A 72,089-nucleotide genomic window follows, 5' to 3' on the forward strand; every position below is an offset into this window, starting at 1 on the left:
CACGTGGAACGTTTGACTGGTCAATTGATTGTGTCATCAACAAAATACGGAGTTGTATGGGTGAGCCAATGACCGTATAATCATGACATCTATTTGTTTAATACAGTACAGACACAAGGGCTCATATATACACGCAAGCACTCACCGCTATAAGCGCACACACGTGCACCCTACCCCTATGAGCACCTTCGAGAGAGTCGGCCAGCATATGATCTTGAGATTTTGTGAAGTCACCATAGGTGCCTCGTAGTCGAGTGGAACGTCTCCTCCCACTGAACGCACATCGCCGGAAAATACTGAAATTAACACAAGATAAATGCGAGCACCGGGACTTTAACCTTGGTGGGCTCGGGAAACCACTGTCCTCCTAACCATACAACCACATGTTGGTTAGCACGACAAAATGTATGTGGTGACCGTGATGAGCTTATTCTGAAGTCCCGTGACCATATCGTGCTTTCGCTTCAAATACAATGACCATAAGTGTCGTCAACAAAATACGGAGCACGCATCAAATGCAAAGTCCGTCAGTGTCATGAACAAAATATGGAGACGTATCGTGAGCTAGATACCGTATGATCACCACGAGAATGTATACGGTGACTGTAATGAGCATATTCTGAAGTCCAGTGACCGTATAGTGCTTTAGCTTGAAATACATTGACCGTCACGCGTGAATGTGTTGTGGGCATGCATACTTTTAGAGGGCCGAGAGATAGTTGGTGTACCTACGTGAAAGTGGTGTAGAAAGAGGGGGTGTCCGGTGGAGACAAGGAGAGATATGCCCTTCGTTTCTCTTTCCCGTTACTAATATTTTAGGAGAATATATAAACATTCACAATGCAAAACAAATATTTTTGGATGCACCATGCAATTAACTTCCATGTATAACATTGTACTATTGTATATGCTTATTTTCTTACTGGCCGATTGCGTGCGTGGTGTGGTGGGCACATCATTTCTAGTTGTGGTGGGTCAACATGAAGACTCATGGGTCGGTTCCATCCTGCGCCACATATAGTTGGACCGAGACACTGTCATGCCCAATATGCGACCCTATCCTAAAGGAACTCGAAGGTCCCACTAAGGATAGAAGCGCATATTGGAGACGCTTTTGCAAGGTGGATATCATTACATCGTACCATTACATAATAGGTGGGGATACATACAAGAGGCATAGAATGCCACACAAATACAACATCATCATACTAAGAGCAACATCCGACTACGGATGAAACACAAACAGAAACTCAAACGACATCCACTCTGCTAGCCTAGGCTGCCGACCTGGAACCTATCCCTTGATCGAAGAAGAAGCAGAAGGAGAACTCCAAAACAAGCAAACATCGCTCTCGCGTCAAGATCATCACATAACCTGTACCTGCAACTGTTGTTGTAGTAATCTGTGAGCCACGAGGACTCATCAATCCCATTACCATGGGTATCAAGACTAGCAAAGCTTAATGGGTATGGAAATGATAAGTGGTGAGGTTGCAGCAGCGACTAAGCATGATAAGGTGGCTAACATACACAAATAAGAGCGAGAAGAGAAGCAACAGAACAGTCGTGAAGCTAGCAATGATCAAGAAGTGATCCTGAACTCCTACTCATGTCAAACATAACCAAAAACCGTCTTCACTTCCCGGACTCCGCCAAAAAGAGACCATCACGGCTACACACGCGCTTGATACGTTTTAATTAAGTCAAGTGTCAAGTTATCTACAACCGGATATTAACAAATTCCCATCTGCCACATAACCGTGGGCACGACTCTCGAAAGTTTATACCCTACAGGTGTGTCCCAACTTAGCCCTGCACAAGCTCTCACGGTCAACGAAGGATATTCCTTCTCCCAGGAAGACCCGATCAGTCTCAGAATCCCGGTTACAAGACATTTCGACAATGGTAAAACAAGACCAGCAAGACCGCCCGGATGTGCTGACAAATCCCGATAGGAGCTGCACATATCTCGTTCTCAGGGCACACCGGATAAGCTAAGCGTACAAGTACCAACATAACCCAAGTTGCCAAGGGACGGTCCCGCACGGTGCTCTAGTTTGGACCAACACTCAGAGGAGCGCTGGCCCGGGGGGAGGGGGGGGTAAATAAAGATGACCCTCGGGCTTTGGAAACCCAAGGGAAAAAGGCTTAGGTGGCAAATGTTAAAACCAAGGTTGGGCCTTGCTGGAAGAGTTTTATTCAAAGCGGACTGTCAAGGGGGTCCCATAAATCACCCAACCGCGTAAGGAACACAAAAGCAAGGAACATAACACCAGTATGACGAAACTAAGGCGGAAAGAGTGGAACAAAACACCAGGCATAAGGCGGAGCCTTCCACCCTTTACCAAGTATATAGGTGCATTAATTAAAATAAGATATATTGTGATATCCCAACATAATCCTGTCCACCCTGGAGCAATCTTCAACTTCACCTGCAACTAACAATGCTATAAGAGGGGCTGATAAAAAGCGGTAACATAGCCAAGCAACGGTTTGCTAGGAAGGGTGAAAAGGCTAGAGGCTGACATGGCAATTTGGGAGGCTTGATAAGCAAGTGATAGGTAGTGCAGCATAGCTATAGAATGAAGGAACTAGCATAGCAATGATAGTAGTGAGATCCAGGGTAGCGGTCATCTTGCCTGAAATCCCGCTATGAAGAAGAACGAGTCCATGAAGAAGATGAAGCCATGAAGACGAACCAAGCATAGACGAATGAATCCTCACGATCGCAACGAAACTGGGACTAGCGAGAAGGAGCACAACCAGAAAGAAGCAAACAACAAGGTAAACACACAACACATAGACATGGCATGATGCTCAACCAAGTATGATGCATGACAAAGGCTATATGATGCTACTCATGGCAAGAGATGACGCATACAAGAACAACACATCAAAGCAAGTTTAAATGAGGCCGGAGACAACATAGAACTAATCCGGTAAGTCCTCATATGCAAATTTTGAAATTGGTCCAGATCTGATTAAACCTTATGTTCAAGTTTTTAAACAGAAAGTTAAGATGCACCAAGATGATCTACACGAAATTCTAGTCAAGTTTCATATAAAGTTCATTTAGTTCGGACCTACGACCTAGAAGATATGAGCAAAACAAGTTAAACATGGCATTGATGCAAAATGCAGTCAAACATCAAGCAAACACTCTCAAAACATGGATGCAACATGATAATATAAAACTACATGCAAATCTAAGCAAGTTTCATATAGAGCACACTCAAAACGGAGCAACGGTTCAACACGTACACATGAAACAAGTTTAAAGGACAAGATGTCCAAAACAGCAACTAGGCATCTAGCTAGCATCAAAACAATATACTACAGAACCTCCACATGAAAACAAAAGACATGGACATGATGTACAGATGAAGCATGAAAACATGAACACTGAGCTCTCTCCATAAAAGAAGATAACATGCTCAAAAGGACATGACAAGATTGCAAATAATAACAGTTTCACAAACTTGGCAGAAATCACTGGACATGACAGAAATAACATCAGGTTGCAATGTTTAGAGCTATAAAACAACATGTTACACAAGCTATCATGGCAAACTTGAGCATGGCATGCTAGTACTAAAGACAACGAACAAAACTCCCTTACTGAACTTATACCAAAGATCAACAGAAAAGATGGTAGCATCTACGCAAACATGGCAAATGATACGATAGATTCAGAATAACAGTACATGGCAGGAATAATGATAAGTAGGCATGTTGGTGAGCTTGTACGACTCTCCACAAAGCATTACATGGCATAAAAAAGTGACCAATAGTAAGAAGACACATTTATTAAACTAAAAATGGCAATAGCATGGTCATAGGGTGCATGGATCACTAGCAAAGCTCATGGCAAAACTGAACTTAATGTTAATAGGCTGACAGCAACATTATTTAGCAATTTTGGAGCATGATTACAACAGGCTATAAATGCAACCAGGGGCATGGGCGGATAGCGCATGACATGTATAACAAAACATCCTTAATGAACATCTCCAGATTATGCATAGAATGACTTGTAGCAGAAGGTTTACATAGCATCATAATATAACAGATTCAGCCTAGCAAAACAGTAACAGCAAGTACCCTACTTCACGAGCTTGATGCACTCACTACATGACTCACAAAAATACATGTATTGTACCACTGTAAAGATGGCATGGCGTAGCTGATGTAAACATCAAGCTCATAGGATGCACACACAAAATGCAACGAAAATAACAAAACAGCAAGTTATAACAGTTTCAGCAGGTTAACATCATTTAGCACTCTTGCAACAATGATTAGGGCATCAAGATGGACTCAAACAAGCATGGCACAATGGAACAAAATTAAGAGCATCTCATGATGAACATTTTGATATATTACACGCACAAAATGGTGCATCACACATGAAGGTATGGCATGATGAACAGGATACCAGAATGCAAGAATTAAGGGACTAGGAGAAAATCTGGACCTCGACGAGGAAGATCCAGGTCGGGGGTTGAAGAAGAGGAATGTCAGCGGGCGGTGAGCAGGGACTCCGGTGGGGCTCGGGACGGCTGGGAATGGGTCCGCGGCGGCGCAGGCTTGCCGGATCCGGGCAAGGCGGGGTTGGAGGCGCTCCGGTGAGGCGGCGGCTGGACATGGAGCTCGCCTCCCATGGTGGCTCTCTGTAAGGACCAGAGAGACAAAGAGATTAGAGGGGAGAGAGAGCACATCGGGGGTAGGAGAGGAGCATGGGTGGCGGGTGGCCTTGGAGGTCGCCGCCGTGGCTCCTATACGCCGGAGTCAGGCAAAGTCGACGGGACAGCAGGGCTACGGGGAGCTCAGGATGGGGCTCCACCCGATCCAGATCGAGCGGAGCGCTCGGGTGCAGGGGCGAGCGCAGCTCGGGCCCGGTCGTGGGAGGGCTTGAACCGGGCCTCGGCGGGCTGCGGGGGGTGGGAGAGCTGCGGGGCAACGTGGCAGCGCCTGGGTGGCCAGGAGCGGTGGCGCAAGTGGCGGCGGACCCTGCTGGGCGGCGCCAAGTGGCTACGGGGGAGTGCGCCGGCGCTGAAGACGAGGATGGAGGCGGCGTATGACTATGGAAATTGAGGAGGGGGGTAGGTAGGAGGCCAAAAATGGCAGGGGAGGCGTCTATATATAGAAAGGGGGCTCGGGTTATGGGTTGTAGACCGTTTCGAAGCCGTTCGATCTCGATCGGACGGTCCGGAGCGGAGTGGGGGTTAGGTAGGTGGGCTAGTGGGCTGTGAAGAGAAGTTGGGCTGAGATGAGAGGGAAAGAGTGCAGCCCGACACGGGTTTTCAGAGACCGAAAACGTCCGACGATTGACCGGCAAGGGTGCCGCTATAAGTTTAACGGTTGGGCTATCAAACGGACTCTGAATGCGATGAAATTTGACAGGCGGTCTACCTACACTATAATAGGACCGCACACCAAGTTTCATCCCATTCCGAGAACATTTTTATGCCACTTATAAAATAATATTTTGGAGGTGCCACGGGAGCGTGCGAGTGTTTCCGTGCTCAGAACGGACAATGGAGAGAACCGGGGAAACCCGAACGGACGCAAGTTTTGAAAAACATGCAGATTAAATGCAGATGATGAAATGGCAAAATGCAACACAAAAGCAAATGACATGGCAACGACGAAGAATAGCTGGAAGACACCTGGTGCATTGGTTCCGGGGCGTTACAACTCTCCTCCACTAACAAGAGATCTCGTCCCAAGATCTTAGGAACGAGACGAAAGAGTAAGAGAAAGAGGTGAAATAAGACCAGAAGAAAGAAGAATAACAAAGTCGAGAGCACTCGGTTAGAAAAGATGAACGGTGAATATGACAAGAATCAAATGCTCATGGAATAAGATAGACTCTGAAACCACTCCGGTTAGAATAAGATAGAAAAGGAATAAGAATGTAAGAATTTAGGCAGCACTCTGACTGAAAAAGGAAGGAATATAACATCAACTTCACCCAATGAGGTGGCACTTGATGAGATGAACAAGGCAATGCCTCCGGAACAATTGAAAGAAATGAATGAAAAGAACTTAGAAGGAAGGGTTGAATGGAGTTGTTGAGAAAATCAACAACGAAAGAATAAGCTTGTTGTGGACTTATCAAAACAACTCAAAACTTGAGGTGAAATTATACCACAACCAAATGTCTGAATATATGAGAAGAATGAACAAATGCAAAACTCCTCTTCAAAAGAAAACGGAGAATTATTTGCACTTCGAGACGCAAGAAGAAAAGATACTTGAACTCCACCAACAAAATCTTGATGAACTCTTGAAGAATGAATTAAATCATGCAGAACCACCATGAAGAACTCTAGTGACAAAAGGATGACGAGATAAAATTGAAGGATGAAATGGATAAGATTAAAGCCTTGCGATGATTTAGATGGAGGTTCCGACGAAATGGCCAAGGAAATTTGAACTCCGGAAAAGAAAAGATGAAAACACTTGGAACTAGAATTTATTAATCAAGAACAAACTCCGAAGGAAGGGATTAATCACTTTGAGGAAATAAGAATAAGAATTATGTTATGTTTATCCTCATCCATTTTAATTGATCACAAGCGGATTTGGCATGCAACTTATTCTTGTTGGAAAGGACTAAGGGGAATATGGCACAAAACTTGAGAAAGTCTTCATGAACCACCGGTAGGATTTGGAAAGAACGAATGAATTAATATGATAATCAAAGAAAAAGAATCTTGAACAAATCACCGTAAGAATTCGAAAATGACTGATGAAAGAGAATGAATCACTGGGAAGAATTAAAAGAACAAATATGATTGAGGGGATTTAGATATAAGAGAACGGGAAGAAGTCGACCTGATTAAAGAGCACTTGAACGAAGCGCTGGTATAATTGGATAATGGTAGCTGAAATGTGAGGACGAAAAATTCTTCTAGAACGATGGCCTTCGGTGAAAAGAAATGGAAAAACAACTCCTGACATACTCCGGATGGTTAAGAAAACAAAATCTGACAAATGGAATAATTTGAGAGGGTAGCATGAAACTAGAACCGCGAATCTTCGAGAGAACGGACAAGATAGAGGAAAAACTCTTCTTCTATCTTGAAATGACGACGAGGAACGCCACCAAAATTAGTGAGATACTCTGGGAGAATGACAAGCGAAGAGGTTGAGCCAACAATTAAAAGAATTTGAAAGCGATCTTGGAGATGGCATCTGACTGATGAAATTCATTCTTACGTCAAACTCGAAAAGAATTAGGAATGGCTCCGGAATAATTAGAAGAGTCAGGTAAGATCCTGGGAAAAGACCTGTGGGTTAGGGCCCACTAAAAGAAAACAACATTGAAAAGGATTGTTGAAGAGATAGATGATCCACCCGAACACTTAAAATATTTGAACAAGGTGACAACCTCGAATTAAATCGAACACAGGTGAATCTCCTGAGATGTCTTGAGCACTCTGGAAGGATAAACTAGCGAGAGGCGAACGAGCAGGGAAAACACTTGATCTAAGGAAAAGAATACGATCAACACCGAAAAACTTGAATTGAATCCACCAGAAAGAAAAACAAGACGAATCACTAATGAACTTGACGAAAATTCACCGGTTGAAATGATTGAGGGAAGACTGAAGAGGCTCCGCACGAATGAAATTGATGGTCGAAAGAGACTCAGACTCCGTAAAGAAGAGGGTGGGAGGGAGGGAAAACAAAGGCAACTTGGAAGGGGGAATCGACGAATAACTTGAAGAGAAAACACCGGTTGAAATAATGCAAATGCTTCGCACGAGTAGGATGGATACTCGATTACGGACTCCGGCTCCGAGGAGAAAAAGGGGTGGGCGGGTGGGAAAAAGAAAACATCTGAGGATTGAACTTGGCAACGATGAAGAGGTGAGGGAGTTCCGGACTAGGGGGTGTCCGGATAGCCGAACTATCATCATCGGCCAGACTCCAAGACTATGAAGATACAAGATTGAAGACTTCGTCCTGTGTCCGGATGGGACTTTCCTTGGCGTGGAAGGCAAGCTTGGCGATACGGATATGTAAATTTCCTACCATTGTAACCGACTCTGTGTAACCCTAGCCCTCTCCGGTATCTATATAAACCGGATGGCTTTAGTCCATAGGACGAACAACAATCATACCATAGGCTAGCTTCTAGGGTTTAGCCTCCTTGATCTCGTGGTAGATCCACTCTTGTAACACACATCATCAATATTAATCTAGCAGGACGTAGGGTTTTACCTCCATCAAGAGGGCCCGAACCTGGGTAAAACATCGTGTCCCTTGTCTCCTGTTACCATCCGCCTAGACACATAGTTCGGGACCCCCTACCCGAGATCCGCCGGTTTTCACACCGACATTGGTGCTTTCATTGAGAGTTCCGCTGTGTCGTCACCGATAGGCTCGATGGCTTCTTCGACCATCATCAACGACGCAGTCCAGGGTGAGACCTTTCTCCTCGGACAGATCTTTGTATTCGGCGGCTTTGCACTACGGGCCAATTCGCTTGGCCATCTGGAGCAGATCGAAAGCTACGCCCCTGGCCGTCAGGTCAGATTTGGAAGTTTGAACTTCACGGCTGACATCCGTGGGGACTTGATCCTCGATGGATTCAAGCCACAGCCGAGCGTGCCGCACTGTCACGACGAGCATGATTTAGCTCTGCAGCTGGGCAGTACCCTGGAGGCCGCACCCGAACCCGCTCCGATCTTCAATTCGGAACCGGCTGCGCAGATCGAGGACAGATGGCTAGACACCGCCTCGGGAGCTGCAACCTCTACGGCGATAGACCCGAACAATGACCTTGTCCCTCATGAAGCTCGTGGCTCCGAGGTGCCGGACTCCTTGCTGGACTCCGAACCTCCCGCGCCCCCTCCGATCGAATCCGATTGGGCGCCGATCATGGAGTTCACCGCAGCGGACATCTTTCAACACTCACCTTTTGGCGACATCTTGAGTTTGCTAAAACATCTCTCGTTATCAGGAGAGCCCTGGCCGGACTGCGGTCAGGACGGTTGGGATGCGGACGACGAAGAAAGTCAAAGCCCACCCACCACCCACTTGGTAGCCACTGTCGATGATCTAACCGACATGCTAGACTACGACTCCGAAGACATCGACGGTACGGACGACGATGCCAGAGACAACCAAGAACCAGCGCCGACCGGGCACTGGAAAGCCACCTCATCATATGACATATACATGGTGGATATCCCAAAGGATGGGAATGGCGAAGGAACAGAGGAGGATGACCCCTCCAAGAAACAGCCCAAGCGCCGGCGTTAGCGGCGCCGCTCTAAATCCCGCCACAGCAAGAATGAAGATTCCGGCACCGGAGATAATAATACACCGGACAGCGCCGAAGATAACCCACTCCAGCAAGACCCAGCACAGGAGGATGGAGACGCCAGCCCTGATGAGAGAGCGGCAGAAGAAGAGGTAGAGGATTATATGCCTCCCTCTAGAGACGAAGCAAGCCTCGACGATGATGAATTCGTCGTGCCTGAGGATCCCGTCGAACAAGAGCATTTTAAACGCAGGCTTATGGCCACGGCAAACAGCCTCAAGAAAAAGCAGCAATAGCTTAGAGCTGATCAAGATCTGCTAGCCGACAAATGGACTGAAGTCCTCGCGGCTGAAGAACATGAGCTCGAACGCCCCTCCAAAAGCTACCCTAAACGCAAGCTGCTCCCCCGATTAGAGGAGGAAGCGTATGAGCCCGCGTCACCAGGAGACAATACGGCTGATCGACCACCCCATGGTCGCGACAGAGAAGCCTCTAGGCCCTTCACTAGACCCGTACCCTGGCATCGCTCGAAAAGCACAAGGCCATAGGGGAACGCTCCGGACTTGCAAGATATATTGGAGGATAAGGCAAGACAATCAAAGATCGATCTATGGATCGCGTGGGTGCCCCACGGCACGTGACGACAGCCGTCGCGCCGGACGCAGTAAGTCCGGCCGGGCCGAACAAAACAGACAAAGCTCTTTTGAGCTCCGTCGTGATATCGCCCAGTATAGTGGCGCCGCACACCCACTATGCTTCACAGATGAAGTAATGGATCAGCAAATCCCCGAAGGGTTTAAACCCGTGAATATCAAATCTTACGATGGCACAACAGACCCCGTGGTTTGGATCGAAGACTATCTTCTTCACATCCACATGGCCCGCGGTGACGATCTTCACGCCATCAAATATCTCCCCCTCAAGCTTAAAGGACCAGCCCGGCATTGGCTTAGCAGCTTGCCAGCAGAGTCAATTGGGAGTTGTGAAGACCTAGAAGCCGCATTCCTCGATAACTTCCAAGGCACGTATGTGCGTCCACCAGACGGTGATGACCTAAGCCACATAATTCAGCAGCCAGACGAATTGGCCAGACAATTCTGGACACGGTTCTTAACCAAGAAAAACCAAATCGTCGACTGTCCGGATGCGGAGGCCCTCGCAGCCTTCAAGCATAACATCCGCGACGAGTGGCTTGCCCGGCACCTGGGATAGGAAAAGCCGAAATCCATGGCAGCCCTCACATCACTCATGACCCGCTTTTGCGCGGGTGAGGATAGCTGGCTAGCACGCAGCAACAACCTCAGCAAACATTCTGGCAGTCCGGACTTCGAGGACCGAAATAGCAGGTCGCGTCATAACAAAAACAAGCGCTGCATCAACGGCGACAATAGTGAGGATACGGCAGTCAATGCCGGATTCAGAGGCTCTAAACCCGGTCAGCGGAAAAAGCCATTCAAAAGAACTGCTCCGGGTCCGTCCAATTTGGACCAAATACTCGACCACTTGTGCCAGATACACGGCACCCCAGAAAAGCCAGCTAACCACACCAATAGGGACTGTTGCGTATTCAAGCAGGCAAGCAAGTTAATTGCCGAAAACAATGACAAGAGGCTGCATAGAGATGACGAGGAAGAGACCTGACCGCCGAACAATAGAGGACAGAAGGGTTTCCCCCCACAGGTGCAGACGGTGAACATGATATATGCAACGCACATACCCAAAAAGGAGCGAAAGCGTGCACTCAGGGATGTATACGCGATGGAGCCAGTCGCCCCGAAGTTCAATCCATGGTCCTCTTGCCCGATCACTTTTGACCGAAGGGACCACCCCACCAGCATCCGCCATGGCGGATTCGCCACATTGGTATTAGACCCAATCGTCGATGGATTTCACCTCACCAGAGTCCTAATGGACGGCGGCAGCAGCCTGAACCTGCTATATCAGGATACAATGCGCAAAATGGGCATAGACCCCTCAAGGGTTAAACCTACCAAGACGACCTTTAAAGGCGTCATACCAGGTGTGGAAGCCAATTGTACAGGCTCAGTTACACTGGAAGTGGTCTTCGGATCCCCGGATAACTTCTGAAGCGAGGAGTTAATCTTCGACATAGTCCCGTTCCGCAGCGGCTATCATGCCTTGCTCGGACGTACCACGTTTGCAAAATTCAACGCGGTACCGCGCTACACATACCTCAAGCTCAAGATGCCAGGCCCTCGAGGAGTCATCACGGTCAACGGAAACACTGAACGTTCTCTCAACGGAGGAACATACAGCAGCTCTCGCGGCAGAAGTACAATGCAGCCTACTACGGCAATTCTCGAGTCCGGCCGTTAAGCGGCCGGACTCAGCTAAGCGCGCCCGGAGTAACCTACAACAAGACCACCTGACACGTTCCGAGCACGCGTAGCAGTGCGGCCCCAACCCCAGCCCTTGCAAAAATTCAAAACAGGTCCTTCGTGTACACCATTACGCTCTGAAGATACCATGGGCATGGGAGGAGGGGCACGACCATAATAAGCCCAGACTGCGGCTCAACCACACTAGGGGCTCTCAAGTGTTTCGTTCTTTTTTTCTTTTTCTTTTTACCCTTTATTTTTTACCCACAGGACTCCGTTTGTCAGAGGCCCTGTCCGGTAGCAGACCTGCCGAACTCACCATGCAACAGCCAGGGAAGGATAAAGGCTACAAAATATACAGGTGGTCTCCATTACGAGCATTTTTATACACCGATCCACAGCCTACCCCTGGAGGGGGACATGTTTAACAGTCCCATCCCTTGCTTATCGCACTATTTGTATCGTTCTGCATTCATAGAAGCACTTATTGAATAAAACAATGCAGCACCTTTTTGCTTATAATTGCATTTCTTTTTCATACATATGTTAAATTACGACATGTCGCATCCGTACACTTTGGTACGGTTAAAACACACCAGGGGCTTATGTTTCCCGCATCATGGTGTGATAAGTCCGAACACTTTCACAAGTGCGGCATCCCAAACTTATAGCATTATATGCATCGGCTCCGAATAATGTCTTGGGTCAATAGTTGGGTTTGCCCGGCTCCCATGTTTTGCAACCTTACGTTCCGTTATATCGGCTAATGTAGCACTGGGAGAACCACTACGATTGCGCCCCAGTTGAGCTGGGTTAACGCCTCAGTGGAGAAAGCTAAAACTGATCGTCATGATGAGGCGAGAGCCGGTCACTGTTCGAGAGGTTTTTGCGAGTCTTTAAAGACTTATGCCGCTTAGAGCGAGGAGCCGGATCCTGTCCGGCCCAGGCGTGGATAGCGCCCCAAATTCGGCCTTCCGAAGACTAGGGGCTGCGCCGAAATTTAAAATTATAGAATTCTATGGCTAAGTGAGAGTGTTCAAGCATTATAAGTCCGGTTGCCTTGTTCGCTGTGTTGAGCACCTCCCTAGATGGACCGAAAAATGGGAACAAGAGTGCTCAAGTTTATCCCGAACACCCCAGCACTTGTGGCATGGGGGCTGAAGCTGACGACTTGCCATCTCTCAGATTTGATAAACAACCGCACAGAAGGTAATATTTTAAATTAACAAGCGTTGCTTAGCGCATATGAACTAAGTTTTCAGCGCACAGGATAACAAAATGCGAGTCTACTCAAAAATTACATCTTTGGAGCACTCCCCCGCAATAGTGCGGGCGCCCTTCAGCACACTCTTATAATACATCTCGGGCGTGCGATGCTCCTTGCCCTCTGGTGGCGGGTCAGTCACAAGCTTCTGGGCATCCATCTTGCCCCAATGCACCTTCGCGCGGGCAAGGGCCCGACGGGCACCCTCAATACAGGCGGATTGCTTGATGACTTCAACCCACGGGCACGCATCCACCAGCCGCCGCACCAGGCCGAAGTAGCTCCCAGGCACGGCCTCCTTAGGCCACAGCCGAACTATGAGGCCCTTCATGGCCTGTTCGGCCGCCTTGTGGAGCTCGACCAACTGCTTCAGCTGGTCGCTAAGGGGCACCGGATGTCCGGCCTCAGCATACTAAGACCAGAAGACCTTCTCCGTCGAGCTCCCCTCCTCGGCCCGGTAGAATGCGGTAGCATCGGACACACTGTGAGGAAGATCTGCGAACGCTCCTGGAGAGCTCCGAATTTGGGTAAGCAATAGGTAATTAACACTCACATGCTTACTTTGCATGAAAAATGCCTTACCCGCTGCTATTTTCTTCACCGCCTCAATCTCCTGGAGGGCCGTGTAGGCTTCGGCCTTAGCGGCTTTGGTACTCTCAAGAGCCGTTGCAAGCTCAGACTCTCGAGTCTTCGAGTCACGCTCCAGGCTCTCATGTTTTCTCACGAGATCCTGGAGCTCTTGCTGTACCTCCGCCACCCGCGCCTCCTGTTTCTCTCGCTCGGTGCGCTCTGCGGCCACATTTCGTTCGGCCGCGGCCACCGCCTCTTTCAGGGTCGCCACCTCGTTAGTGGCCCCTGTAATACCCATGTTATCCTTGTCATTCTTTTTGCAACCAAAATCCTTTTCTGTAAGGTACAATTTTAATAAGGTGTTACTCACCTTCCTTGTCCTCGAGCTGCCTCTTGGCACGGCCGAGCTCGTTCTCGGACTGCTCGAGGTTTTCCTTCAAAGTGTTGACCTCCGCAGTCAGTGCGGCAGAGGTCAGCAGCACAGCCTGCAATCCCATATTGGCATATTTTTTATATAACTCCTGCGTATATCTTTTAAGATCCTCAGTCCGGCTTTTCTTTCCGAACACCGAACCGAGCATCAGGGGATACTGTCTATGCGGTACCATTTTATACATATTGAAATTCTTACCTCGAAGCCTATTAGAAGGCTGCTGCAGGCTTCGGTCAGCCCGCTCTTGGCGAGCTGCACCTTCTGAATCACCGCACTCATAACAGTGCGGTGTTCCTCTTCGATGGAGGCGCCGTTGAGCGCCTCCAGCAAGTTATCCGGCACCTCCGGTTGGATGGAGGCAGACGGCATCACGGTCTTGCCCTTCTTGCGAAGGGGTCGCCCGCCGGACTCCGGAGCAACTGTGGGTTCCGGGGTCGAGTCCGGTGCACAGTCCGGGAGGTTGTCCTGCGACACCTCCGGGGCCCTCTCCTCCTGGTGGGTCCCTTCCTGGGATCCCACCTCGGCATCATCCGCATCACGGGGGGTGGAGGCCGTCGTAAGAGAATCCATATCCGACGCAGGTAAGGACCCGCTCGACGAGGCGGGAAGATCATCCTTAGGCGGACTGCAGGGTTGTATGCGGCATTAGAAAGACATTATGTGGCGAAAAATAAAAACCTTGAAGTTATTCGGGAGTCCGGATACTTACGATCTCGCCAAGGGCTTGGCCATTGGAGGCCAGTCCTCATCGTCGTCACTATCATTGGCGGAGCAGTCCGGGGGAAGAGTTTTTCCCTTCTTGGACCCTTCGGCCTCCCTTGTTGGGAAGGCCTTCCTTTTCTTCCCTCCCCCCGCTGGGGCAGAGGCTTTCTTCTTCTCCTCCTCGCCTTGGTGGGAGGAGTCGGCCTCGGATTCATCATCCGATAGCACCTGAAAACGGGAACTCTTCCGAGTCCCCGTGGCCTTCTTCTTGGCCTTCTTCTCCGACACCACGTGGGGTGCCGGAGCCAGCAGCCCCATTAGGCGGGCGTCCGCTGGGTCCTCTGGCAATGGGGCCGGACAGATAGTCTGTTCGGCCTTCGCCAGCCGTTCTTGTCAAAGGTAAAGGGAGTTTAGATCCCACATAGAGTCAAACTAAGGAAAACAAGTGGTGAAATCACTTACCTGGTCAGCTAGACGCTGCGAGCGGAATCCGCGATCTTCGGTAGAGGATGCGGGAGCTTCGGCACCCTTGAACAGCACCTTCCAGACATCTTCGTACGTAGTGTCAAAGAGCCCGCTCAGGGTCTGGTGCTGCACCGGATCAAACTCCCACATGTTGAAGCCCCGTCGTTGGCATGGGAGAATCCGGCGGATGAGCATGACCTGGACTACGTTGACAAGCTTGAGCTTCTTGTCCACCAGCTTCTGGATACAGGCTTGGAGTCCGGTCAGCTCCTCCGAATCCCCCCAGATCCGTCCGCTCTCTTTCCAGGAGGTGAGCCGTGTATGGATGCTGGATCTGAATTCGGGGGCCGCTGCCCAATCAGGGTCACGCGTCTCGGTGATGTAGAACCACCCCGATTGCCACCCCTTGACGGTTTCCACGAAAGTGCCCTCCAGCCACGTAACATGGGACATCCTGCCCACCATGGCGCCTCCGCAGTCCGCTTGGCTGCCCTTCACAACCTTCAGCTTGACACTGAAGGTCTTGAGCCACAAGCCGAAGTGGGGCTGGATGCAGAGGAAGGCCTCGCACACGACGATAAACGCTGAGATGTTGAGGATGAAATTCGGGGCCAGATCATGGAAATCTAGGCCGTAGTAGAACATGAGCCCCCGGACAAAGGGATGAAGTGGGAAGCCCAGTCCGCGAAGGAAATGGGGAAGAAATACTACCCTCTCATGGGGCCTGGGGGTGGGGATGAGCTCTCCCTTGTTGGGGAGCTGGTGCGCGATGTCGCTGGACAAATATCCGGCGTCGCGCAACTTCTGGATCTGCCCCTCCGTGACGGAGGAGGCCATCCACTTGCCTCCCGCTCCAGACATAGTTGGAGAAGGTTGAGGTGATAAGTGCGGACTTGGGCGCTGGAGCTCGAGTTCGCAGAGATGGATAATCCAAGGAGGAAGAAGGCGCAGGTAAAAGGGTTGGATCTTTATCCCCTTATATGGGCAGACAAGAACATGTGTCCCCACCGGCCTGGTAAAACTCGCTTATATCCCAAGCGTCACAATCAATGGCGCGGTTGGGTTACCCACGTCCGTATTGATGAGAATCCCGGAATAAGGGGAACACGATCTCTGCTTCGACAAGACGTGCCAAGGAAACCGCCTTGCTAAACGCGCGGAGGTGGAACAATAAAAACAATTTGAGTAAAGGCTTGGTAATGGCATGACGTCACGCCACAAAATACGTCAGCAGATTGAACTTGTGTAATATTATTCTCTCTACGGTGGTACGTGGAATTTATTTTTGCAGAACCGGACACTATCCTGGTGTTCTCAATCTTCTATAAATTATTCGGAGGAAGAACCCGCCTTGCAATGCCGAAGACAACATGCATGCCAGACTCGTCGTCATTGAACCCTGGTTCAGGGGCTACTGAGGGAGTTCCGGACTAGGGGGTGTCCGGATAGCCGAACTATCATCATCGGCCGGACTCCAAGACTATGAAGATACAAGATTGAAGACTTCGTCCCGTGTCCGGATGGGACTTTCCTTGGCGTGGAAGGCAAGCTTGGCGATACGGATATGTAGATTTCCTACCATTGTAACCGACTCTGTGTAACCCTAGCCCTCTCCCGCATCTATATAAACCGGATGGCTTTAGTCCATAGGACGAACAACAATCATACCATAGGCTAGCTTCTAGGGTTTAGCCTCCTTGATCTCGTGGTAGATCCACTCTTGTAACACACATCATCAATATTAATCAAGCAGGACGTAGGGTTTTACCTCCATCAAGAGGGCCCGAACCTGGGTAAAACATCGTGTCCCTTGTCTCCTGTTACCATCCGCCTAGACGCACAGTTCGGGAACCCCTACCCGAGATCCGCCGGTTTTGACACCGATAAGAGGCTCGAGTCGACTTGACGAGAAATGCACCAGATGAAAAGAGATGAGAACCAACGAACGAAAAACTAACCGCGTGGTCCTAAAGAAAGTTTGAAGGGGCAGAGGAGTAATTCAACACACCTACGTCAAGATTCCTCACCAGAGCGACGAAGGGGCTGAGGAGTAAAAAGAATTCCTACTCTACGATATAACTAGACTCCAAAAACAGTTTTCTTCTAGACTCAACAACGACCAAACTACACGATCAATTAAGGGGGCTCCAATGGTCGGTCGAGGCTCTGATACCAAATTGGCACGCCCAATATGTGACCCTATCCTAAAGGAACTCGAAGGTCCCACTAAGGATAGAAGCACATATTGGAGACGCTTTTGCAAGGTGGATATCATTACATCGTACCATTACATAATAGTTGGGGATACATACAAGAGGCATAGAATTCCACACAAATACAACATCATCATACATAAGAGCAACATCCGACTACGGATGAAACAAAAACAGAAACTCAAACGACATCCACCCTGCTAGCCCAGGCTGCCGACCTGGAACCTATCCCCTGATCGAAGAAGCAGAAGGAGAACTCCAAAACAAGCAAACATCGCACTCGCGTTAAGATCATCGCATAACCTGTACCTGCAACTGTTGTAGTAATCTATGAGCCACGAGGACTCAGCAATCCCATTACCATGGGTATCAAGACTAGCAAAGCTTAATGGGTAAGGAAAGGATAAGTGGTGAGGTTGCAGCAGCGACTAAGCATGATATGGTGGCTAACATACGCAAATAAGAGTTAGAAGAGAAGCAACAAAATGGTCGTGAAGCTAGCAATGATCAAGAAGTGATCCTGAACTCCTACTTACGTCAAACATAACCCAAAACCGTGCTCACTTCCCGGACTCCGCCGAAAAGAGACCATCACGGCTACACACGCGGTTGATGCGTTTTAATTAAGTCAAGTGTCAAGTTATCTACAACCAGATATTAACAAATTCCCATCTCCCACATAATCGCGGGCATGGCTCTCAAAAGTTTATACCCTGCAAGGGTGTCCCAACTTAGCCCATGACAAGCTCTCACGGTTAATGGAGGATATTCCTTCTCCCAGGAAGACCCGATCAGTCTCGGACTCCCGGTTACAAGACATTTCGACAATGCTAAAACAAGACCAGCAAGACTACCCGTATGTGCCGACAAATCCCGATAGGAGCTGCACATATCTCGTTCTCAGGGCACATCGGATAAGCTAAGCGTACGAGTCCCAACATAACCCAAGTTGCTAAGGGACGGTCCCGCACGGTGCTCTAGTTTGGACCAACACTCAGAGGAGCGCTGGCCTGGGGGCTAAATAAAGAAGACCCTCGGGCTCCGGAAACCCAAGAGAAAAAGGCTTAGGTGGCAAATGTTAAAACCAAGGTTGGGCCTTGCTGGAAGAGTTTTATTCAAAGCAAACTATCAAGGGGGTCCCATAAATCACCCAACCACGTAAGGAACACAAAATCAAGGAACATAACACCGGTCTGACGGAAATTAAGGCGGCAAGAGTGGAACAAAACACCAGGCCTAAGGCCGAGCCTTCCACCCTTTACCAAGTATATAGGTGCATTAATTAAAATAAGATATATTATGATATCCCAACATAATCATGTCCACCATGGAGCAATCTTCAACTTCACCTGCAACTAACAACACTATAAGAGGGGCCGAGCAAAAGCGGTAACATAGCCAAGCAACGGTTTGATAGGAAGGGTGAAAAGGATAGAGGCTGACATGGCAATTTGAGAGGCTTGATAAGCAAGTGATAGGTAGCGCAGCATAGCGATAGAACGGAACTAGCATAGCAATGATAGTAGTGAGATCCAGGGTAGCGGTCATCTTGCCTAAAATCCCGCTAGGAAGAAGAACGAGTCCATGAAGAATATGAAGCCATGAATATGAACCAAGCGTAGACGAATGAATCCTCACGATCGCAACGAAACAGGGACTAACGAGAAGGAGCACAACCGGAAAGAAGCAAACAACAAGGTAAACACACAACACATAGACATGGCATGATGCTCAACCAAGTATGATGCATGACAAAGGCTATATGATGCTACTGATGGCATGATATGATGCATATAAGAACAACACATCAAAGCAAGTTTAAATGAGGCCGGAAACAACATAAAACTAATCCGGTAAGTCCTCATATGCAAATTTTGAAATTGGTCCAGATCTGATTAAACCTTATGTTCAAGTTGTTAAATAGAAAGCTAAGATGCACCAAGATGATCTACACGAAATTCTAGTCAAGTTTCATATAAAGTTCATTTAGTTCGGAGCTACGGCCGAGAAGATATGAGCAAAACAAGTTAAACATGGCATTGATGCAAAATGCATTCAAACAACAAGCAAACACTCTCAAAACATTGATGCAACATGATAAGATGAAACTACATGCAAATCTAAGCAAGTTTCATATAGAGCACACTCAAAATGGAGCAACAGTTCAACACGTACACATGAAACAAGTTTAAAGTACAAGCTGTCCAAAACAGCAACTAGGCATTTAGCAAGCATCAAAACAATATGCTACAGCACCTCCACATGAAAAAAAAGACCTGGACATGATGTACAGATGAAGCATGACAAAACGTGAACACTGAGACATCTCCCGAAAACACTATAGCATGCTCAAAAGGACATGGCAAGATTGCAAATAATAACTGTTTCATAGACTGCAGAAATCACTAGACATGACAGAAATAACATCAGGATGCAATGTTTAGAGCTATCAAACAACATGTTACGGCAAGCTATCATGCCAAACTTGAGCATGGCATGCTCGTACTAAAGACAAAGAACAAAACTCCCTTACTGAGCTTATTTCAAAGATCAACAGAAAAGATGGTAGCATCTATGCAAACATGGCAAATGATATGACAGATTGAAAATAACAGTACATGGCAGGAACAACGATAAATAGGTATGTTGGTGAGCTTGTATCACTCTCCGCAGAGCATAACATGGCTTAACAAAGTGACCAACAGTAATAAGACACATTTATTAAACTAAACATGGCAATAGCATGGTCATAGGGTGCATGGATCACTAGCAAAACTCATGGCAAAACTGAACTTAATGTTAACAGGCTGACAGCAACATTATTTAGCAATTTTGGAGCACGATTACAATAAGCTACAGCAGGCTATAAATGCAACCAGGGGCATGGACGGATATAGCATGACATGTGTAACATAACATCCTTAGTGTACATCTCCATATTATGCATAGAATGACTTGTAGCAGCAGGTTTACATAGCATCATAATATAACAGGTTCAGCCTAGCATAACAGTAACAACAAGTACCCTACTTCATGAGCTTGATGCACTCACTAAAAGACTCACAAAAATACATGGATTTCATCACTGTAAAGATGGCATGATGTAACTCAAAACTAATGTAGACGTCAAGCTCATAGGATGCACACACAAAATGCAACGAAAATGACAAAACAACAAGTTATAACAGTTTCAGCAGGTTAACATCATTTAGCACTCCTGCAACAATGATTAGGGTGTCAAGATGGACTCAAACAAGCATGGCACAATGGAACGAAATGAGGAACATCTCATGATGAAAATTTTGATATATTACACGCCCAAAATGGTGCGGCACACATGAAGGTATGACATGATGAACAGGACACCAGAATGCAAGAATTAAGGGACAGACAATCTGGACCTTGATGGGGAAGATCCAGGTCGGGGGTTGAAGAAGAGGAATTGCAGCGGGCGGCGAGCAGGGAGTCCGGTGAGGCTTGGGACAGCCGGGAATGGGTCCGCGGCGGCGTGGGCTTGCCGGATCCGGGCAAGGCGGGGTCGGAGGCGCTCCGATGAGGCGGCGGCTGGACTTGGAGCTCGCCTCCCATGGTGGCTCTCTGTAAGGACGAGAGAGATAGAGAGATTAGAGGGGAGAGAGAGCACATCGGGGGGAGGAGAGGAGCATGGGTGGCGGCTGGCCTTGGAGGTCGCCGGCGTGGCTCCTGGACGCCAGAGTCAGGCGAAGTCGACGGGACAGCGGGGCGACGGGGAGCTCAGGATCGGGCTCCCCCCGATCCAGATTGAGCAAAGCGCAGATCGAGCGGAGTGCTCGGCCACGGGGGCAAGCGTGGCTCGGGCCCGGCCGCGGGCTGCGGCGGCGGCGCTTGGGCCCGGGAGGGCTGGAACCGGGCCTCGGCGTGCTGTGCGATGTGGGAGAGATGCGGGGCGACGTGGCAGCACCTAGGTGGCCAGGAGCGGCGGCGCAGGTGGCGGCGGACCCTGCTGGGTGGCGCCAAGTGGCGGCGGGGGAGTGCGCCGACGCTGAAAACAAGGATGGAGGCGGCGGCTGACTGCGGAAATTGAGGAGGGGTTAGGTAGGAGGCCAAAAATGGCAGGGGAGGCGTCTATACATAGAAAGGGGGCTAGGGTTAGGAGTTTTAGACCGTTTCGGAGCCGTTCGATCTCGATCGGACGGTCCGGAGCGAAGGGGGGGTTAGGTAGGTGGGCTAGTGGGCTGTGAAGAGAAGTTGGGCTGAGATGAGAGGGAAAGAGTGCAGCCCGACACGGGTTTTCGGAGACCGAAAACGTCCGACGATTGACCGGCAAGGGTGCTGCCATAAGTTTAACGGTTGGGCTATCAAACGGACTCCGAATGCGATGAAATTTGATAGGCGGTCTACCTACTCTATAATAGGACCGCACACCAAGTTTCATCCCATTCCGATAACATTTTTATGCCACTTATAAAATAATATTTTGGAGGTGCCACGGGCGCGTGCGAGTGTGTCCGTGCTCAGAACGGACAACGGAGAGAACCGGGGAAACCTGAACGGACGCAAGTTTTGAAAAACATGCAGATGAAATGCAGATGATGACATGGAAAAATGCAACACGCAAGCAAATGACATGGCAACGACGACGAATAGCTGGAGGACACCTGGCGCATCGGTTCCGGGGCATTACAGACGCGTTATACAAAGACCCATGTGGAGGACTCGACGTACAACATGAAGCTACCAGAGTCACAGAGAACTCTATCCCCACTGGTGATAAACCGACTATATATGATTTGTAACCCTAGGCCCCCAGTATGTTACAGAAGCTTGGGGGCTAGTTCGTCGATAGTATACACACACGCACAATGCCTGGTATTCACGTGTACTTTGTGTCAGGGATATTGTAGGATCTTGAAGTATGTCTAGAGGGGGGGTGATTAGACTACTTGACCAATTAAAAACTTAACCTTTTCCCAATTTTAGAGTTTGGCAGATTTTACTTATCTTAGGACAAGTCAAGCAATCGTCACACAATTCAAGCAAGCATGCAAAGAGTATATAGGCAGCGGAAATTAAAGCATGCAACTTGCAAGAAAGTAAAGGGAAGGGTTTGGAGGATTCAAACGCAGTTGGAGACACGGATGTTTTTGGCGTGGTTCCGATAGGTGGTGCTATCGTACATCCACGTTGATTGAGACTTCAACCCACGAAGGGTAACGGTTGCGCGAGTCCACGGAGGGCTCCACCCAAGAAGGGTCCACGAAGAAGCAACCTTGTCTATCCCACCATGGCCGTCGTCCACGAAGGACTTGCCTCACTAGTGGTAGATCTTCACGAAGTAGGCGATCTCCTTGCCCTTACAAACTCCTTGGTTCAACTCCACAATCTTGTCGGAGGCTGCCAAGTGACACCTAGCCAATCTAGGAGACACCACTCTCCAAGAAGTAACAAATGGTGCGTTGATGATGAACTCCTTGCTCTTGTGCTTCAAATGATAGTCTCCCCAACACTGAACTCTCTCTCATAGGATTTGGATCTGGTGGAAAGAAGATTAGAGTGGAAAGCAACTTGGGGAAGGCTAGAGATCAAGATTCATATGGTAGGAATGGAATATCTTGGCCACAACACATGAGTACGTGGTTCTCTCTTAGAAATGGTAAGTTGGAAGTGTAGGTTTAGTCTGATGGCTCTCTCCACAAATGAAGAGGAGGTGGAGGGGTATATATAGACTCCACACCAAATCTAACCATTACACACAATTTACCAAACTCGATGGGACCGATTCCACAGACTCGGTCGGACCGATTTAGTAAACCTAGTGACCGTTAGTGATTTTCGGTGGGACTGACATGCAACTCAGTAGAACCGATTTGGTTAGGGTTAGGGCATAACGTAATCTCGGTAAGACCGATTACACAAACTTGGTGAGACCGATTTTGGTAATAAGCTTTCCAGAGAGTTGGTCAGGTAAACTCGGTGGGACCGATTTGCTCTTTTCGGTGGGACCGAAATGTTACAAAAGGGAAACAGAGAGTTTACGTTGCAATCTCGGTGGGACCGATCGCTCACTTCGGTTTGACCGAAATGTTACAAAGGGAAACAGAGATTACAATCCCATCTCGATGAGACCAAGATCCCTATCGGTAGAACCGATTTGCCTAGGGTTTGTGGCTGTGGCTATGACATTTGAACTCGGTGGCGCCGGATAGGAAGAATCGGTGTGACCGATTTTGGCTTTGAGCTTAGGTCATTTGTGGATGTGAGAAAGTAGCTGAGGGTTTTGGAGCATATCACTAAGCACATGAAGCAAGAGGCTCATTAAGCAACACCTCATCCCTCCTTGATAGTATTGGCTTTTCCTATAGACTCAATGTGATCTTGGATCACTAAAATATAAAATGAAGAGTCTTGAGCTAATGAGCTTGAGCCAATCCTTTGTCCTTAGTATTTTGAGGGATCCACTTTCATCATCCATGCCATGCCATTCATTGAGCTTTCCTGAAATATATGTCTTGGAATAGCATTAGCTCAATGAGCTATATGTTGTTATGAATTACCAAAACCACCTAGGGATAGTTGCACTTTCAATCTCCCCCTTTTTGGTAATTGATGACAACATATAGATCAAAGCTTCGACAAATGATAATAAGATTAAAAAACATCGTCCCTTTGAGAAGTATGTGATAAGAAAGAGCTTCCCCTAAATTTGTGCATAGTTTAAGATTTGCTTTGGACTGCTAATGCACAAGGAATTAGGCTCATGGGTTACTCTTCCATGTCACATACATCTTGGTGGAGCGCTCAAAATGATAAAGATTGAATACATGCACTCATCACCAAGCAAAGTGAATGATCACATAGGATAGATAGGATAATATCATCAAACATGCATAAGTGTAGCTTATGATCAAACACATGATCATCAATGTCTCACAAGAATAGCATAGTATCTCAAGCAATCAAAAGCAAAACAAGTTTAAAACCACCAAAGCAAGAGAGAACAAAAGTAACACACTCTCTCTCGAAGCCTATGATCTATACATTTTTCTCCCCCTTTGGCAACAAGCTACCAAAAAGTTCATAGAAAATGCATAGTGCTAGATCGACTCTCAGGCTTGATCTTTAGTTGGTGGTGTCCGGATAACTCCAAGGATGAAGGCTTTGGTTGATGTAGAAGGAGCTGGAGGTGTTGGTGCTGGAGCTGGTTGCACTGGAGCTGTAGGAGCTGTGGCTGGTGCAGATGGTGTTGCTCTAGTGTTTGTCACTGACACTGCAGCTGACCTCTAAGCTCTAGGCACTCTGGCAAATACATTAGTGGTAGTCTTGCCCTTCCTCTCCTGCATGTCATCCTGCAGCTGCTCCACAACTGACTGAATCTCAGTTACCTTGACATCAAGATCATAGAATTTTTGTTCCATGATTCTTTCCAAGCTTTCCTGATTCTGAGTTAAGGTGGCCAACCCTTTCTCAATCCTCAGTGTTGATGCTATCAAGTAACCAAGCTGCTCCTGCTTGTTCTTCAAGAAATACTCAGATGCCTCCTCTTGAGTTGGCATCTTGGCAGCCTTCTCCTTCCTTGCCTTCTCCTTCTTCTCTTGAGCTTGAACTGATGATGGTTCATCTTCATTCATGACAACCTCATTATCCTCAAAGTCTGGATAGAGAGAAAAATGTTCCCTATCCAATAGATATTTGCCTGTGTCCATCTTTGAGTTAATCAACTCCTGAATCTGAGGGGCATATCCACAACTCCTCTTATGATCTGCTGCAGTCCTCTTAATAGTTTCTACTATAAGGCTCATGACCTTGAATTTCTGAGGCACATCAAACAAATGCAACATGTTGATTGCATGCCCTCTAATCATGTTGTGGTCACCAGACTTAGGAAATAGAGTGTGCCTTAGGATCCAGTTGATTGTAGGCAGCCCTGACATAAGAAAGTGGACTGATCCAAAAGAGAAAGTCTCTAGGGCATTGTCTGGGATCTTCTTGTACATATGTGCCATGGTATTATGTCCCATTTTCTTCTTGGCATATATATCCAGGTTATCATCATTTTCCTTTGGGGCATTTATCAAATTTGCCCACTCCTCAATAGTTGACTGGTACCTTGTACCTTCAGACATCCAAACTATCCTTCCATCTGGATAGAAGTGTGTTGTGGAGTAGAATTGCATAATGAGTTCATCATTCCAGTTTGTGAGCTTCTGCCCAACAAAATCTGCAACTCCACAAGCAACAAAACTGTCTTGTACTCCTGGATAGTGCTCTTCATTTTCCTTCATGTAGGTCCAGTCAATCCACCTCATATCACACACAATGGGCTTTTTGTCCAACAAGATTGTCTCATAGAAGTCCTGCTGTTCCTTTGTATGGAACCTGTAATCAACAGCAGTTCTTCTCCTTGTGGCATATGGATCTGCCATCCTCCATAGCCTTAACCCTGAATCTTTTCTGATGTTCATGTCCTCAGCTATAGGATGGGCATCATTATGGTCTGGTATCTTGGGCTTGAGCTTCCTCAGAACTTGTCCTTCTTCATCTTCCTCCTCAGCAACCTCAGGCATTGGGGCCTTGTTCTTCTCAGCAGCTGGAATACTCCTGGTATTCCTCTTTGGTGCAGACTTGGCCTTGGGGGCAGCTTTGGGTGCTTCCTTGGGCTTAGATGTTGCAGCCCTTGATCTAATAGCATCTCCCATAAGCTTTGGTGCCTTTGGTGCTGGTGCAGCAAGCTCTTCTTCTTCCATCATGGAAGGTTGCCCAACTACTCTGGCCATGGTCTTCTTGACCCTTTGATTCCTTTTCTTTCCTTCAGTAGCTGGCTCTTCAGGCATCTCAGGTAGTTGAGTTGATGCTTTGTCTTTGGACATTGGTTGTCTCCCTGCAGGCCTTTTGATCTTCATGCCTGGTGTCGGTGTCAAAACCGGCGGATCTCGGGTAGGGGGTCCCGAACTGTGCGTCTAGGTGGATGGTGACAGGAGACAAGGGACACGATGTTTTTACCCAGGTTCGGGCCCTCTCGATGGAGGTAAAACCCTACTCCTGATTGATTAATATTGATGATATGGGTAGTACAAGAGTGGATATACGACGAGATCAGAGAGGCTAAACCCTAGAAGCTAGCCTATGGTATGATTGTTGTTCGTCCTACGGACTAAAACTCTCCGGTTTATATAGACACCGGAGAGGGCTAGGGTTACACAGAGTCGGTTACAATGGGAGGAGATCTTCATATCATATCGCCAAGATTGCCTTCCACGCCAAGGAAAGTCCCATCCGGACACGGGACGGAGTCTTCAATCTTGTATCTTCATAGTCCGGGAGTCCGGCCGAAGGTCATAGTCCGGCCATCCGGACACCCCCTAATCCAGGACTCCCTCAGTAGCCCCTGAACCAGGCTTCAATGACGACGAGTCTGGCGTGAAAGTTGTCTTCGGCATTGCAAGGCGGGTTCCTCCTCCGAATACTTCATAGAAGATGTTGAACACGAGGATAATGTCCGGCTCTGCAAAATAAGGTCCACATTCCACCGTAGAGAGAATAATATTTGCACCAATCAGATCTGCTGACGTATTACGCAACGTGACATCACACCACAGCCAGGCTTTTATTCATTATACCATTCCACCTCAGCGCGTTTAGCGAGGCGGTTTCCTTGGCACGTCTTGTCAAAGCGGAGATTGTGTCCCCTTATTCCGAGATTCTCATCAATACGGGCGTGGGTAACCCAACCGCGCCATTAACCGCGGTGCTTGGGAGATAAGTGAGTTTTATTAGGCTGGTGGGGGCTCGTAGTTTTCGGCCGCCCATATAAGGGGATAAGAATCCGCCCTTTCCATTCACGCCTTCTTCCTCCTTTGCTTATTCGTCCCTACGCGCTCGAGCTCCAACGCCCAAGCCCGCACTTCCCACCTCAACCTTCTCCAATCATGTCCAGAGCGGGAGGTAGATGGATGGCCTCCTCCGTCACGGAGGGGCAAATCAAAAAGCTGAGGAAGGCCGGATACTTGTCTGACGACATCGCGCACCGGCTGCCAGATGAGGGGCAACTCATCCCTACCCCAAGGCCCCATGAGAGGGTTGTATTTCTCCCCCATTTCCTCCGCGGACTGGTTTTCCTCTTCACCCATTCGTCCGGGGGCTCATGTTCTACTACGGCCTAGACTTCCACGATCTGGCCCCGAACTTCATCCTCAACATCTTGGCATTTATCGTCGTGTTCGAGGCCTTCCTCCGCATCCAGCCCCACTTCGTCTTATGGATGAAGACTTTTAATGTCAAGCCGAAGGTAGTGGGCGGGCGCCAAGCGGAGTGCGGTGGTGCCATGGTGGGCCAGATGGCCAACGTCCTATGGCTCGAGGGCTCCTTCGTGGAGACAATAAAGGGATGGCAATCGCAGTGGTTCTACATCACCGAGCCGCGTGATCCCAAATGGGCGGCGGCCCCCGAATTTCGATCTGGCTTCCCCACATGGCTCACTTCCTGGAAAGAGACGGGCTTAATGTGGGGGGATTCGGAGGAGCTGACCGGACTTCAAACCTGCATCAAAAAGCTGGTGAACAAGAATCTCAAGCTTGTTAACGTAGTCCAGGTCATGCTCATCCGCCGGATCCTCCCATGCCAACAACGGCCTTCAACTTGTGGGAGTTTGATCCGGCACAACACCAAACCTTGAGCAAGCTTTTCGACACTTCGTACGAAGATGCCTGGAAGGTGCTGTTTAAGGGCGATGAGGCACCCGCATCCGCTACCGAAGATTGCGGATTCAGCTTGCGGCGCCAGGCCAGCAAGATAAGCTACTCTACCCTTTACGGGACCTTTATCTTTCATAGTCTGATTCTATGTGGGGTCTAACCTCCCTTTCCTTTAACAGGACTGGCTGAATACGTCCGGGCATATGATCTGTCCGGCTCCCTTACCAGAAGACCCAGCGGACGCCCATTTGACAGGGCTGATGGTTCCGGCACCTCACGTGGTGCTGGAGAACAAGGCCAAGAAGAAGGCCACTGAGACTCGCAAGAGCTCCCGGCGCCTGGGGGTGTCGGGTTCATCGCCCAACAACCCTGAAGCACCCTCCGCCTCTGAAGCCGAGGAGGAGGAAGAAGAAGAAGCCTCTCCCCCTCCGACGGGGGGAGGAAAGAAAAGAAAGGTCGCCCCAACTGGGGAGGCCGGAGGGTCCAAGAAGGGGAAAACCCTTCTGCCGGACTACGCCTCCGGTGCCGAAGGCGGTGGGGAGGAATGCCCGTCCAGGGTCAAGCCCCTGGCAAGATCGTAAGTGTCCGGCTATCCGAATAACTTACGACGCCCCTCCATTATTTGGCGTTTTCTGACGCCGTATTTGATCATGCAGTCCGCCCAACGCTCAGCTCGACGATTCGACGAGCGGCTCCTTGGATTCGTCGGATGTGAATAGCGCTTGACCTCCGACGGCCTCCTCCCCTCTCCCTACGAACGACGCCGAGGTGGAGTCCTGAAAGGGACTAAACCAGGAGGAGGTGGTCCTGGAGGCACCGCCAGGCGACCTCCTAGACTCCAGGCCCAAAGGGGGTAAAGCCCCGGAGGGATCCAAGTCCGGCCCCGGGCCGGACACTGCTCCGGAACCATCAATGGTTTCAGAGTCCTACAGGCGGCGCCTTCATAAGAAGGGAAAGCCTACGACGTCGGCGACCTCCGTCCATCTGGAGGCGCCGGACAATTTGCTGGAGGTGCTTAACGGCGCCTCCATCAACGAGGAACACCGCGCTGGTATGAGCGCGGTGATTCAGAAGGTTTGGTCCGCCAAGAGCGGGCTGATAGAAACATGTACAAGCCTGTTAACAGGCTTTGAGGTATGTGTTCAAAAACATATAAAAATGTTACCGCATAGACAGTAGCCCCTGATGCTCAGTTCGGCATTCGGAAAGAAAAGCCGAGCTGAGAATCTAAAAAGATATACGCAGGAGTCTAATAAAAATATGTCAATATGTGATTGCAGGCTGCGCTGCTGACCTCTGCCGCACTGACTGCGGAGGTCAATGTATTGAAGGAAAGCCTCGAGCAGTCCAAGAGCGAGCTCGGCCGTGCCAAGAAGCAGCTCGAGGATAAAGAGCGTACGTAGTTCCACATGTAAATGTATATAGAAATACTTGGTTGCAAATAATGACAGGACCAACATAAATGTTGCAAGGGCCACGACCGAGGTGGCGACCCTAAAGGAGGCGGTGTCCAAGGCCGAGAAAGTGCGGCCTTGGAGCGCACCAAGCGAGAGAAGCAGGAGGCGCGGGTGGCGGAGGTGCGGCAAGAGCTCCAGGCTCTCGTGGAAAACACGAGAGTTTGGAGCGTGACTTGAAGACTCGAGAGTCCGTGCTCGCCTTGGCTCTTGAGAGTGCCAAAAATGCTAAGGCCGAAGCCCAGAAGGCCCTCCAGGAGATCGAGGCGATAAAGAAAATAGCGGCGGGTAAGGCATTCTTTATGCAAAGCAAGCATGTAAAAGTAAATTATCTATTACTTACCCGAATCCGGAGCTCTCCAGGAGCATTCGCCGATCTGCCCCGTAGTGTGTCTGATGCTGCCGCGTTTTACTGAGCCGAGGAGGGGAGCTCGACGGAAAAGGTGTTCTGGTCTCAGTATGCTGAGGCCGAGCATCCGGTGCCCCTGAGCGACTAGCTGAAGCAGCTGGTTGAGCTCCACAAGGTGGCCAAACAGACCATGAAGGGCCTCATAGTTTGATTATGGCCTAGGGAAGCCATGCCTGGGAGCTACTTCAATCTGGTGTGGCGGCTGGTGGACGCTTGTCCGTGATTGAGGTCATCAAGCGCTCCGTCTGCATTGAAGGTGCCCGTCGGGCCCTTGCCCGTGCTAAAGTGCACTGGGGCAAGCTGGATGCGGAGAAGATTTTGACGGACGCGCCACCACCGGGCAAGGAGTATCGCACGCCCGAGATGTATTATAAGGGCGTCCTGAAGGGTGCCTGCCGTATAGCGGATGAGTGCCCCAAAGATGTAATTTTTTAGTAGACTCGCATTTGTTATCATGTACGCTAAAAACTTTGTTCATCTGCGTTAAGAAACGCTTGTTAATTTAAAATATTACCTTCTGTGCGGTCGTTTATCAAATCTGAGAGATGCAAGTCGTTGGCTTCGACCCCCATGCCACGGGTGCTGGGGTGTTCAGGATAAACCTGAGCGCTCTTGTTCCCATTCTTGGGTCCATCTAGGGAGGCGCTCAGCACAACGAACCAGGCCGTCGGACTTATAATGCTTTATCACTCTCACTTAGCCATAGAATTCTATAATTTTAAATTTCGGCGAAGCCCCTAGTATTCGGAAGACCGAGTTCGGGGCGCTATCCATGCCCAGGCCGGATAAGTCCGGTTCCTCGCTCTAAGCGGCCTAAGTCTTTAAGGACTCGAAAAACCTCACGAACAGCGACAGGTCTCTCGCACTATCATGACGGTCAGTTTTAGCTTTCTCTACTGAGGTGTTAACCCAGCTCAACTGGGGCACAATCGCAGTAGTTCTCCCAGCGCTACCTTAGCCAACATTGCGGAACGTAAGGTACCAAAACATGGGAGCCGGGCAAACCCAACTATTGACCAAAGACATGATTCGGATCCGATGCATATAGTGCTATAAGTTCGGGGTGCCGCACTCATGAGAGTGTTCGGTCTTCTCACACCATGTTATGGGGTGCTTAAGCCCCTGGTGTATTGGCCGTACCAAAGTGTACGGTTGTAGAATGTCATGACTGAACATATTTGTATATATAAAAAATAAATGAGTACAATAATAGATAAGAGCTATGTATTGTTTATTAAAAAAGGGCTGCTACGAAAGCAGAACGATACAAGTAGTGCGATAAGCAAGAGATGGGATTATTTGACATGTTCCCCTCCAGGGGCAAGCTGCGGGATTTTAAGTAAAACAGGTATTAAGCTTGTTATAGAGACCACCTGGACATTTGACGCGGCTTGTTCTCTCCCTGGCTGTTGCATCGTGTGTTCGGCGAGTGTATTGCCGGACAGGCCTTCCGAATAGTTGGGTCCTGAAAGTGTGTAAGAAGGAAACGGCGGAATAAGGAGCCCCTTAGTGCGGTTGAGCCGCATTCTGGGCGTGCCGTAGTTGTGCCCCTCCCCTTATGCCCATGGTATCTCTAAGGCATAATTATGTACGCGTGGTACCGATATCACCATTTGGCGAGGGCTGGGGTTGGGGCTGCACTGGTATGCTTGCTCGAAACGTGCCAGCCGGATTTTTTGTGTAGGTTACTTCAGGCTCGCTTGACGTTGTCCGGACGTTTGACACCTGGATTAGAGAATTGCCTTGAGAGGCTACTCTGTACTTCTGCCGCCAGGTCCGCCGTGTGCTCCTCCGTTCAGAGAGAGTGTTCGGTGTTTCCATTTACCGTGATGACTCCGCGAGGTCCTGGCATCTTGTGCTTGAGATATGCGTAGTGCGGCACCGCGTTGAATTTTGCAAATGCAGTTCGTCTGAGCAGGGCGTGATAGCCACTGCGGAATGGGACTCTGTCGAAGATTAACTCTTCGCTTTGGAAATTATCCGGGGATCCGAAGACCACTTCGAGTGTAACCGAGCCTGTACAGCTGGCTTCTACACCTGGTATGACGCCTTTGAAGGTTGTCTTTGTGGGTTTAATCCTTGAGGGATGAATGCCCATTGTTCGCACTGTATCCCGATAAAGCAGGTTTAGGCTGCTGCCGCCATCCATTAGGACTTTGGTGAGGTGAAATCCGTCGATTATTGGGTCTAGGACCAATGCGGCGAATCCTCCGTGACATATGCTAGTGGGGTGGTCCCTTCGATCAAAAGTGATCGGGCAGGAGGACCATGGGTTGAACTTTGGGGCGACTGGCTCCAACGCATAGACGTCCTTGAGAGCATGCTTCCGCTCCCTTTTGGGGATGTGGGTTGTGTATATCATGTTCACCGTCCGAACTTGCGGGCGGAATCCCTTCTGTCCTCTGTTGTTCGGCGGCCGGGGCTCCTCCTCGTCATCGCTATGCAGCCCCTTGTCTCTGGTTTCGGCACTTAACTTGCCTGCCTGCTTGAACACCCAACAATCCCTATTGGTGTGGTTCGCTGGCTGTTCGGGGGTGTCGTGTATCTAGCACGAGCGATCGAGTATCCTGTCTAAGCTGGATGGGCCTGGAGGATTTCTTTTGAATGGCTTTTTTCGCTGACCGGGTTTGGAGCCTCTGAATCTGGCATTGACTGCCGTATCTTCAGTATTGTCGCCGTTAATGTGGCGCTTATGTTTGTTGCTACATGACCTACCGTTGTTGTCCTTGGTATCCGAATTGCCAGGGCTCTTGGTTATGTTATTGCTACGAGCTAGCCAGTTGTCTTCTCCTGCGCAAAAGCGGGTCATGAGTGTCGTGAGGGCTGCCATAGATTTCGGCTTTTCCTGTCCTAGGTGCCGGGCAAGCCATTCGTCTCAAATGTTGTTCCTGAAGGCTGCAAGGGCCTCGGCGTCCGGAGAGTCGACTATTTGATTTTTCTTGGTTAGGAACCGTGTCCAGAATTGTCTGGCCGATTCCTCTGGCTGCTGGATTATGTGGCATAGGTCATCGGCGTCTGGTGGTCGGACATAAGTTCCCTGGAAGTTGTCAAGGAATGCGGGTTCCAGGTCCTCCCAACAACTAATTGACTCTACTAGCAGGCTATTAAGCTAATGTCGAGATGTTCCTTTAAGCTTGAGCGGGAGGTATTTGATGGCGTGTAGATCATCACCACGGGCCATGTGGATATGAAGCAGGTAATCCTCGATCCATACCGCAGGATCTGTTGTGCCATCGTATGATTCGATGTTTACGGGTTTAAAGCCCTCGGGGATTTGATGATCCATTACTTCGTCTGTGAAGCATAGTGGGTGTGCGGCGCCCCTGTACTGGGCTATATCATGACGTAGCTCGGATGAGCTTGGTCTGTTGTATTCGGCCTGGCCGTACTTATCATATCCGGCGTGACGGCTAGCGTCATGTGAAGCGGGGCGCCCATGCGATCCGTAGATTGATCTTGTTTGCCTTGCCTTATTCACCAATATGTCTCACAGGTCTGTTGCGTCTCCCCGTACTCTGGTATGTTTTGAGCGGTGCCGGGGTGCGGCTTGGGTCGAGGGCCTGAAGGCCTCTCTATCGCGGCCGTGGGGTGGCCGATCGGGTGCATCGTACGCTAGTGATGTAGGTTTAGTTGCTTCCTCCTCAAGTTGGGGTAGCAGCCTGCGCTTTGGGTAGCTCTTGGAGGGGCGTTCGAGTTTATACTCTTCGGCCACCAGGACTTCGGTCCATCTGTCGGCTAGCAAGTCTTGGTCAGCTCTAAGCTGCTGCTGTTTTTTCTAGAGGCTGCTTGCCATGGCCATAAGCCTGCATTTGAAACGCTCTTGTTCGATGGGATCCTCTGGCATGACGAATTCGTTGTCGTCGAGGCTTGCCTCGCCTTCGAAGGGAGGCATATAGTTGTCGTCCTCAACCTCTCTGTCAGCCGCTCTCTCATGAGGGTTGGCTCCTTTGTCCTCCTGCACTGGATCCTGCTGGAGGGGATTATCTTCGGCACTATCCGGCGTGTTTTTATCTCTGGTGCCGGAATCGCCGTTTTTCCTTTGGTGGGACTTAGAGCGGCGCCGCTGACGTCGGCGGTTGGGTTGCTTCTTGGAGGGGTCATCCTCCGCTTTTTCCTCGCCATCCCCTGCTTTGGGGGTGTCCACCATGTATATGTCATATGACGAGGTGGCTTTCCAGTTCCCTATAGGTGCTGGTTCTTGGTTGTCTCCTTCATCAGCATCCATACCGTCGATGTCTTTGGAGTCAAAGTCGAGCATGTCGGTTAAATCATCGACAGTGGCTACGAGGTGGGTGGTGGGTGGGCCTCGAATTTCTTCGTCGTCCGCATCCCAACCATGCTGACCGTAATCCGGCCAGGGCTCTCCTAACAAAGAGAGAGACTTTAGTGAATTCAGGATATCGCCAAAGGGCGAGTGCTGAAAGACGTCCGCGTGGTGAATTCCATGATCGGAGCCCAACCGGGTTCGATCGGAAGGGGTGCGGAAGATTCGGAGTCCGGAACGGAGTCCGGCACCTTGGAGTCACGGGCCTTGCAAAGGACTAGGCTGGTATTTGGCTCTATTGCCATAGAGATTGTGGCTCCTGGTGCGGCGTCTAACCGTCTGTCCCTGGTTAGCACAGTCGGCTCCGGGCTAATGGTCGGAGCAGACACCTGAGCGGCGCTCTGGGCGCTGTCCAGCGGCAGAGCTAGATCATGCCCATCGAGACAGTGCGGCACGCTCGGTCGTGGCTCAAATCCGTCGAAGATCAAGTCCCCGTGGAAGTCGGTCGTGTAGTTTAAGCTTCTAAACCTGACCTGATGGCCAGGGGCGTAGCTTTCGATCTGCTCCAGATGGCCAAGCGAGTTGGCCCGCAGTGCGAAGCCGCCGAATACGAAGATCTGTCTGGGGAGGAAAGTCTCACCCTGGACCGCGTCGTGATTGATGATCGAAGAAACCATCGGGCCTAAAGGTGACGACACAGAGGAACTCTCAATGAAAGCACCAATGTCGGTGTCAAAACCGGCGGATCTCGGGTAAGGGGTCCCGAACTGTGCGTCTAGGCGGATGTTTTTACCCAGGTTCGGGCCCTCTCGATGGAGGTAAAACACTACTCCTGCTTGATTAATATTGATGATATGGGTAGTACAAGAGTGGATCTACCACGAGATCAGAGAGGCTAAACCCTAGAAGCTAGACTATGGTATGATTGTTGTTCGTCCTATGGACTAAAACTCTCCGGTTTATATAGACACCAGAGAGAGCTAGGGTTACACAGAGTCGGTTACAATGGGAGGATATCTTCATATCGTATCGCCAAGCTTGCCTTCCATGCCAAGGAAAGTCCCATCCAGACACGGGACGGAGTCTACAATCTTGTATCTTCATAGTCCGGGAGTCCGGCCGAAGGTCATAGTCCGGCCATCCGGACACCCCCTAATCCAGGACTCCCTCACCTGGCTTTACTGTAGTTGAACTAAGCACCTTCTTGTGCACTACCTTCTTGGAAGTAGCTTCATCCTCTTAAGCTCTATAATCCTCATCTTCAGAGTCTGAAGTTCTTTTCTTCCTTTGCCTGGTAGCAGCCTTAGGCAGGTTGCTAGGAGTGCTCCTGCTGCCTTCATGTGAAGTGCTGGAGGGACTAGTGCCCTCACTCATTTGCATCCGCCCTTCTGAACTGTTCTGACTGTCACTCTGGTCTGACATGCTGCAAACACTAACTGCTGACCCTGTGAAGAGTTATGGATGAGATGGAGTGGATGAGCATCACAAAATGCAGAGATTTTTGCAAAAGAATGATTCAAAAATTCAGTTTTAGTTTTCCACAGAAAGCATTTCGGATCAACCGATTTTCAAACTCGGTGATACCGAAGCAGTTTTGGAACCTAAACTGATGAACTCGGTTGGACCGAGTCACAGTTTGGTGGCACCGAGACTGCTAGGGTTTCACAAAGTCCTAAAATCGGTCGCACCGATTAGCAATTCTCGGTCAGACTGAGAGTTACTAGTGCAATGGCATAAGCCAAATCGGTGGGACCAAGTTTTTCAACTCGGTGGGTCTGAGATGGTTTCGGCGGAAACCTAACCCTAAATTTTCAAATATCATCTAATCTACGGATTGTATTGACTAGATCGGAGTGTTTCAATCGTGGCAAGGATCAATAAGAACACAATGTGCTAGGAATCGGACGAGGATAGCACAGTGATTGAGTCCATATCCTAGCACTGCTATGAACTCGCTACGGCGGCAACGGCGGGGTTGAATTCCATTGACGGCGGCGGAGACCAGCGACAGGAGGCGATTGGCGACGAGGAGATGATCCGGAGACCTTGGAGGCAGAGCGAGCTATTGCGCGGGCGAAGGGTTTTGGAGAAATTTCCAAATTTTTCCCGTGACTATATATAGCCTGACCCTGTCGGTGTGACCGAGTGGAACAACTCGGTGGCACCGAGATGCATAACTGTGTTCAGTTACAGCAACTCGGTGTGACCGAAAAGTTCAAATCAGTTGCACTGAGATTGAAAACCTAGATCGACTTAGTGATCTCGATAGGACCGAAATGGAGGAATCGGTCAGACCGAGAATCACAAAGAAGTTTTGGAAGTTTAAGTCTATGACGAATCGGGGACTCCGAGTGCTCCTCACACAGAGTGGTTCGAATCTGACTTGATCAAATTTTGTGATGTAGCATGAATAGAGTTTGAGACGAGAAAAGCGATAGCTAGAGAAAGCTCTTAGGCATTCTTGTCCATCCACTTGGCCAAAATAAGGAAGAACCAAACAATCAAAACAACAAGTGGATGTCCTTGAATGAGTAAAATATGCACCAACATGCTCACACCATAAGATGGTAAATGAAATATGTGGCAAAGCATGCACAACCAATTCTAGCATCTATCAAACAATTGGCGATGACTAGGTCATCTATATATGAGTATATTGACTTAGGAGTCAAATGATAAACATTTGATCATAGGTCATACTCATCGTTTAAGCCCAAGTGGGGTTACCACTTTTACATAATGCATTGATGTGTTCACACCATTAGAGTTGCTTTGACTCAAGTCTTAGAGTTAAGCTCCCCCTAGATGTGAGATCCCCTTTTAGAGGGATGAACTAACCTTGGGTTTTGTCGATGATGACTTCATGTAGGTGTTGAATATGTGGATGCTCAATGTTGATGTAGATCATTTGGCGCAATCCATTGGAGTGAGTTGCACTTTCAACATACATACATGGGTTAGTCCCACAAGGAACAAACAAGAATATCCATAGACATAGAGTGATGCGCACACAAGATGATGTCCATAAAAACATTAGGTTACCTTGTTCTTTGCCTTACCAACATGAGGGTTTGTGACTCCTTGAACTAGTGCCAGATGTGGAAGTTGATTGCACTTGTCCTTGCCATAATAATATGAGTGAAGAATGTTGGCGGAGTCACCCTCAAGAACTCTCTAGTTCTTCTTCTTCGGGATCCACATCATCTTGATGGGAATCCTTGGAGTTGTAGTTGTACTTGATGAAGTAGAACTTGACGTAGTCTTGGGAATCCACTTGACCGAGGTCTTGAAGCTTGTCCTTGCCTTTATAGTCTTATGGTGGAAGATCATCTTGAGCTTGTGTTCCCTTGAAGGAAGTAGGATCATACTTCTCTTGTTGAGGAACAAACTTCGTCTTGGGGTATTGATCTTCTTCCCACTCAACTCCATTGGCATTGAACTTCCGTTCAAAACCAACACCTTGATTCTTCCGGTGCCTTCCTTGCTTGCGTACAATTTCCTCGAATAGCTTACTCCCGGCAAGGCTCTTCTAAACACCTTTCTCTATAATTCCCTTCAATAAGCTATTTTCTTTCTCAAGTGTAACTTGGCTAAGAGAATCATTAGTGGAATCAAGAGAACTACTAGAAGCAACAATATTGGATTTGACATTATTATTGTTACTACTAGAGGAAGTATCTTGCTTGTACTTGTTACTAGACTTGACTTGAGGCATGTAAGTAGATAGGAGTAAACATTTGGCAATGTAAGAAGAAGATCATCATTGATTGCTTTTAAGAACTCATACTCTTGCTCAAGATTGAGCTTTTCAAAGCATAACTTCTCATGAGCCCTTAAAAGTTCTTGATGATTTTCGAAGATAGTTTCATGAGCTAACTTAAGAGTGTTTAGTTCTTTAGTTAGAAGCTCAATCTTCTCCTTATCATTGTCATTCTTTTTATCTTGATTAGCATGATTAATTGATGTTTCATCATAGTATTCATCACTAGAGTTGTCAACAAGTAAATCATCATCCACAAGTAAGTCATCTTCATCACTATTGAAATCAACATACTCAGGATGTGTTACCTTTGGACCTTTGGCTAGGAAGCATCTTCCAATTCCTTCATTTGGTGAATCAAATATGTCGTAGGAGTTGGTTGACACAAGTGCTAGACCGGCAACGCCTTCATCTTGAGTATATTCGGAGTCGGAGTGATAGCTTCTCTTGGAGTGTTTGTCGGAGTCGGAGCCGGAAACCTATTCACCAACATGAGTTTGATGTCTTCGTTTTGTGTAGCTCCTTGATGACTTGTCCTTCCTTTCCGAATCTTTGCTTCTCTGTGAGGGTCTTCATTCGTAACGATTATCTCTACTCCTCATCTCTCTTGGTGGTGATTCTTCTCTTCTACTTCTTCCTTTTGGAGAATCTTCTCTTCTTTTGTAGGGTTCCGTACACTCATTGGAATAGTGTCCAGCCTCCCACAATTGTAGCAATTGCGCTCTTGACTGAAGATCTTTTGTCATGGTAAGACCTTGACTAGGAGTTTCTTTCTTTGCTTCTACTTTTGTAGAATTTGTTGAAGTTCTTCACCATTAAGCTCAATTTTTCATTGAAGGTTTGTTTCTCACTTGATGATGTGGGGGCTTCACTTGAGGCTTTTTAAGCACCACTTGACTTGTTGTGAAGTTCCTCATTATCCTTGAGTGACATCTCATGAGCAACAATCCTTCCAATGGCTTCCGTTGGCTTGAGATCTTTGTAGTTTGGCATCATTTGGATCAATGTGCACACGGTATCATACTTTCCATCCAATGCTCTTAGGATCTTCTTGATGATAAATCTGTCGGTCATCTCTTCACTCCCTAAGCCCGCAATCTCATTTGTAATAAGAGCAAGCCTAGAGTACATTTCAGCGACACCTTCACCATCCTTCATTTTGAACTTGTCAAGCTGACTTTGGAGCACATCCAACTTGGATTCCTTGACGGATTCGGTACCTTCGTGCATATCAATCAAAGTGTCCCAAATTTCCTTTGCATTCTCAAGACGGCTGATTTTGTTGAATTCTTCGGGGCACAATCCGTTGAAGATGATATCACAAGCTTGAGCATTGTATTGCACCATCTTCATTTCTTCCGCATTAGCTTCACGGTTCGGCTCTCTCCCATCAAAGAATTCACCTTGCAAGCCAATACAAACAATAGCCCAACCGGCGGGGTTATGTCCGAGAATATGCATTTTCATCTTATGCTTCCAACTAGCAAAATTAGTACCATCAAAGTAAGGACCTCTACGGTGATAATTTCCCTCGCTAGACGCCATACTCTCCTAGGTTGTGAAACCAAGGCTATGATCACCAAAAGCTATGGAAATCAAAGCAAATGGAGACCAAAGCTCTGATACCACTTGTAGGACCTTGAAGTATGTCTAGAGGGGGGTGATTAGACTACTTGACCAATTAAAAACTTAACCTTTTCCCAATTTTAGAGTTTGGGAGATTTTAGTTATCTTAGGACAAGTCAAGCAATCATCACACAATTCAAGCAAGCATGCAAAGAGTATATAGGCTGCGGAAATTAAAGCATGCAACTTGCAATAAAGTAAAGGGAAGTGTTTGGAGGATTCAAACGCAGTTGGAGACACGGATGTTTTTGGCGTGGTTCCGATAGGTGGTGCTATCGTACATCCACGTTGATGGAGACTTCAACCCACGAAGGGTAACGGTTGCGCGAGTCCACGGAGGGCTCCACCCAAGAAGGGTCCACGAAGAAGCAACCTTGTCTATCCCACCATGGCCGTCGTCCACGAAGGACTTGCCTCACTAGTGGTAGATCTTCACGAAGTAGGCGATCTCCTTGCCCTTACAAACTCCTTGGTTCAACTCCACAATCTTGTCGGAGGCTGCCAAGTGACACCTAGCCAATCTAGGAGACACCACTCTCCAAGAAGTAACAAATGGTGCGTTGATGATGAACTCCTTGCTCTTGTGCTTCAAATGATAGTCTCCCCAACACTGAACTCTCTCTCATAGGATTTGGATCTGGTGGAAAGAAGATTTGAGTGCAAAGCAACTTGGGGAAGGCTAGAGATCAATATTCATATGGTAGGAATGGAATATCTTGGCCTCAACACATGAGTAGGTGGTTCTCTCTCAGAAATGGTAAGTTGGAAGTGTAGGTTTAGTCTGATGGCTCTCTCCATGAATGAAGAGGAGGTGGAGGGGTATATATAGCCTCCACACAAAATCTAACGTTACACACAATTTACCGAACTCGGTGGGACCGACTCGACAGACTCGGTCGGACCGATTTAGTAAACCTAGTGACCGTTAGTGATTTTCGGTGGGACTGACATGCAACTCGGTAGGACTGATTCGGTTAGGGTTAGGGCATAATGTAATCTCGGTAAGACCGATTACACAAACTTGGTGAGACCGATTTTGGTAATAAGCTTTCCAGAGAGTTGGTCAGGTAAACTTAGTGGGACCGATTTGCTCTTTTCGGTGGGACCTAAATGTTACAAAAGGGAAACAGAGAGTTTACATTGCAATCTCGGTGGGACAGATCGCTCACTTCGGTTTGACCGAAACGTTATGAAGGGAAACAGAGAGATTACAATCCCATCTCGGTGAGACCGAGATCCCTATCGGTAGAACCGATTTGCCTAGGGTTTGTGGCTGTGGCTATGACATTTGAACTCGGTGGCGCCGGATAGGAAGAATCGGTGTGACCGATTTTGGCTTTGAGTTTAGGTCATTTCTGGATGTGAGAAAGTAGCTGAGGGTTTTGGGGCATATCTCTAAGCACATGAAGCAAGAGGCTAATTAAGCAACACCTCATCCCTCCTTGATAGTATTGGCTTTTCTATAGACTCAATGTGATCTTGGATCACTAAAATATAAAATGAAGAGTCTTGAGCTAATGAGCTTGAGCCAATCCTTTGTCCTTAGTATTTTGAGGGATCCACTTTCATCATCCATGCCATGCCATTCATTGAGCTTTCGTAAAATATATTTCTTGGAATAGCATTAGCTCAATGAGTTATATGTTGTTTTGAATTACCAAAACCACCTAGGGATAGTTGCACTTTCAGATATACCCCGCGGTGTAACCCGGCCGGAAGTATAATCCGGCCGGACTTGGCGACTCACTGATGACCCGCCCTGGCTGGACGACACACTAAGTGACCCGCCCGATCCTGGCGACTTATGGGTGACCTGGCAAGCGGATCAGAGGAGCGACAAGACCCAGGGGCCCAGGAGGCTCAAGGCCCAGAAGGCCGGCTTACGTTATGGTAGGCCGGCTTAAGAGGAAAGGCGTGAGGAATATCTTCCTTACAAGGTATCAAGACCCGGACTTGTATCCGGCTTGTAGTAGAAGATAGGCTAGTCCTGATCCTATTTGGACTCCACATGTAACCTGCCCCTCTAACTTATATAAGGAGGGGCAGGGCACCCCAAAGAGGGACAAGTAAAAAGAAACAATATATAGGGCTAGACACAAAGGGGGAGCCGACTTATGCGGCGACTCTCGATGAGTATAATGAGACCTTGCCTCAAACAGCATGTAGGGCTATTCCGAATGATGTTTCCCGGGGCCCGAAGCTGTCTAAATCCTCGTCTTGTGTGATGATCCGCCTAGCGTCTCTCGATTCCGCCCAACCCCTCTCAAGCTACCACATAGATGCGTTGGTCTCGCGACTAAGTCCTTGCAAGGGGACATCTGCCGTGACAATTCCACGACAGTTGGCGCTCACTGTGGGACCTGCTCATGATGGTGTTGAGTTCTTGGAGGGATTTATCCCAAGGATCAATAAGCTCACAAATCAGTTGGATCAGGAAGAGCCAAGGTCAGATCTATACCAACTCCGTGTTCATCAGTCGAAAAAAAATTAGGGCTCAAGCCTAATTGCCACGGACGGCCGCACGTCCGGAAGCAGCCTGTAGTTCTACTGCTCAGTCACCCGGAGAAGGTCACGTGGAATCTGTGCATCAGTCAAATCCCTCGTACAGTACAAGCACTGAGTGAATTCTTGGTATGCTGGATTTATTTTCTAGATGGACGGACGATACAAAAAAAACCATCATCGGATCGTCGCTAAAGATGATTCATGTGAAGGAACAGCAGCGGCGTCCGTTGCGCGTAAACCACGCTGGGTCAACTCCACGAGACAGAACTAGCAAGGACCCACACAGGCCCGGTCTCGGTTCCCAAAAGCAAGCTTTGTGTGTACATCATGGATTCTAAAGGGATTTGCCTTTTTTACTCAAGAGTACGTGCACAACAAGACAAGCCACTACCATCATTGCTAATCTGACGCTACTTCAAAGAAGAAAAAGAAGAGAATTGGCGAAACGATGCGGTCAGTCCACCACCGCAGTCTTGCAATCTGCCGCTTCAGATTGTTTTATCTGCAGCCGTACAAAGGCGTACATTATCTATCAAGTCACTGGGTCACGGATCATCTGCTAGGCTTGTTCACCTGCGTGTGATTATGTACACGCGTAATTCCAGAGGAATCCGACCAGATGGAGTACTACTCCCTGGCGTAAAGACCAAGACCTGAAAATCAAGTTGTACTTTTTTAATCCGTCTGCTACACGGAGAGGAAAACCTCATAAGGATGCAGGTTCAAATCCAGTCATTATTTAAAGGTACCCGCCGTCGCTGAAGTACCTTTTGCCAGCTGTCTGCCACGCCGTTGGTTGCCTCGGTGTGTGTGGGTATCTGATGAAGAAGAGGGAAACGGCACCAGATACCCATATGAAGATGGACAAAAATCACCAGATGGTTGAAAAAAGAAAAATGGAGGAAGTACTAGTACGCTAGCCTATATTTTGACTACGGAGTCATTTCACCAGTCTATACGGATGTCTCCCGTCCAAATACATCAGGTTATATTCATCCAGTCCATTTGATCAGTACATATTAAATTGTTTGAGAAAAATTATTTTGGTCTATGGTATTCTTCCGCAGGACCATTATTCATTACAAAAGCCTACTCGCCCGCATCCATGCTGTTTCCAACACTGCGGCCGACTCTCTCGTCCGCGCCGGCTTACAAACGCCATGGCCGTCTCTCGCGACCGCGTCGGCTTACAACGTCGTGGCCGTCTCTCGCGACCGTGTCGGCTTGCAACACCGTGGCCTTCTCTCGTGACCGCGCTGGCTCGCAACGCCGTGGCCATCTCTCGCGACCATGCCGGCTTACAACAAGGAGGATGACTCGCCCGTCCGCACCGGCTTACAAACACTACGGTTGATTCATCTGTCTGCTCCCGTGGCCGACTCACCAGTGAGTGATTTCAACTTTACCTAGTGATCATCAACTTCATGGCGGATTATTTCTGGCCTGACACATCAGGTGATATCCATTTTAAATATATTTTATTGGCACATATTATTTTTGTCAAAGATCAGTTTATCTTTGCCTTGGTCTGCAATATTGTTGATGCAGGACAATTGTTCACTACATCAAAACGACGTGGTTGACTCGCCTGCGCCGGTTTACAGCACCGCGGCCGATTCATCCGTCTGAGCCGCCTCTGATGCGGCAGTCGTCTTTACCGTCCGTCTCTCATGGCCTGGTAAACATCAACATATCGGGCCGCACCTATTTGCATGAGTTGTTTATTGAGTATGAGCAAGTCACTACATGGGAAGCCCGATTTTTTTCCAATAAATTGGAGGCAAATTATCATGTATTATCAGCCGCCGTCTGCACCGGATGGTTCAATGGGCAGGCGCACAAGTCGCTGTCACTACAGTTTGGTTAACTTCGAACGGCCAGTTGGAAGGAACCATTGGCCGAGTTGCTGACACGGCTCAACAGGATCATTTATAACCCGCCGTAGTCACCTCAACCTTCTATGGATTCACATCGCACTATCAACGCCAATGATGTACACCTTCTGCTATGGTCAAATATGGAGAATCTCAAGCCAACTCCTCGAGTCGTCTTGAGACTCGGGGGCTACAATGGCAAGACTCGGCAAAATTAGCCGGTTTCAATGAATTCAATAACTCCGGGTCATTGAAGGGAAAAATAACCCGGGGATTACTGCTAGATCAATGAAAGTTTAAAAGCCGCTGGTTTAAAATCTGGTTCAAGAGACATCTCTCTCACGCAAAGCTTTGAATCTCTCAAAACCGGTTCAACATCCGGCTCAAGGTAAATTTGTCCCTTACAAAGCTTTGAGGATCTCAATATCCGGTTTAAGAATTTCCGGTTCAAAAAGAATTAATCTCTCGCAAGTTCGAGATCTCAGACAAATTAATGGTTACCAAAGAAAACTTGTTGTCATGATGCACGGTTCAAAACACGGGTATCCTGCCTTACGGCTTATCTTATATGGTCACTTGGGGGCTTCCTGTTCAAACATAGGTCATATTCAAACCAAAGAGAACATAGTTGTCGATACCCTTTTGATTAGCAAACTGCTGAACCTACTTGGGGGCTTCTTGATCGTATCCGAATCATATCTCAATCCCTTTGGGAATCGACGTGGATCGTATTCGAATCAGCATCGCTAAACAACTCTTAAGGTCACTTGGGGGCTTCCTGTTCAAACATGGGTCGTATTCGAACCAAAGAGAACATAGCTGTCGATACCCACTTTGATCGGCATCGCCAACGCCACTGGGGGCTATATGGTCGTATTCGAATCTTTGCTTAACCCCTTTGGAACAGTTTACTGATCGTATTCGAATCAGAAGCCTCAAAAATTTTATCTATTTTTATACAATCGCAAGTATTTGAGTTGTCACAAATATCATATGTGCCGGCTCTTACAGAGTTGAGTTATCAACTTCACTATCCGGGTCACATAAACCGGCGGTATCATTCAAAGGATCATAGGGATCTTGTGATCTACTTGTGTGCAGGATAAGACTATATTTGGGTGGTTACCTGCCCTGGCTTTTGACATTAAGTCGCCAGGGCATATGTTGTTTAAACTCTGTGCAGGATCTACAGAGCTATGGCTTACATAAATTATCAAGTTCAAGCCAATCATCAAATATTGAGATTGATGTCTCAAAAGGGTTATTAATTCTTGATTTTCTCAAAGGCTATACGCCACCGGGTTACAATGAATGCGCATCAGCCAAGAGCCGCCAGGTATTTAAACTCAAGATTTACTTGTCAACCGATGAGGTATTCAAATCTTTAATTGCCAAAACTGGCTAGATTTTCATGATGATATTGAATGATTGAGGTTTTTATACCGGATTATATTGTTCAAATCTTAAATAGCCAACATGGCTGGATTTCTATTGTGATTATCAATAACCAGTGTTATGATTGAGGTTTTCAAAGTCGCTTCAGCGCAATGGCTATTATTTTATCAATGGATATGATTTATTCTGCAATGACAGGAATAGTCCGAGTCGTTGCAGGCTTACGACCCGACACTTGAGGGCTACATTATTCAAATTGAGATTACATCAAATATACAAGTCCCATGTCACTGCCAGCATGCACCATGGCACTTGGGGGCTAATGCAAAGTCAATTTTTGCTCAACTTATTGAAGACCCGACTCATCACATTTTAAATGAGCCGCCCCTTGGGGGCTACCAATTGTTCCTATCGAAATTCAAGGTACACAAGCCTCAGTCCAGTACATTAAGAGATCCACTACTCAGTTGGTAAAGTACAAAACTTTTAACCTTACGGACGTGGGTTCAAGCCCCATGGAGGAGATTACATCATATGACGTTATTATTAATGAATTATTTACAAAGTCCCTGCTCATTATTGCATAATGACCTGGCCCTTGGGGGCTACACTGGTTGAAGTTTTTATGAGCATAAGGCAACTACAAGTCCCAGGTTTCTGCAAGCATGACAACCTGGCACTTGGGGGCTACATATGTGGAATATTCAGTTTATGACTAATGATTGAGATGAATAACCCGGATTTCTTCAAGGTTGCAACACTTATATTGAAGCAAGTCTTAAGTTATCACTATGTTATCCTATTAAGACTTGGGGGCTACAGGTATTATGCATATAAAGAAGGAACATCTTCAAATTCTCAGCTTTGAGTAAATTAGGAAGATCAATTACATGACCCGGTGTCAACAACAATTATGGCTCGACATCATCAGTCTTTTATAACCCGGTGATTTTGGAAATTATAACTCGGCAAGTTCTACATCTTTAAGCCGGTTGAAAATCAGATGAGTATTTCAAGACCTATATTTTTCAAGCCGGCGCTTTGGAAGCCGACTCAAATGGATTATTTGTTTACAATATTTCTTCTACAAGCGAATTGATTGTGAAGATGGTCTATTGACCCGGATTTTCTAGAAGAAAGAAATGACAAGGACTTAAGGATGTTCGGGTGCCGGTTTCAAGAATTATTAACCCGGAGCACAACCTGTCAAATTTGTTCTTGTGTTTATTTTTGCAGTATAAGTTTACCATCGATAAATCCAAGCTGAACTTGGGGGCTAATGTCGGGGATATACCCCGCGGTGTAACCCGGCCGGAAGTATAACCCGGCCGGACTTGGCGACTCACTGATGACCCACCCTGGCTAGACGACACACTGAGTGACCCACCCGATCCTGGCGACTTATGGGTGACCTGGCAAGCGGATCAGAGGAGCGACAAGACCCAGGGGCCCAGGAGGCTCAAGGCCTAGAAGGCCGGCTTACGTTATGGTAGGCCGGCTTAAGAGGAAAGGCGTGAGGAATATCTTCCTTACAAGGAATCAAGACCCGGACTTGTATCCGTCTTGTAGTAGAAGATAGGCTAGTCCTGATTCTGTTTGGACTCCACATGTAACCCGCCCCTCTAACTTATATAAGGAGGGGCAGGGCACCCCAAAGAGGGACAAGTAACAAGAAACAATATCTAGGGCTAGACACAAAGGGGGAGCCGGCTTATGCGGCCACTCTCGATGAGTATAGTGAGACCTAGCCTCAAACAGCATGTAGGGCTATTCCGGATGATGTTTCCCGAGGCCCGAAGCTGTCTAAATCCTCGTCTTGTGTGATGATCCGCCTAGCATCTCTCGATTCCGCGCAACCCCTCTCAAGCTACCACATAGATGCGTTGGCCTCGCGACTAAGTCCTTGCAAGAGGACATCTGCCATGACAATTCCACGACACTTTGTACACACCCCTATCACTAATATACAGTACCAGGAGTAGGCTTTTTATTCAACTGCAAGGTTCTGAACTAGGGTAAAACTTTGCCTCATATTACCTTCCAGCCTAACAGTCAGGGATATCCTACCAAATGATATGATGAAATCATATCTGCCAACTACTAAGATAGAGGTGTGTCTGGGGGGGGCAATGTGTGCGAGAGAGGCCTAAAGATAATGTGCATGCGGGGGACACGTAGGCACATATATGTGTGTATAGACGGCTAGTAGAGACCGTGCGTGTGTATATATGCATGTGAGGGAAATAGTGTTTTCCAACTGAGATTAGTGAAAAGAGTGGTACATAGTAGTCAGAAAGAGAGAGAGAGAGAGAGAGAGAGAGAGAGAGAGAGAAACAGAGAGAGCATGTGCGTGAGAAACCCCGACACCCCGAGAGAGATTGTGAGCATGTGTGAAAGAGAAATGCCGATGCATATAAAGTGTGTGCACTTATGTGTTAGATAGAGAGATATATAACGCGTTTGTGAGAACGGGCCGAGGCATAGTTCATCTACGTGTAAAAGGCTGTTCTATGCATTAAATTAAAATATAAATGGCATTATTATTTTTGGATGAGATCATGAATTTTGCAAATTGCGTATGGACGAAAATCGGTCTGTCAGACACCCATACTCTATTGAATTCTAGCATGTGCATGTGTTTAGTTCATGTTATCGATCCATAGAGTTAGAGCAGTTTGAAATACAGGCAATGGATGCTTTTGCAATTCATATATAAACATTAATTTGTGCACTCCATGTTGTTAGTGTGAAGCACTTTATACATTCGTCACTTGTATGGACACATTCCAAATTGCTAGCTACGAAATAGAATACATGTCGAATTCAACATAAAGGGGGTTTCGAAGATTCAAATTCATAGGAAGTGCATTCATCTAGTTGAACCCGAGATAATGGCATTTGTAAATTAGATGTAAAACGGGGCATCAATCTTTGTTGTGTGTTTGAACATGCTATATATATTCATACGCATGTCTAACTTTTTTTTGCAACCAAGGAGATTATATCTGGAACCATGCATGAACTGAGGTAAGTCGCATATTTTTTTAATATATACTCGTGTACAATGTATTTCAAATGTACCCCCTCCATTCCAAAATAATAATAGCTTTAGGATTTTCAAGAGTAAAGATTTGTGAAGTTTGACAAATCCTGAAAGTTCAATTCAAGAGAACCGAAAACGTTAATGCTTCTGCTCCCAAATATTGAACGAAGCGCCAAATATGCCTCTGGTTACCCGAAACCGCGCGAGACTAATGTTTGGTGGTAGGAAATTACTATCCTGACTCTGCCCCGTGTAGCCTATCGGCCCGATGTCCAAAGTTCTAAACCGGGGTAGGTTTGTAACTTCACCAAGACGCCAGTCTCAACCGCCTTCGAGAAGCATTCATACGCCGTGGGCGCCTAAACACCCATGCGCTCGGCCGAAATCTACCCTGCCCACATTTGGGAGACCTGAGATTACTGTCCTAACCCCAACCCGCAATATGTCCGAAATTTTAGATGGGGGCGAAGTTTGTAACTTTCCCCAAATTTCAAACAAGCGCGTCTCAAACTGAAACATTGTTCCCCCTTAATTCCCCGCCTCCCTCCGTTTCCCCATTCATACTCCGTGGGCGCCAAAACGCCATCTACACCAGCTGCGAAACCCCAGCCTCCTCCATCCTCCACCCCATAGAGGCCAATCCACCGCCGCCCTCCTCCATCACGCTGGAGCCGGTAGCCCGACGTCATCATCCAACGCAACCGCAACCGCAACACCCTCAAGGATTTAGTAGCTAAAGCCGAGGCAGAGATGCCTCCACGACGCCGACGCCGACGTGCATCGTACCGGAACCACTCCGACCACGCCGTCCTACGCCTCACTGCTGCTGCTCCACTGTCACAACTGTCCACCGCACCGGAGATGTTCCCGCTGCACCGTCGTTCGCCACCTCGGATCTGGTTCCCCGCCGCCGACAGACGGCCACTGCACCACACTCAACAACTTGGCCATGGGTTCGTCCAAGGCTCCACCGTCCTCACAACTTCTCGTTTCCAGCGAACCAAGAGAAGATTGTTGGAAAAATAGAAGGACGACACAACACTGCCAGCAGAGAGAGGAACTCCTCTTCCCTTATTCATGCAAATCTTATGTCTCTGCTCACACCGTATTCATCCCACGAAAGAAACTAGTTGAGCGCTTCTTACTGCATCTTCTTCGTGATAGTAAATGCACAAGGTTTCCTCCCTTTACTATTTCACCTTTGCTAGAGGTCAGTAGCTCGCCTGGATTTCACTTCAGGGTCAGTCGAACCGCAATTAAAAGAAGCAGCACCAGGTTAGGCGCACGGAGCACCTAGTCCGCCTGTTCGCCGGGGAATCGGCGCATCGGTGTCTATCCTAGGGGCGTGGGGCACAGGAGCTGCTTGCGCCCGATCAGGAGGTCGGTGGGGCTTGAATGGATGGCCGGGGGGTGGTTCCAAGCACGGCGGTGCGGTGAGGTCAAGGGGAGGGCACAGGTAGGGGACTGGGCCGGTGGTCTATCGTGTTTCAAGGAATATCGTCAACACTGACTGGCTGGAGGTAGATGAAGGCGATTTGCCCATTCTTTGTACATCGAACGGTGCAGAAAAAATGGACTGACCTATTTGTTTTCAGTTGACTGTTATTTTCATAGAATCCTGTAGTAATTTAGTGTGCCATGCATGTTGTAGAGCTATCATATGTCTCCCGTCATTTATTTCTCACCGACTTTCTATCTGCTACCTTTACACTGTACTAATTGTGCACAGACTTCACCCATACTCACACTATCATTTTTTTATGCATGGGTATTTCATACTCTGATGCAATGTTGATGAATGCAGGAAAGAAAAGACAGAAGTCGCTCCAGTGTAATTCGAAGATAAGCACTAAGCGTTTTAGCGCTCTAAAGGGTGCAGTGTTAGTAGTTGGAGACAATAAACGTAGCTCTGCAGTTGATGATCTCAATTTCCACACACAACCATCCCAGGTGCTTGCTTTAACTTCGCGCTATCAAATGTGGTTGCATGTTGCATAAGGTGTCTAGCTTGTATTGCTTCCAATTTAGTTAAATTGAAACTGCTTACTTTACACATTATACCTTTGATAATGACATGCCTCCTATTTTTGATACATACTACATATGTCTATTAACCATGTTCGTACATCAAACTAATTCTCTTTTGTATCCCTCGTGAATCACTTATGATGAGACAGTCACCCCAGTGGGTTACTGTGAGACGCCCTACTCGTTTAAAGAGTGCAGTGTCATCCTCCCCGCATGATTCTCAAGAAATAGCATGGCTAAATGAAGATAGTCAACGTAGCTCTCTAGTAGATGACTGTCGGGGATATATCCCCGCGGTATAAACCGCCGGATGTATGACCCTGCTGGAGTTTGGTGATTCACTGGCGACCTGCTTGGAGCTGGCGGTTTACGATTCATTGGTAATCCGGCAGGCAGGTCAGATGAGCGACAAGACCCGGTGGCCCAATGGGCGGTTCATGAAAGGCCGATTCATACTATGGCGGGCCGGTTTACAAGGAAAGGCATAAGGAATATTTACCTTATAAGGAGTTAAGACCCGGACTTGTATCTGGTTTGTATTAGAAGGTAGACTAGTCCTAATCCTAATAGGACTCCACATGTAACCCGCCCCTTCTACATATATAAGGAGGGGCAGGGCTCCCCAAAGGGGGACAAGGGACAAGCAAGAAGAAACAATCTCTAGGGCTAGACACAAAGAGCCGGTTTACCGACGACTCCCTCGTGATCATAATGAGACCTAGCCTCAAACAACATGTAGGGCTATACCAGAAGATGTTTCCCGGGGCCCGAAGTAGTCTAAATCCTTGTCTTGTGTTGCGTCTCACGATTCCACTCAACCCCTCTCAAGCTACCACATAGATGCGTTGGCCTCGCGACTAAGTCCTGACACTAAGGACATCTTCCGTGACAAAACCATGACAGTTGGCGCCCACCGTGGGGCTCGCGCACGATGGTCTTGAGTTCTTGAAGGGATCTTCTCTCAGGGATCGATAAGTTCACAGGATATTGGATGAAAAAGACCCGACGCAGAAGACGTCCGACGAGCAGTCAAAGCGACATATAAAAGATTTAAGATCAAGGGAAATTTAGGGTTGCGTCTAGGCGATAGCGCACATGACCAGATGATCGGTCGAGGCCGGGTTAATTTTCGCTGCCGCTGCAAGTCGAAGTCTCGTATCCGTCAATCGATACGAGATACAAGTCGCCGAAGTCCCGCCGAGTCCAACAGGTTTGACGGCTCCGTGTCTGTATCTAAGGCCAATTTGGAGGTCTATTTTCTTCTGTGGCGTTTAAATCCAGACGTACTGACACAGTACGAGTGACTCTGATGGTTGTTGCCCCCAAGGATAAATCACGGCAGCAGAGGCAAGGCTAGCAGCGTACGTGTCAAATCACCGAGTTATCATTGCCACTACTTTTTCTGGCCTGAAGACCAAGTCAAATCTACAAAAGTTTATCATCACATAAGACAAAAGGAAGGAGTACTTTGCGTTCTTATCAGCTATCATATCCGAATTCTTCTTAGTGCTGGTGCATGTCCAACAAGACAAAAACAAATCAGATGGCCGCCTAATTAGCCAGTCTAGTCTGGAGCAGAGGTGGTTCAAACTTGGATATCTGTGTATGAGGGAAAGGCCAGTCTATGCTTCGGAAGTAGGCAGTGGTCTCTGCCTCTACGGATCTGCCTTGTGCTGCTCCGTTTTGCCTTGGCCCGCCATGCCGGTGCCCTCCTGGCCGTTGCTCTGCCTTAAAGCCACCTGGATTGGGCCCTGCTGTGACCCGCCTCGCCTGCTGTGAGCCATCTCCACCGCCTGCCCCGGATCGACCCGCGTCATTTCAAGCTGTTCAAGTCGCCGCCTCCGCTGTCTCGAACATGCCGCTGCTGCAGTTTCTGAGCCACCACCATGGTGATGCCTCCTTTTCGCTGCTGTGTTGAGCTGCCAGGGCCGTGTTGAGCCGTCTCTGCTATGTTGAGCCACCCGGGTTATATCGAGTTTTCGGTTTGCCTAAACCGCCTCTGTTGTGTTGAACGAATCATCCGTCATCAGAACAATCAGCTCCTGCAACTTGCAAGCCAGGGGCTATCTGCAGTGACGGATCAAATAGTGCTGAGCACTCCTGATTATATAATGTACCTTTGGTACAACATCACTTGAGGAACGAAGGCAATCAGCCCATATTTCGAGTACAGAGCAGTGAATCACCAAACTCCAGCAGGGTCATACATCCGGCGGTTTATACCACCGGGTATATCCCCGACATTAGCCCCCAGTTTAATTTGGATTTATCCATGTTAAACTGATCCTGCAACATAAACACAAGAACAAATTTGACAGGTTGCGCTCCGGGTTAAATATTCTTGTAAGCCGGCATTTGATCATCCTTAAATCGCAATTCCCCCACACCACCATCGCAGGTGCTTGGCAGTGTGATATGTGGTTGCATGTTGCATATGGTGTCTACCTTGTAATGCTTCTAATTAGGGTAAATTGCATCTGCTTAGCTAACACATTATACCTGTGAATATGTCATGCCTTCTTGTTTTTGGTACATACTACGTGTTTCTATTAACCATGTTCTTACATCAAACTACTTTTCTTGTGTATCCCTCATCAATCACTGCTGACGATACACCTTCAAGTTGACAGTATAATATTGGTTGCATCTTGCATATCATTTCAAACATGCATTGCCTCTAATTTGTTCAAGTGCCACTTATAATGAGACACATCTAACTTGGTAGAGTGATTTTGGTTGGATCTTTCATATGGTGTCTAGATTGCATTGCTTCTAATTTGTTGAAATGCCTTCTGCTTAGCGTTTTTCATACATATTCCATCCTCCTACAATGTGGTTGCCTTACATAAAAGTTGTGTTCGTCAGTATCATGCATCAACGAATTTTGAAATGCGAATTTCATTCCTTTTTCTTGTGTGTTTACTTGACAAGGCAAAATCTGAAAGGACGAAGGCACGGAATGATGGTGGTCCTCTGGAGCAACCGAAACAGATGATCTCTGTAGATTCTCCTACTACTCGTACTGAAGTGCTAGTTCCAAATCTCATCTCCCCTACTCCACAACCCAAGGTGCTTGCTCTAACATGGCAGTGTGATATCTGGTTGCATGTTGCATATGGTGCCTAGCTTGTATTGCTCCTAATTTGTTAAATTGCATCCCCTTAGCTTACACATTATACATGTGAATATGACACGCCTTCCTGTTTTTTGATACATACTACATCTTCCTATCACACCATGTTATTACATCAAACTACTGTTCCTGTGTATCCTGCATCTATCACTTATGATGAGGCAGTCACGCCCGTGGGTTAATATGAGACACGCTACTCTTATAAAGAATGCAATTTCATCCTCTCCACATGATTCTCAAGAAACAGCAAGCCTAAATGAAGATATTGAACGTAGCTCTGTACTTAAAGACCGCACTTCCCCTACACCACCATCACAGGTGCATGCTCTAACTTTGCAGTGTGATATGTGGTTGCATGTTGCATATGGTATCTAGCTTGTAGTGCTTCTAATTAGGGTAAATTGCATCTGCTTAGTTTACACACTATACCTGTGAATATGACATGCCTTCCTATTTTTGGTACACACTACATCTATGTGTTAACCTTGTTCTTACATGAAACTACCTCTCTTCTGTATCATGCATCAATCACTTACGATGAGTCACCTTTATTCATTGCATATTGCATATTATTTCTAGCCTGTTGCCATGTATTGCCTCTAATTTGGCCAAATACATTTGTTAGGGCACCCTTTTAATTTGGCAGAGTGATATTGGTTTCATCTTTCATATGGTTTCTAGCTTGCATTGATTCTAACAAGTTCAAGCACCTTGTGCTTAGTTTACACTTTATACATCATACATGTCAATAAGTCATGCCGTACTATTTTTCATACATATTCCATCCTCCTATCATGCGGCTGCCTTACATGAAAGTAGTGTTCGTTAGTATCATGCATCAATGAGTTCTGAATAGAAAATTTTATTCCTTTTTCTTGTGGGTTTTACTTGACAAGGCAAAATCAAGAAAGAGGAAGGAAAAGAGTAAGGAAGGCGATGATGGTGTTCCTCTGCAGCAACGTAAATAGAGCATCTATACCAATTCTCCTTGTACTGATAGTGCATTACAAGGTCCAAGTCTCTGCTCCCCTACTCCACCATCCAAGGTGCTTGCTCTAACTTGGCAGTGTGATATCTAGTTGCATGTTGCATATGATGTCTAGCTTGTATTGCTCCTAATTAGTGTAAACTGCATCTTCTTAGCTTACACATGATACGTGTGAATATGACACGCTTTCCTGTTTTTGGTACATACTATATCTGTCTATCACACCATGTTCTTACATGAAACTACTCTTCTTGTGTATCCTGCATCAGTCACTTATGATGCGACACCTTTATGTTGGCAGTGTGATATTGGTTTGCGTCTTTAATATGATTTCTAGCATGTATTGCTTCTAGTTTGATGAACGCCACCTATGACGAGACAGTTTTAACTTGCCAGAGTGATATTGATTGCACCTTCCATATGGTGTCTAGTTTGGACTGCTTCTAATTTGTTGAAGTGCCTTCTGCTTAGTTACCACATCATAGGTGTGAATATGTCATGCCGTCCATTTTTTTCGTACATATTCCATCCTCGTATCATGAATTTGCCTTTCACCAGAGTAGTGTTCGTCAGTATCATGCATGAATGAGTTCTGAAGAGCGAATTATATTACTTTTTCTTGTCGGTATGACCTCACAATGCAAAATCAATAAAGCTGAAGGAAATTGGCAAGGCATTGGATGATGGTGGTCCTTCCGAGCAACTGAAATGGAGGCTCTCTACATATTCTACTCTGCCATCCTCCCAACAAGATTCGCAAGACAACACAAGGCCAAATAGTCAACGTAGCTGTGTAGATGATGAGCACATCTCCCCTACTCCACCATCACAGGTGCTTGCTCTAACTTGGCACTATTATATGTGGTTGCATGTTGCGTATGATGTCGAGCTTGTATTGCTTCTAACTTTGTTGAATTGCATCTTCTTACTTTAGACATAATGCCTATGAATACGACATGTGTTCCTGTTTCTACATCAGACTACTGTTCTTCCATATCCCGCATCAGTCACTTATGACAAGGCACCTTTAAGTCGCCACTGTGATATTGGTTGTGTCTTGCATATGATTTCTAGCATGTACTTCTTCTAATTTGTTGAAACGCCATACAGTTTGAACTTGGCAGAGTGATATTGGTTGCATCTTTCATATGGTGTCTAGCTTGCAGTGCTTCTAATTTGTTGAAATGCCTTCTACTTAGTTACCACATCATAGGTGTGAATATGTCACGCCATCCTGTTTTTCATACATATTCCATCCTCGCATCATGTGTTTGCCTTTCATACGAGCAGTGTTCGTCAGTATCATGCATGAATGAGTTCTAAAGAGCAAATTTTATTCCTTTTTTTATCGGTTTGACTTCACAATGCAAAATCATTACAGCTGAAGGAAATTAGTCCGGCAGTGGATGATGGTGGTCCTTCGGAACAACTCAAATAGGGGGTCTCTATAGATTCTACTCCGCCATCCTCCCAACAAGATTCACAAGACAACACAAGGCTGGACAGTCAATGTAGTTGTGTAGATTATGAGAACATCTCCCCTACTCCACCATCACAGGTGCTTTCTCTAACTTGGCACTATTATATGTGGTTGCATGTTGCGTATGATGTCTAGCTTGTATTGCTTCTAACTTTGTTGAATTGCATCTGCTTACTTTACACATAATGCGTGTGAATATGACACGTGTTCCTGTTTCTAGAACATACGTGTACATGATGAGCACATCTCCCCTACTCCACCATCACAGGTTCTTGCTCTTACTTGGAACTGTTATATGTGGTTGCGTTTTCCGTATGATGGCTAGTTTGTATTGCTTCTGATTATGTCGAATTGCATCTACATAGCTTACAACTTATACCTGCAATGATCACTTACCCATAAGAAACATTTAACTTGGAACTGTGATGTAGGTTGCATCTTGCATTGTCTTCTAGCTTGTACTGCTTCTAATTTCTTGAAATGGCACTTACGACAAGACACTTTTTACCTAATAGAGTGATATTGTGTCGGTGGGAAATGACACCTATCGGATCACAAGAATCCCTACTATGGCTGCGGAGCGCAGGATTGTGAGAAGAGCAGGATCAGTAGCCAGCACAAGGATCATTTATCCAGGTTCAGGATGTTAGGACGCGTAAAACCCTAGTCCTACTTTGGTGGATGTATTGAGTGTTCTTGAGCTCTCGAACTAGCTATGGGTGCTGCGTGGTTCGAAAGAGCTGAATCCTTTTCCTGTATGCCTTGGGCCTCCTTTTATAGGCGAAAGGGGCTGCCAAAGTGGCACACAGGAGGTGGAAAGGCCTACAGTGCCGCAATCTTATCGCTCGTATTACAGGACAAGACGCATTTAATGCGTGGCTTAGCTGTCCCTTCACTTTATCGGGGACGGGGAGCGAGGCCCGTCCCGTCCGTCGCCGCTCCTCCTCGCTTCGACACGCGCTCTGGCCAGCAATGCATGCGGTTCCATGTAGGCAGGCAGGCAGCTGAGGTGGTGATGTGGTGGAGCCTCCATGAAGATCTGCATGCCGCCACGTAGGTGTGTGCCGAGTTGGCCTGGAAGCTGCATGTTGCCACGCAGGTGCCTGTCCAGCTGGTTGGGCTGGCAGCTGCATGTGAACGGTGGTGGGGATCTGGTTGGTGCGGGCCTGGCAGTGGCCCCGCTGTCATCTTCGGCAAGGGTCTTGCCTGGTGGCCCGACAAGGGTCTTGCCGTGGCGCACTGTAGTCCCCGGCAAGGGTCTTGCCGGGGGTTTTGTGGGTTTTCCTTGGTAAGAATTTTGACGAGGATTGTTGCCCTCCAATCCTTATCTGATCTTGAGTATTCTTTGTCTTCACAAAGATCTGCATGCCACCATGGAGGCGCCTCCCGAGCCCTGGCCCAACGTGGTCGTTGCCATTGGAGACCGTGGCTCGAGGCTGGCTCGCTCTGCTAGTGTGAGTGAGCTGCCCCGACAAGGGGCTTGCCAGGGCTGCAGAGGCTACCCCGGCAAGGGCCTTGCCGGGGAAACCTGCTTCGCCCGTCTGCACTTTGTGGCCTTGGTCCTTGATGTTGCCTTGTTTGTCTCGTGCCTTCGGCTTCTCTCCTGCTTCCCTCCTTTGCCCTGCTATGTGCGGCCACGGCGCGTGGCTCTGACTGCCTGTGCACAAGTAAAGGGGTCAAAGGGAGAGCCCCTACTTTTGTACACCGACATGAGCCCCCGGGCCTGGGCCATACATAAACTCGACATGTTGTTGGGCCAGGCCCAGAACGGTGCGCGGGCAAGTGGGGCGGATTTTACCGCGGTAACTGTTCCCTCCGCTGCGCTTCCCCATGACCCGCGTCGAACGCACGTCGTGGAGGTCGTGCGCGCGTGCGTGACCGAAGCATGGTGGCGTCATCTTGTGGTGGATAGTAAAGAGGCGGCTTGCGTGTCTCTTCGAGACTGCAGGGCCGCAACTCATTTACTGCCCTCACTTGGGAACCATCTATCCATGCGTCCCACTACACACATCCCTCGCGCCACGTTCGCTGCATGCACGATGCAGAGTGAATGACAGGTGCGTGGGATGCGGGAAGTCGCGCACGCGTGGGTCGATTCCCATGCGCCTTCAATAGAGCACGGAGGGCAGTTGACGGCCCCGTCTGCTGTCACTTCAACGGGACAGATTGGCCGAGAGGGGGCGGCTGAGCCTCGCCCCCGCCCCTTTATAAAGAGGGGAACGGGAGGAACGGTGCCTCTCAAATCTTCGTCATCTGTATCTCCCCGTTCCTACTTCCTCCTTTCTTCTGTCATGGCGAGGGGGCGTGGCGTCGCTTCATAGGTGGCGGCGAGGGTCTCGGCTAGACAATGCATCACTCCTCCCCAAGAGCTCGTAGCTGCGGAGCGGCCGTTAGAGGGAGGGGGAGGGGGCGAGGACGAGGCCGTCGCGGCGCTCGAGGGAGAGGTGGACAGGGCGGCAGATCGGCCTCGCCTCCGCCAGTGGTCCCTCCTCCAGTGGAGGGCCACGTTGGGGACAACCCTTGCGACTTCTTCGTCAGGCTGCGCCAGCCGCCGCACCGTCGTCTTCGCCTCCCGACTCCATTTGCACGGGAGATGGAGCTGGATCCGCCGCGGGCATTGTGGCTACATATGAGGGGTTGTGGGAACAGCGGCACATGGGCCGACGTCGAGTTCCCCGCCCCTCACGTCATGTATCTTTGTCGAGGGTGGAAGACCTTCGCCCGCGTGCACAACTTGACGGTGGGGCTCGTTCTCCTCTTCAAATTAATGGAGAACGACCTGCTCTCCGTCAAGGTCTTTGGAGATCTTGGGACTCGCTTGAAGTGCTGCATGGAGAGCTCCTCCGACGACGGGAACACTTCCTCAAGCGAGAGTGACGAGGAGGACAACGGGGCAGATGACGGGGACGAGTCCGACTAGGCGTCGGACGCCCCGCGCCTAGGCGGGTGCGACAGCAGCAACATCTGCACCTGGCTGCTCCTCCGGCGGGACCCGCCGGGGGAGGAGCCAGCTTCTTGAACCTCCCGAGGCAGTCTCCTTGGGCGGCTGGTGTAGGGAGGCCGGAGAAGGAAAAGAAGGCAGGTGGCGGGCCGTCAGGTCGGAGTACGCAGTCACCGACGCCTTCATAGCGTATTGACGGACCGCTGCCTCATCTTCCAGCTCTCCCTCCCGTGCCACCACTGCCGACCCTTTCCTAAGCGACCGCCGGCATGTTCTCCTGGCGCCTTCTGCTGTTTGTACCTTGCTTAGGCGCCCCTTTTGCCCTTTTTGGCTTCCTTGACCTACCTCCTGAGGAGAGGGACAAGAAAGGGATTACGAGCATCTTATCTCTTTTTAGTCTTGTAAGCCTTCGGGCCTTTGTTAACTTTAGAACTTTTAATCCCCTTGCTCATGTTTTTCATTTCGTATGAACTGTACCTGTACCGAATGTTTTTTAATGAAAAAAAGGGATGTTTGCCGGGTTTTTCGTTCACGGGTGGAACCCATGACAAGGAGCGAATCCTCGTTATTTTTAAGATAAACATTTTTCGCCCGACAACAGGCCTTGCCGTCCCCCCACTTTGCTCCACCTTTCTCATTCCCTTGGCATAGGAAGGGATGAGGTGGGCTTAGGCTCCTCATTTCATTTCCTTGCTGCCGCGACTACGACCAGATTTGGCCCTAGGAAACAATCCTAGGGTACGGAAAGAGGGGAGCATGGTAGCCTAGGGATAAAACGAGGTTTCACATATCCCAGTCCATAACAAAATGCATGATTGAGGATAAAAGACTTACCTGGATCTGCAGCCCCCAGCAACTTTGGCTTGCCGCGGATGGATCCTTGTTCTTGCAACCCCCGACAACTTTGGCTTGCGGGGGCCCGGACGCCGGTCCGTCCCCTTTCTTCCGAAATAGCACGGCAAGAATACTTATGTGCCCTGCGAACCAAAGAAGATAGAGAAGAACAGAGAGACGCGCACTCGACCTCTAAGCTAGGGGTTAGCCACCGCCAAGCACTATCAACCTCAACCAAGGAAGAGACTCGACCTAGCATGCATGCTATGACTTAGGGTGCCAGCGCTTCGTTTATTTATGCTCAGGGTCTGCGCCTGGCTTTGTACAAAGGGTTACATGCCTTGTCGGCAAAGCTTGTACAAAAGGGCGGCTTGCCGGGAGGCCCGGCAACCGCGCCTTATGGGTAAAACTTGCGAAGATGCTTGATGTTACAGGAGTTGCTCACTGGAATGGCATCTTCGATCTCCAGCCGGACTGTGTCGGGCCTGGTGACTCGTGTTACCCGATAAGGGCCTTCCCACTTCGGTGTCAACTTGTTGGAATTCTTGGCCGACTGAACGTGCCTAAGAACAAGGTCGCCTTGCTCAAAGCTCCGGGATGAACCTTGCGGCTATGGTAGCGGCGCAAGGCTTGCTGGTAGCGTGCTGCTCTCACAGCCGCCCGGAGACGATCTTCCTCAAGGAGCGTCACGTCATCTTGCCGCAATCGCTCTTGCTCAAGCTCATCATAAGCGAGCACTCGAGGTGAATGAGTTCCGTGGGGAGAACTGCTTCTGCCCCGTAGACTACGGCAAAGGGTGTCTGGCTGGTGGCTCGATTTGGCGTCGTTCTGATCGACCAAAGAACCGCCGGCAACTCGTCAATCCAGCTCCTTCCACTCTTTTGCAGCCTGTCAAAAGTCTTCGTTCTAAAGCCTCATAGAACTTCAACATTTGCTCTCTCCACTTGGTCATTGCTCCGTGGATGTGCCACGGAAGCAAAACAGACCCTGCTGCCAAGATCTTCAATGTATTGTATGAAGGCATGGCTTGTGAACTGTGTTCCGTTGTCGGTGATGATCCTGTTGGGTACCCCAAAACGGCACACTAGTCCCTTGAAGAAATTGATGCCTGACTACGCCGTCACCTTCCTCACTACTTCCACCTCTGGCCACTTTGTGAACTTGTCGATTACAACGTACAAGTACTTAAAGCCCCCGACAGCACGAGGGAAGGGGCCCAATCTGTCGAGCCCCCAGACCGAGAAGGGACAGGAGAGAGGGATAGTTTGAAGGGCTTGAGTTGGTTGATGAAGCTTCTTTGAATGGAACTGGCACGCTTCACACTTGGTTACTAGTGCCGTCACATCCTGGAGGGCGGTGGGCCAGAAGAAACCTTGCCGAAAAGCCTTGCCGGCAAGGGCCCTCGAACCTATGTGGGAGCCACATATGCCTCCATGTATCTCTACCAATAGCTTTAGTCCTTCCTCCCGGGAGATGCACTTCAATTTCACCCCATTCGTTCTTTTTCTGTACAATACGTTGTCAATGAATTGGTCCAGAGGAGACCGGCGGGCTAGTCTTTCTGCCTCTTGCTGCTCCTCAGGAAGCTCTCCTTTTTGGAGGAATCGGACGGTGTGTTGCACCCATGCCAGAGCCTGTGGCTCGACGATAAGGACCAAAGGCATCTCTTCTGCCATGGGAGCAGCCGTCTCTACGGCCATGGCCTGAGGCCCTGCCGGAGTTGGTTGCCCCGCGGCAACATCTTCGCCAGCGGCTCCTGGGAGCTCGGTGGGGAAGTACTTGCCGGAGCCTAGCTTCCTCCGCTTGTTCTGCCCGATTGACGGCTCGACGGATGGTTGAGTTAACTGAAGCACAAAAGTACCTGGTTCCACAGGTAGCTTGAGGGCAGCGCGTTTTGACAGGTAGTCGGTGATGTCGTTCTCCGTCCGAGGGACATGCTCCGCTTGTATACCGTCAAAGCGCTCCTGTAGTTTTGTCACCTCATCTACATAAGCTTCCATCAACGGGCTCTGATAATCTTTGTTAGTCTGCCTGACGACAAGTTGTGGGTCGCCCTTGACGATGAGCTTTTTGACTCTGAGGTCTGCCGCGATCCTGAGACCGGCAAGCAAACCCTCGTACTCGATGGTGTTGTTAGTTGACATCTCCCAAGGAAAGTGCATCTGGATGACATACTTGAGGTGCTCTCCGGTGGGTGCGACAAGCAGCACACCAGCACCGGTGCCTTGCAGCAAAAAGGCCCCATCAAAGTACATGATCCAGTTGCGGCTCGTTTCCTTGCCGAGGAGAGTGGTCTCCTGCACCTCTTCATCGGGCGTCAAGGTCCATTCTGCAACAAACTCCGCCAAGACTCTTGTCAGGACCCCGACTCAATGTCACACCGGTCTAGCATATAACACCTCATATCACTTTGCGGCCTCACGCACGGTATTCCCACGGGTGTCGCCTTACCAGGCCCGGGACCGTTTGCACCTTTTGGCACACGTATATGATAGTGCCGCTAGCATCCATATGAAAAGGAGTCCGGGCTAACATGACTAGTCGTGAACGCAAAGTGGCACTAACTTACAGGGACATGCATACATGACCCAGCAACGAACGTGTCGGTCATCAGCGAGTGAATCCGGGTTGTAGCAATTGGGCTAGCAGGACTCTGGTAAAACGCGCTGTAGCAGGCTAACAGGACACCGGTAGACACCGCGTGACATTTCCTCGAACGGACAGACACAGGACGAAGAAGGACACATGTCGGCTAGCCTAAGTGTTCCGGAGCAGTAGCAAGCTACCATGGCTCAGTGGAAGCACTAGGAGACATTTCCCGGTAAGAGAGGCTACTAGGTGTAAACAACTAGATTGTCAGATCCCACAAATACCAAGCATTTCAATAACATACACACAAATATGCTCGATATGTGCAAATACAACATGGCATCACAACATGACTCTACAACTCAAGTATTTTATTCAATAGGCTCTAAGGAGCGAGATATTACAAACATAGGTCCCATGACCCAACATTCATAGCACACAAGTCAAAGCACAAGCGGAAGCTTAACATGTCTGAGTATAGACATCTACAAATGAAAAAGGCTGAGAAGCCTGACTATCTACCAGATCCTGCCGAGGGCACAAGATCGTAGTTGAGGTAACAAGCTAAACGTCGAAGTCCAAGCGGAACTACTAGCGAGACTGAAGTCTCTCTGCAAAAACATAAAATAGGCAAACGTGAGTATAAATGTACCCAGCAATACTTACATCAGAACTAACTACATATGCATCATTATCAACAAAGCGGTGGTGGGGTTTAAGTGCAGCAAGGCAACTTTGACTCGGTGGCTATCCTGAACTATGACTGTAAATAACTCTTTTGAGGTGGCGCACACGAGTCCACATATTCACCAGCCAATACACCACTATGGATCTGCTCCCGTCTTCCTACGAGACCGCCATCCATAGCACTCACGCTTATCTTGCGCATTTTAGAGTATCCACTTCCACTTGTCTATGAACTGTACAGGCAACCCAGAAGTCCTTTACCGCGGACACGGCTATTCGAATAGATGATGTTAACCCTGCAGGGGTGTACTTCTTCACACACGCTCTCACCACTTATCGCCGTTTACACGACATGTACTCGGCAACCTTCAAGCGGAAGCCAGCGAGGGTGTCGGCCACGACCTCACTAACCACACAAGTCTCTTGTACAGGTTTATCACCTATTCGGGTTCCATCCGCAAGGAGATCTGGCCGGGGTGTCGCTCACGGCCCCAAACGATGTGTGCTGGGTTCCCAAGCCCACCATCCGGGTGCCACTTGGTACAACGGGACACTGTGCCTAGTATGTCCCAAGCCCACCTGTACCGGGTGCCACTTGGTAGACTACTAACACTACCTACAAACACTAGAAACTAGTTGCAACTCCTGGACAGAGATCGAGTTGATTAATAAGTCGAGAGGGGCACTTAAGCATTCCAATGCGTGGTAGTAGCTGTTCATGCATCACAAACACAGAACTCAGTTCCTCGGGACGGCTTCAATGAGACAACCCACCATATACTCCTACATGGCCTCTCACCGCTACCTTTACCAAATCGTGTTCACACACTTATCTCACACACAGTAGGACATGTTCATCACTGTTCCATGTCATCCCCGATGAATCAGACCTGACACAACTCTAAACATAGCAGGCATGACAAACAAGCATGAATGAGTAGGCACATGAGGGCTCAAACAACTCCTACTCATGCTAGTGGGTTTCATCTATTTACTGTGGCAATGACAGGTCATGCAGAGGATAAGGGGGTTCAACAACCGTAGCAAGTAATAGATGAACCATTGTTGTCCTAATGCAGTAAAAGGGAGCAGGAGCGAGAGAGTGGGATTGTATCGGAATGAACAAGGGGTTTTTGCTTGCCTGGCACTTCTAAAGATAATATAGTTCTTCATCGGTGTCATCAAGCGGGAACAACACCGGCAAACAGAGAAAGAACACAATCAATGCAATGCAACAATATGATGCATGAATGTGACATGGCAATATGCTGTGATTTGAGCTCATGCAACTAGCAATGATTTGAATGGAGTTGGTTTGAACACTAGGTTCAAATTCAAACTCCACATGGGACATTTAAAATGCCATTTATTCAAATTGTCATAAATAGTGGTTGTAAGTTGTTCAAACATGCATGAAAATGCTATAAACAGATTCCTTGGATTTTTCTGATCATTTTTAATATATAACTTATTTCATTCTGAGTTACACTTGAATTTATATGAATTTTAGAAATTTAGGATATTTTCTGGAATTTATCAACCATTTCTGATTTATTTCAAATCCCAGAAAATATTTACTGTGTCAACCTGACATCAGTGTGACGTCACCCAGTCAATGGCCAGCCAGGGTCAAACCTTACAAGCAGGGCCCACTGGTCAGCAAGACATGGGTTAACCCCGTGTTTATTTGGACTTTGACCGGCTGCGGGGCCCGCTGTCACTGAGTACGTGGGGTCCAGCTAGCGGGCATTAGCGCTAATCACCCCGCCACATCGGCTGTCACCGGAGTTCGACCGGCGGCGACCAAACTCGCGGCGATAACGCGTCGGACTTGCGCTAAAGGCGACGGGGGTAGCGGCTAAGGGAACCAGGGCGTAGCCCGGGCTCGCCCGCATCCAGGGAGGCAGGTGGGATGCAGCGTGAACGGCGGAGCTGCGCTCTAGCGGGCGCACGACTGATGAGCACGAGGAGGCCGGATAAGGTGTGCCACGGACTCCTGGGGTCATCAGGACCTCGATGCAGTGCAAGGGCGTGGCTTTCTCGAGCTCAAACCACGACGGCGACAAGGACGCCGACGGTGAGCTCGGGAGCTTGCGGGACGGCGGCTACGGAACAAGCTCGAGGGGAAAAGTCGGAGGAGAGAGGGTCAGTGTCTCACGGCGAGTTGCCGGTGCAGACAGCGGGGCCTGGGAAGTGTAGGAGCGAGCGGGGCGGCGAGGCGGATCTCCGGTGCCGGCGATGAAGACGAGGACGTTGGCGACGGAACAGAGCCCTCCGGCTCGATTCCTCCGGCCTGGGGACGTGGTCCTCGATTGCGGAGCTGTTGGAGACGGTCGCGGGACGAGGGGTGGCTGGTGGTCGCGGTGGTGACGGTCGGCGGCGACAACTCCGTTCGGGTGAGAGGTGAGGACAGGGGGAGAGAGAGAGGGGTCGGGGGGTGCGTGGCGCTCGTAGGAGCCTCCAGTGGCAGCGGCAAGCAGGAGCTGGCCGAGCGCGTGCGCACGCGCCGCGGCCACACGCTCTCCTGCCCACTGGCAGGAGGTTGAAGACAGTAGGAGAGGGGAAGAGGTGGGCTGGGCCTAGCTGGGCCGGTCCTGTTGGGCCACCAGGTAAGTGGACCAGGTGAGTTCTTTTCTTTTTAATTCTTCTGTTATGTTTCCCTTTTCATTTTATTTTTCCACTGTTTTCGAATTCAAAATAATTTCAAATAGTGCCAAGACATTCTGAAATATTTTATGTTACCTCTCTGGACTATTCCAAAAGTACATAAAATAGTTCAAAGCATTTGAAAATATATTCATTATATATTATGAATATATCCCCAAATTCAAATAGATTATTGATTTAAATTCAGAGACCAAATAATTCCTTAAAAATGTTCTAGAATTATGGTTTGATATATAACTCTCTCCAAAATTCACAAAATTATTTTTAGGGCATTTTGGATTCACAGAATGCAATTTAAAGGGTGCTTGCCCTTCTTTTAATTAGATTTCTGAGGTTTCAACAATCCTCAATTCAAATTTCGGAATTTTAGACATGATGCAGGATGCTCTGAAATGCAACTAATACAAGCAAAGTCTAGGGTTGTGACAACTCACCCCCACTAAACAAGAATCTCGTCCCGTGATTCAAGACGTGAGGTAAGAAGACAAAGGGGACACAAAGCTAACACGATCCTCACGAGCCAGATTGCACCTCTTGAAGATGTTGATTCGATCACCATCATTGTATCGATATCTTGCTCTGAGAACTTCAACAAACATGACAATGAGAGGATAGGGAAAACTCTAAAAGAATCGATCTTATCGGAGATCAAGCAACTTAGGATCAACTCACGGAGTAAGACATAGCACATATCTCGAGCTGGGACACGAAACACACATCCAAAGGGATGGGGTGAAACAGATGACGAGGGTTCACTAGGTAGACAACAATTCCACACTTAAGAGGGTGGTGAACATTGTCAACGTAGCAAGGAGTTGAGTTTCCATGATACCATAACGAGACAACTTAGAGGAGGTGACTCATAGAATCATCCTTAAGTGGCAACAAGAATTACCTTTGACTCAGAGATCACTGAAACTCTTTACACCAGCCTAAGGCAAAACACAATCGATCATTTGAAGGAGTCCGAAAGAATGACATACTCGGACCAGAATGGATGATGTGGATTACCTTGTTGAAGACAACACAAGGGGTGATTTTTCTTATCACCGGAAATGAATGAGACCCATGGTAGGCTGGCACAGCGACGGTGCTAGCTGGGAACAAAATGCAAATACTGGGAATGAAACTAGTAACTGGGAGAAACCCAACAGTAGAGAGTGAGTCCACTATTGAAAAGTTATAGCATAACCAAGGAAACTGGGAGCAATCCTAGTTAGTGCCGATGAAAACACCTAGCGCTTGTGCGTGCTCTCAAGAACTTGAGCATTTCCATATTCATCAAGGTTTTACCAACATCCAATTACAGGGATCCCGGAAACACAACGTACTACCATAATGAATAGTGATGGACAACGCCGATGCAAAGGAAGATAACATCTTCTCAGATTTCACCTTAGCGAGGCCAAGGGGACAAAATCTGGATAATCGACCGAGAGACATTTAGCACTCCGCTTCTAATGTTCTCCTTGATGTGCTAGCGTAACTCATTTATTGATATGGTTTGATATCTAGAGCATCAAGTAAAAAGGTCAGACTTCGGGAGCACAACTATCCATAAGGAACAACTAGGGAGTAAATCCTACGAAATCCTTATGGGGAGGTGGCCAACTTCCTCAATCAAGATACTACAATATTAGGTCTTCTAGCTGGGTGTGTTGGCCATGACAACCACCTTACCGGGTTACAAAGAGACCAATATTATAGTTCTTGGAAAATGTTCCAACCATCATATCTGCCTGAGATTCAGATCTGGTTTGTGTCACGATATTCCGGACTCATCAAGTCTAGAAAGAAAGAGGAAAGTTTGCAACACAAATCAACGAGATGACGTTGCAGGATTCTCAGGAGATGAAATACGTTAGCAAGCTCCAAAACATGAGCTGGTTTTGCTACAACATGTGAACATGCTGTCCCAGACAAGCATGAACACATAGTAGTCTTATGATAAAACACTACTGAGTTCAGGTTAGGATCCATCATCTAGGGTAACAAAGTCTTGTGCATGACCTAGGATTAGCACAACAACTCCCTTTCCTTGAGCCAAATCAATCAGTGGCTTGGTGTGCTAGGAACACATATAGAATGGAGGTAGCGAGCCTATCAAACCATAGCATACTTCGTACATGCATGACTGACTTGGGATGGTTCCAGAGGAGGCAACATTGACTTTCTCGAATTCACGGCGGCAACTTGCATCAAATGCACATGAATTAGAGGAGGTCACTTCTTTCAACCAAACATATTCTTCATGAATGGAACATGAAGACAATGCTTATAAAAGTTTCCAATACTAACTAGATGTTCAACATGGATCATGGGGAAGATAACAATGTTGTTGATGGGATCAACAACAATTCATCTAGGTTTCCATATAAGTGGAGTTCCCCAATTATGTGAACAAGGTGATAACATTGGTCAGACCAAAAGATATAATGGGGTATGCTCGAGGAAACAACCACGAGTAAGACAACATTACGAATATCGTTGGTTCTGGTTTGATTTGATGATAGCCCATACTCAAATCAAAGGTTGGATAAGACAATAGCACCGACAATTGATCACGAGGATCAATCGATGAAGATATCAACTTTCTTCAACACACACAAATACAAGGATATCCCTTTGAAAATAAACTAAGTCGGGCAGCTTTTATCTTCCAACTCTCCAAGTTGTTGTTCAGCTTAACCAACTAGCTCAGGGGTACCCAACACAGATTCTTGGAGAAAGGGTGGTTACGAGAACCAACTTGATCAAGAGCTCAACATAGCAATCAGGGAACAACCTGGTGATACTTTCGAGAAGATATTCCGAAAATCACGAACCACCAACATGTTACTAAGCTCAAAAATAATCTTGCTTTTCGGGGCAAGACGAGATGATCAAATAAGCAAGGGATTGACATAGTCCTAACTTATTGATCGAAGAGTGCACCAGAAATATGGACTAGGTAGCACGATCAACCCTAGGATGGTGATTCAATAACCAACATGCTAAGGATGAAATTATTGTCCTTTAACTACCAAGCAATGGAGTTGCTAGGAGTATAAATTTCACACATCATGATTCACTTGTCGGCATTCTGGATGCAACAACATGGGAGCCGAGAAATGAATAATGAGGGCAAGAAGTATCACTGTATCAAGAGTTCATAGGATGGTGTGCAATTCCCATGATATTCTTGATATAAAGATGATAATACTCCAAGGTAGGACAGAGCAAGTGCTAGATTAGCATTTTGATCTACGGAACATAACTACTTTGACCCAATCCTAGATATGGACGAGGTACTGGAGTTTGTTCTCCTAGTCATTCTCGAATAGAATGGATTGACGGACCACAAGAATAATAGGAATCGATAACACGAATGCAAAATCACTCCCGACTATCAATTGAAAGACAAGGGCAAGGAAACAACTAAAGAGGGACAACTCAAAAGAACATATGACTTTCTGAGTTGTGGATGCATGGATTAGTATGTCGAACCAAGTTCAACATGTTTCTTCCGGATAACCCATGCAGAAATGGTAGAACTGGCAGAGTCGCAAAATAGAAGGGAAACTCATCGAGAGCACACTTGTTGTGATCTTTTGGTTCAAAGAACTTCTGCCATAAGCAGTTCATGGTATTGGAAGAAGGAAATACCATGGACCTCGAGGACTATCACAAAGGTTGCTAATAACCTAAAGAAACTAGCAACACTATAAACATGAAGTAGGTAGGGTAATTCTTGGGTTCAAAACCCAAGAGTAGAATAGCTACTAACTAAATGGCATTACGGGATGCTTTCGAGAATGATGGCCAGAATCGTCACACTGGGAACACAAGACATGGCTAGATTACTAGATGATCCCCGAAGACACGTAGGGTCATATTAATGATTCCAACAATTATGTCGATTTAATAGAGTACCTGAACTCACCGATTAGTGTGGTTAAACTGTCCTAAAGGGACAGCAAAAACGGGAAGAAGGGATTTGCAAATGCATCAGATTGTTTAGAAACCTGGGATGACTCGGACAGCATAAGGGCTGTAAATGCTCGAAAATATTTGAGACATCCTACAAAATGGTGGCATAACCACTCGATCATCATAATATCAAGGTTCTGAAGCCATATATGAACACACGGAAGTAGTAGGAATTGAACTGAGGCTGGAATCCATCAATCCTATAAGTTTACGGATTAGTAACACGTGATCATGATAGAAAGAAGAGAAAGCCTAGTTTCTTAACCCCGTAGTGCCGGCATTCTGGGAATGGGGGTCCCCAGACTTGCCTGCCTGCGGCCTGCGGCGTGGCTCGAAGGGCGGCCCAGCATGGCCCACCTTCATCAGCACGAGCTCAAGACCCTCGCGAGGGGCCAAGCCTCGCGGGGCGGACGACAGGAGGCCTCCTCAGGAGCGGCCTCATCAGGCTGGCTCGCGAGGAGGCGGAGAGATCAAGGCGGGGTACCTCACGAGGTGCCCATGACGCAAGCCATGACGACCAAGGGCGCCAGGAGGGCGCCAGCTAACGCAGTGTCCTCCTGTCCTCTTTGGTGCTAAGAGAGCAAGCACAGGCAAGAGTATCAAGCAAAGGCATCCATTTCGGTGCAACAAGACCAAGACCAGCAGAACGGCAGGATGGAGGTCATCGTGGAGCCCAAGCCGGCGTCACAACCAGAGCCTTTGGCAGGCGAGGACCAACTTTAGTCAGGATAAGTGTACTAGTTGTTCCCCTTCAAAATGGCCAATTGTTGGCGCCCTTCCCACTCAATATTTGGGAAGAGGCCCAGGGCCTTTGCCTATAAATAGGACTAGCCACCCACGAGGTAGAGTCATCTAGAAATCGATCCAGAGAGCGACTGAACTCCCCCTAGAAGTTCATCGCACCAGCCAAGAACAGACACTGGCGAGGCTGTTCTTCCTTGTATTCTTCATCATCAGCCCAAGAGGCAATCCACCACACCACACACTGGAGTAGGGTATTACACCACAATGGTGGCCTGAACCAGTATAAACTCTGTGTCTCTTGTGTTGTTCCTTTGATTGCTTAGATCATAGCGAGGCGGTGAGGTGCAGGTAGGCAGAGGGCGAAATCTCCGCACGCACCCTAGTGTTTGAATCTAGAGGGTCTGCCGGAACCTGAAATCCGACATTTGGCACGCCAGGTAGGGGGTGCGCCGGAATTCGTCTTCCGCCGCACTATTCTTCATCGACCATCGCGTCCATGTCAGACGCTCGTCGGGCCCGTGTCGAGTGCCGAGGCGCTCTCGCTTCCCGCGTCGCCCAGACAGCACCCGTCGGTGGCCACCCCCGTCGTTCCCCGTCGCCTGCCGTCAACGCCGCAACTGGCCCGGCGGAGAACGAGCACCAAGCATCGTCCCAGCATCCATCCATGAGGCAAGACGGCCGCACTGCAACTCCCTCGCTCGCCCCGGCTGGTTCTTCGTCCCGCGCGCCCTGCGCGGCCATGGAGGCTCGGGCCGCGGTCATCGCGGCAAACGAGCTCCTGCGCTACCTCCCAGTCGATGACATCTACGAAGAGTGGCTCGACCGCGTCGCCGAGCTCGTCCGTGCCGCAGGGGGCTCCCCCATGCCGTCCTTCTCGCTGCACCGCGCCCCGCCCTGCGCGGGCAATGATGCTCCGGGGGCGCCTCAGCCGCCTCCCCCTCAAGAAGGCGCCCTGGCCCCAAGGCGCATGGCCCCTGGGCGGAACCCACCCCATCCGGCGCCAGCGCAGCAAGAGCGGAGCTGCCAAGAGGTTCCTTGCCCCCAAGAAGCTGCCCGAGTGCTCCCTGCTCTAGTCCGCTGTGACCGCGCTCCTATTCAAGCACGCCAAGACCCCGCGCTGCTCCTAGCTGCAGCGCATGGGGGCCCGCAAGACCAAGCTCTTCGTCACTAGATGTAACACCCCGGATGTAACTTTCCATCTTTGTAACTCCAACTTTTGCCATTTTCGGCTATGTGTTATTGTATTCCCTCCGTGGTTGGGTTTTGTCTTTTGTTTTGCATTTTATTCTAGTCATGCATATCATATCATGTCATCATGTGCATCTCATTTGCATACGTGTTCGTCTCATGCATCCAAGCATTTTCCCCGTTGTCTGTTTTGCAATCCGGCACTCCCACATGCACCGGCGCACCCCTCTTGTCTCTTTTCGTGTGCGGGTGTTAAACATTCTCGGAATGTACCGAGCCTTGCCAAGTGGCCCTGGTATAGCACCGGTAGACCGCCTGTCAAGTTTCGTGCCATTTGGAGGTCGTTTGATACTCCAATGATTAACCGCAAAACCACAAAGGCCTCTTTTGAGTTGCAGCCCAACACCCCTCCAAAACAGCCCAATAACCCATCTAAGTCAGTTCCATGCTCTCCGTCGTCGGATCACGATCGTGTGGGCGAAAACCGCACCTCATTTGGACACTCCTAGCTCCCTCTACCTACAAATATGTGCCCATCCCCGAAATTTTCGGGCAAACCCTAGACGAACTCTTCCCTG

This window comes from Triticum dicoccoides, chromosome 3B (assembly GCF_002162155.2).
Source record: "Triticum dicoccoides isolate Atlit2015 ecotype Zavitan chromosome 3B, WEW_v2.0, whole genome shotgun sequence".
NCBI lineage: Eukaryota > Viridiplantae > Streptophyta > Magnoliopsida > Poales > Poaceae > Triticum > Triticum dicoccoides.